The following is a 72089-nucleotide window of genomic DNA, read 5'->3' on the forward strand; positions in this document are numbered from 1 at the left end:
ACAATGTGGTGCTGCTGCAGTCGGTATTGATAGACCTTCCATGTTTAGCTCTTGCACCTTCTCTTCTGCTGTATTTTTTCCCAGTGTTCTGTCAAATACCGCACAAAAATAGTCTTCGCGACTTAAATAACGCAAACAGCATTGCGTCTAAATTAACGCAAGTATCCTTTTAGTGAATCGTGCGTTAAGACGTTAAAATTAGACGCAATGACATTTTTACCGCATGCTATAAATAGCACTCAAAATATCGGCCTTTAGTGAATCAACCCTTATGTTTTATTAGGTATAAGGAACCTATATTAAAGGAGAAGGAAAGGCAAAGTCACTTGGGGGTGCCAAAATGTTAGGCACCCCCAAGTGACTTTAACCGCTTACCTTGTACCCTGGGCTGGTGCCCCTGTTACGAGAAAATAGCACCAGCCCGGGGCACCTGGAGCGGATCGCTTCCTCCTTCCGGCTTCCACTTCCTAAACTGCCGGTGGCCGGGCATGCACAGTAGAGCGAAAAAGCCGACTTAAAAGTTTAAGTTCGGCTTTTCACTCTACTGCGCATGCGCGCGCAGCGAAGCCGGAAGGAGGAAGCGCCGGCAGCTACCCCGGGCTGGTGCTGTTTTCTCCTGACAGCGGCACCAGCCCGGGGTAAAAGGTAGGCGGTTAAAGTCACTTGGGGGTGCCTAACATTTTGGTGAATAAGGGTGCCAGTAAGTGTAAGTGGGTTGAACAGCCATGTACTTGGAAAGCTACAGATAGACACCATCAACCAACTGCCAATTGCTGCAAATTGCTCCTGAAAGCCTATTTAAAAAAAATAGCTTGAATTTTAAAAATACAACTCGCGTTGACTTCAATATCAACTTGACAGCTTTTAGCTGGGAATTTCTTTAATTGGCGTTTTGATGTTTTTGCGCTTAGTAAATCTCACATTTTTGAGTCTCCAGAAACTCATATTCAAATCTATGATTCTTGCTATTAAAAATCACAGTGAAACTCAAATTGAGATATTGATATATCTGCCCTTAAGTTTGTCCACGTGCAGTAACCCATAGCAAACGATGTTTACATTTAAACACATGACTACTAAATGCTACCAACTAATTGCCTGCTGGTGCATAAATTCTAAGCTTTACAAGAAGCACACAGATGGCATTACAGTGGCTACACAGGAGTCACATATCTTCAAACAATCATAGACAAATGATTTACTTTGGTTATAGAAGAGTCAGTATCATGTGCATAGTTACTGAGCTGTAACCTTACTCCTTCAGATACCTGCTCATCTAAATCACACATTTGGCAAGTGTTTAGAAACTTTAGAAAGTATTAGCTTCAGCACATATAAAGCATGTTACTAGGATGCTAGGATGACTCAACTACTATCTATAACTTCTTTAGCATGAGGAAAGAAAACAGATGTGTGGATGTTCCACAGTGTATAGTATATCTATATGCACTAATATGCTGTGCACTTGTATGTCTTCCCATCTACCAGCTTTTGTTAATAAAATGTTATATAAAATGTATCATTCAGAATGATTAAAACAAATCTTTCTGGTGACAAACAAGAACACTAGCCCTCATAGACATTTCATAGACACAGTACATTAGAACTGTTTTTCCAGACAATTGTCTGTAGGTTTACTTTTGGGGCATTCCTATTTAAGCACTTACAGGTAGCTTTGAATTCTCTTTTCTGTCAGCTGGAGTAAAGACATTAAGGTACAAACAATCCTCTGAACTTGCAGGCAACACAAACTCAATTTTGAACAGTTTTATGGTTGTTCCATTCCATGTTGTAAACACCTGTTGAAGCAAAACATAGCAATGTTGTAAAAGTCAGAAGAATATATAGGAGTTTAAAGGAGAAGGAAAGTCAAAATCTATGAAGCACACTATTAAATAGTACTACTATTGCTGTGTAAAAACGCTATAATTCTGGCTTGCCTAATGAAAGATTTCAGATTTTCAAGAACCCTGCTTGCCTCTCCCCCTACCTGCCGCTGTGTCTCATGTTCATTCAGCCGCTGTGTCTCATAATCATGCTGCCGCTGTGTAAGTGCTGGGGTTGCCATGCCGACCAAACGCTAGGGGGAGCCTCCTGTTTGTGCGCATGCGCCGCCTATAGTCCCGAGTCTCCAAGTCTGGGGGAAGAGCGATGCATTATGGGAATCTTCTCTACCCAGCTCAGCGTTTTTTCTAACTGTTTGGCTTCTGATCCTCTGAACGGGAGAAATATGGGGAGACTTAAGGGCACTATTGAGAGAACTGAAGGTAAGCCTGCATTTTAAGATTAACTCTTTAATAGCCTTTCCTTCTCCTTTAAGTAACCCACATGACAATTTATTTAGTCTGTATTATTATTAACAACCTAATTGCTAATTAATATTTTGTGAGGGTAATGAAAAATACTAATTTTACTTCTTAGGTTCAAGTCACCATTTGTGGTCCAAGGTTTATTCAGATGGGGGGTCTGGATAAACCTTAGACCACAAATGGTGACTTGAACCTAAGAAGTGAAATTTGTATTTAGCACATAGCAAGTTCTCAGATACATAAAAATATTACTACCGTGCTTTAGGTTCTGATAATGTCTAGAACTGTAGTGTGATTGCCATGTTCAAGAATATCAATGAATGTATGATACTATCTTCTTTAATGTAAGTTTTTACCATACAACAGCCTGTGTGCACTATGCAGACTGAATTACATGTCTCTTGCATCAGAATAAGGACGTCCTTGCAACCCCCTTTCTAATAGTTAAAACATACCTAATGCTATTGATACTAGCTGATGCAAGGTAATGCATGGAGAAATGCTGATCTGTGTACTTAGTTGAGCAAGTATGATGGTAGTGAGTCAGAATACTTATTATAATACAGGTATGGTAAATAGTTATCTATAAATTTCAGTTCTAAGACAAAAAAATATTCTGTTATTACACTGTAAATAAAATGGGGCCGATTCACTAAAGTGTGATAATGTTTATCGCATGTTTTTTGCGTTAACAGAGATCAGATGTGAAATATATGAAATAGCTTTTGGCTGGCTGTAGGTATCACAGATCAGTTATTTAAAGGAGAAGAAAAGGTACAATCACTGGGGGGTGCCAAAATGTTAGGCACTCCCCTGTGATTGTAATCGCTTGCTTTATACTCTGGGCTGGTGTTCCAGTTAGGAGAAAACCACACTAGTTCTGGGTAGCTGCCAGCAATCCTCTTACGTCTGTATTCATTCTTCTGAAGACACCCTCCAGTGATTGTATCTTTCCTTCTCTTTTGGATCAGAGAAGTTCAGAGAAATCTCCATGCCACTTGCAGCTAAGTGACATGCCCCCATGCCCACCATTAGCACTGACCTTCAGCACCATTGTGCCAGTAAGAGTGCAGACAAGTGCCCTGGTGGCACAACATAACAGAATTTGTGCTGCTGTAATTCAGAATTCATTCATGCTGCCTACAGCAGCCTACTTCAGTAGGTAAAATTGCACTCAATTTGGGACAGGACGCAGGAAAAAGGCAGAAGTGCCAAGTGCAACTATACAAAAGTACAAGGAGCACATGTTACTGCAAGATTTTAATGAATAGGACCCCTCATTTCTATCCTCATTTATTAGTTCCTTGCAGTCCATTACCTAGCAACACCCCTTGAAAGAGATGGGATTTATACATCTCCCTAAAAGTCTCCGCACCCTTGCAGCATGCATGGTTAAGGGGAGCAATGTTATCTTTTAACAGGCAACTCGGTATAAAATATTTTATCTCAGTAACTTGCTGAGCCACATGGGAAAAAATGACTATGACAATGGTTTGACTGTTGCATTGGCACAATTAACATAACTTTTGCAAATGACTGCCAGAGTACGAACTTAATACATTTCATATTATTAGCAAGCATTTTATTCAGATATTATTTGTCCAGGCCAGGTGTTGATAGAGTTCAGGTAAATCAATAACGAAGGTAAAGCAGTTCATAGGATTAGCAAATTTTATGAGCAAAACAAAAATCACATGTAGATAATTACTTTAAAAAGTGAGCCAAGGGAGGACATTTTTGCACGATTGGCTGAAAACAAAACTAAAAAAAAATATATATATTTATTAATATAAGCAGGTTTATTAGTAGTGGAATCCATCCATATAAATATCTGACACCGTGAGCACAGCAGAGTAATTCAATTAACAGACAGATGAAATATGTAAACCAGTGGCTGCTTTTCTATTTGCTACACATTATATAGTTTAATGATATATCTCAATAAAATAAAGAAGGAATGGCAAAAGCCTTTCTGTAAATGATTAGCCAGACTGGGGGCAATGTCTAAAGCCTGACATAATCCCATATCTCTTCTCAGCACGTATTATTCTAGCATCCCCAAGACCCCCGCAGCATTAGCCAATAATGTTTGGCGGTTTAGCTTTTTCATTCCTCATTTTATCTCCTCTTAATTTTTAACATATCCTATCTTTTACTGGTTCTGTTTTAACTATCCTTTTTGTTTACATTTTCTGTTCCTGTCAGAACTTGTCTGTTTGGTTTCTGTGTCATTCCCTCTGCTGTGTTTCCCTCTCTCCCTCTTCATAAAAGGGATTTTCACCCCAAAACACTTTTTGCACATCTAAAGAAAATGTAGTGATAACCAACTTTTCAGTATACATTAGTTAAATATCTCCATAGTTTTAAAGTTACTTGTAATCACAAGTGAAACCAATATTATCAGTTACCCTTTCTGTTATGACTCTTGAAACAACATAGCAGAAGTCGGTGGTCTCTAGGGGGGCCATTTTCTAACAGTTGGATTTTTATTCTTCCGATTTGGATTTTTTTTAGCAAAAAGTTGTGACTTGTTTTAGATTTACTATGCAACAAAACGGCTAAAAATCTGAATCCAAAAATACCCCAGCTAAAACTTGTATAGATCATGTAGAAGTCAATGGTAGATGTCCCTTTCCTGAAAGATCTTTCTTTGCTTCAAAACTTTTGAGATTTTCAGATTTTTTTTACACTGGTTTTTGTGTGAGAATAAAGGTTTTATGGTGACAGTTCTAAAAAGTTACAATTGCGTGACTTTTTCCCGCACATACTCCTTCAGTTCAGACTCTTTAATAAATGTCAGGCATTCATGAAAATGAGTTTATTCGAAACAACAACAAAAAATGAAAAAAGTTAGAGTTTTAATAAATCTGCCCCTAGGTCTGTTTCTGAGCTGGCTTCTGACTTCAGGAGCCAAACCCTATATTGGAGAGAATACATCCGGACAGATACTTCTTTCAATAGCAATTACATTGACAATAAACTGCTAAAATGTTTGTAATAGTTTTTTTTTTTAGTACATCTGGAATAATTACTTTTTTAGTTGCTATTTTTAATGTTGTGCTATTTTTCTGCTGTAAAAATACATTTGCCTATTTTTTTTCTGGTGTATCCTAGTAGCATACCTCCCAACATTTGAAAAACGAAAAGAGGGACAAAAAGATTTGGTGCGCGCAACGCGGCAAATTTTTTGACCACGCCCACTTTTGTGGCCACGCCCCAATTACCACACCCCATCCTTTTTTTTCAAAAAATTCTCCTTTTATATAGTAGAAATGGCAGGATCAGACGCAAATGTGCTATACCCTCATACTGTACTACCTAAGGAAAACAATATAGCAACTCCTGCATATAAAATACAAATATAGAGAAGGCAGTGAGTTATTAGTGAGCTATAACTATCTACCAGTTTGCCCCCCCATACACAGTGCCCCCAATAGCCTAAAAGACAGTACTACCCATACACAGTGCCCCATACACAATGCCCCCCATAGAAAGTGCCCCCCATACACAGTGCCCCCAATTGAGGCAGTCCCCCCCATACACAGTGCCCCCAATTGAGACAGTGCACCCCATACACAGTGCCCCCAATTGAGACAGTCCCACCCCATACACAGTGCCCCCAATTGAGACAGTCCCACCCCATACACAGTACCTCCAATTGAGACAGTGCCCCCCATACACAGTGCCCCCAATTGAGACAGTCCCACCCCATACACAGTGCCCCCAATTGAGACAGTCCCACCCCATACACAGTGCCCCCAATTGAGACAGTGCCCCCCATACACAGTGCCCCCAACTGAGACAGTCCCCCCATACACAGTGCCCCCAATTGAGACAGTCCCCCCATACACAGTGCCCCCAACTGAGACAGTCCCCCCAAAAACAGTGCCCCCAATTGAGACAGTCCCCCCATACACTGCCCTCAATAGAGACAGCCCCCCCATACACAGTGCCCCCAATAGAGACAGCCCCCCCCATACACAGTGCCCCCAATAGAGACAGCCCCCCCATACACAGTGCCCCCAATAGAGACAGCCCCCCCCATACACAGCGCCCCCAATAGAGACAGCCCCCCCCATACACAGTGTCCCCAATAGAGACAGCCCCCCCCCCCATACAAACACAGCGCTCCCTTCGTCTTCTTCGTCCCCAGCGGCTCCTCGGTGTATGCGGCTCCTTCTGTGGCGGTCCCAGGCCCTTTTATAAGGTTGCGCCCGTGCGTAATGACGTCACCCGTGCATAAGGGCAACCTTATAAAAGGGCCTGGGACCGCCGGAGAAGGAGCTGCATACACTGAGGAGCCGCTGGGGAAGAAGGAGCGCCAACGCATCCCGCTGTCCCGGGTAAGTCAATGAATGTTCCGCATTTCCGTAATTTATTACGGAAATGCGGGACATTCATGGAACTATCCGGGACAGCGGGATGCGCTCTAAAAACCAGGACTGTCCCGCGGAAAGCGGGACAGTTGGGAGGTATGTAGTAGCTCTGTAAGTTTGGGCAGGTTTGGGTCACAATGTGGTGCTGCTGCAGTCGGTATTGATAGACCTTCCATGTTTAGCTCTTGCACCTTCTTTTCTGCTGTATTTTTTCCAAGCGAGCCCCAACACATCGGTAACTTTAGCAGCAGGGCCCACCCTCTGTGACTGTAGTAGCATAGTGGCATAACATCAATCTTTGCAGTTGCTAAAGACTGGAGTCACACACATTTTTTTGCAAAGGAGATATTGTGACCCATGCAACTCTTTAGCATCACAATACCAACACAAATCTACCCACAGCAAAAATTGTTTCTCTTGATTAGTTAGATCTGCAATAAAATACATAATTTTAAAGTTATGTTATGATAAACATGCCTTTTTTTTAGCCTGAAAAGGATTCTGCATGGTGAACACTAAGCTAGAAGTATACTGTATATAGATGCTGTATTTGTATGAGGCTCTTTCTTGTGACCCATTAAATAAAATCTTATTCTGCACTACTACCCCACTGATTTCTTGTTCAGGTTTATTTTCTATAATTTATTGGCAGCAGTGCCAGGCCAATAGGTAGGGGTGCCCAAAGCATGACCCTGCCCCCACCCACTAATGGGGGGCACACTGTGTATGGGGGCTACTGTGTATGGGGGGCACACTGTATGGGGGCTACTGTGTATGGGGGCACACTGTATGGGGGCTACTGTGTATGGGGGGCTACTGTGTATGGGGGCTACTGTGTATGGGGGGCACTGTGTATGGGGGCTACTGTGTATGGGGGAACTGTGTATGGGGCGCTACTGTGTATGGGGGGCACACTGTGTATGGGGGCACTGTGTATGGGGGGCACATTGTGTATGGGGGCTACTGTGTATGGGGGGCACACTGTATGGTGGCTACTGTGTATGGGGGCTACTGTGTATGGGGGACACACTGTATGGGGGCACTGTCTATTGGGGGGCAAAACTGGTACATAGTTATAACTCACTTATAACTGACTGCCTTCTCTCTATATTTGTATTTTATATGTAGGAGTTGCTATAGTGTTTTCTTTAGGTAGTATAGTATGAGGGTATAGCACATTTGCGTCTGATCCCGCCATTTCAACTATATAAAAGGAATATTTTTTTTTTAAATGGGGTGGTAATTGGGGCATGGCCACAAAAGTGGGCGTGGTCAAAAAATTTTGCTGCACTGCGTGCGCCAAATCTATTTGTCCCTCTTTTCATTTTTCAATTGTTGGGAGGTATGACCTAACCAACCACCACAGCATCCACTTCCTACCCCCACCTCCACCCCTGCAACTCACACACCAAATTCCCCTGACAGACAGCAGAGCTTAAACAAGCAGGCAAGGGGATGCAGTGTGCCCGAGTTATAGAAGGGCCTAAGCTAGGGGTAGGCACAGCAGAAGGGGTCTGTGCGTAGTACCCCCACAATAGCCCTCAGCTATGCGCTTCTTATGGCTGCCCCCGACCCAGATAAGCAGCATGAAGTCAAGCAGATAAGACTTATATTTTAGACATTTTATAGTAAGTATCAATGGATTGTGCAAAGAACTTATTACACTAGGAATGTAAGTGATATTGCACAAAGACTGAATAACTACATGATATGTTAATTTCTAGTTCTTAGTAAGCTGCTGCATGTTTCACCTGCTCCATAGATTTCCAAAGTGACACAGCACAAAAGGCAGCCTCAGTGTAAACGAATTCTTGCACCGAAATGTAAGGTGGAGAAAATTACAAAATAGAAATCGGAAGTTTCAAATCCTGCATCTGTTACTTTTAAGTAACAGTGAACAGAAAGGTGAGAAAATGTTCTTCACTTTGGTAAAGTTTGACCCACCTGCTCTAGCAAACTGTTCACGGATAAGAGGTGTTAAGAAAAAGTACAGATTCAATAATTACTTTGCAGTTACTAAGCCTGATAAGCTTGTGCAATTCTGAATGAATTCAAAATAAGTGGCCAAGCCCAAACTCCTTCCTATTTACTTAGTGAGTGGAGGTAAAATGCAGGAGCAGCTCAAGGAACTGCTTATTGAGCACTTGCCATTTACCACACAATTTCATTCAATAACCTTATGGCCTAGGCAGTTTGTCAGGGCCCCCCTATTTCAGTAAGTTTTTTTTTAATAGTGACTTTTTCCTATGCATTGTTCACTGTTCATATCTGTTCAATTGGTCAAATTCTATGTTCGATTTTCAGACAGATATCTATTGATGATGCCATTAGGGAGGGCCCACACACTGGCAGATAAGCTGCTGTCTCACTCTCAGGGGCCAAATCAGCACCTTGTATCTGCCCCTGTATGGCCAGCTTAATTTGATAAACTCTGGCTTCTTTTAATGCTCTGAGGGGGCTAATGCCTAAACACCACCAACTGCATTCTCAGTAGGGTTGCCCACTGCAGTGTGTAGCATTGTATAAACTTGTGCAGCTCTGCATTTGATTGTATTAAGCATTAGTAATTAAAATATCTCAAGCGCACCTAATCCTTCAAAAGTGAAACTCTTACTTACACTATTGATAAGTACTCCATAAAACAAGTACCCAAGTAGTAGAATTGCAAAAGTCCCAATTATATATACATTTGGGGGCACATTCATCAAAGTACAACTGGCTCGAATACAAAAAAATTATATTTTTTTTAAAAGTTACAACTTTTGTGTATTTGAGCAACTTTTTCGTATTTGCAACAAAAAGCGTGACAAAATCGTATTGTTGTTAAGATAATCAAACCAAATGAGGATCCAGCAAAATGTCCCAGAATTCACTTAAATTAGGCTTATTTGCTTAATTAGGTACAGACTTGCTCCAGTGCAGTAAGCAGTGGGGAAAAAAGCAGATTGATAAAAAGCAAATGTATCAATCATTCCTAGCCAAAAGACAGCATCAGGGGCAACCTACCCACAGGCAGATTAGTTTATCAAGTTTATTGCAGTTCAAACATATCTCTATTATGAGGGATGTGTTCCTTGCAATTATGCAGTTTCTTGTTACTCCTAGCAACTACAGCTTCTTCATAGATCCTGTATATAGGATCTGTTATCCAGAATGCTTGGGACCAGTGGTTTTCTGGATAAGGGATCTTTCCATAATTAGGATCTTCATACCTTAAGTCTGCTAAAAATAATTTCAAAATGATTTCAAATAATTTGTATTCAACTGACAATGTTAAAGTGATGGTTTATTTAAAACTGGTTTACACTAAATGAAAATGAATGGTCAGGGATGTGCTTGCAGCTTGCCATCTTCTCTGGCCTCTCATGATCCATTTAAGCTACATCTGTCATGGCCAGTGACACAGCAGACCGTTTGGACTGGATGGGACTGTTTCCTGCTCCACTTCTGTGCATAAATCACATTTTAATAATGGTTGTATAAAAATCTCTTTTGGTTATCTATGGACTTTGATTTCAAAGACAATGGCACCCACCTCAACTCATTTCTATTGTAGGCACCTGCTGCATGGAATTTTTTTCTGTGTGAATTAGTTGTTAATTATCACTATTATGTATTATCATTGTGACAGCTTTGTTTCAAAGCTCAGTTCGCTAATTGCCCCTCATCTTTCCTTCCTTTGCATAGGTGACCCCTCCTATCTGACATTTGTGGCATAGCTAGTGCTAATACTGTGCTGTTTCTTGCCAGGTCTTGAGCCAAAAATGCAATGTTCCTTCCTGTGCCAGCATGTGTCAGAACTCAGCCGTTTCTCATGCGCTGCTCAGGTACCTCTGCAACGCGCCAGCGCTCCCTGTACTTTGAGTGACGTAGCGCAGGTGTATGGAGGGGCGCCTATGTGCGTGCGTACGCATACGTCACAGCAGGCATAGCGCTGGCTAAGGCAAGGGTGGGGAGTGCTCCCGGGTCCCAGGCCAGCTACCGATTACAGTAAGCAGTACACAACGTACACACATGCTAGAGGCGGGTTGGAGTGGGCTGCGGGCGGTTTATTAAAGGCCAAGGCTGCCAAGCAAACTAGTTTTAAAAATAAATAAAACTCCCCCTTAAAGTGCGCCCCTTAGTGATTGCGCCCTAGGCAGACGCCTACTCTGCCTACCCCTAGTTCCGGCCCTGCCTCCAGTAATGGGCTAAGACCATTTGGGATGTTGTGCATATTGTGAGGGCTAAACGCATCGGAGATGCGCTATAGACATGATTTGAGGGGAATATATTAAGCAGTGTTATTTTAGGGCATGGTTTCAGAGGAAGAGTGCTTGTTCTGGCAATCATGTGGCATTCCCACCACATGTGCATTTACATGCCCAGCTCGCTGCATCCCCTAAAGCAGTGATCCCCAACCAGTGGTTTGAGAGCAAAATGTTGCTAACCAAACCCTTTGCTGTTCCTCCCAGTGGCCTCAAAGCAGGTGCCCATTTTTAAATTTCTAAATTGGATGCAAGTTTTGGAGGCATAAAGACCATGTGTACTGCCAAAGAGAGCATTCTGTAGTCTGCCAGTCCACATTGGTCTACCAAATAACCAATCATAGCCCTTATTGGTCACCCCTAGGAACTTTTTTTAATGATTGTTTTGCTCCCCAACTGTTTTGATATTTAAACATTGCTCATGTCTTAAAACAGTTGGGGACTCCTGCCCTAAAGCATGTTGGAGGAATTGCACCATTAGTTTTATTGTTTCTGCAGTGTCATATACCACTTTACTATGGTTTTATTGTTCTAGTTTGACCCACATTGGATATCCAGCTATAAGGTGCCAAGCCTGTGTTTGTGCGAATTTAGCTGCCTTGAAGTAAATATAAATATCTGGGACCCCCAAGCCCAGGGTCAGACTGACTTGCCAATGTACCAGGAGAAAACCCAGTGGATCCAGGTCCTGTTGGGCCCTGTGGTGGTGTGCTAGGGGCTGGGTTGCATTCACCATAAATACCTGCACTGACCACTGTTATATTTAGATTTCTGTAGTGTTTTCTTATTTATTTCTATTTTTATCCCTTCCAATATAAACTGGGCCATCACCCCCTGTAGGGGATTTACCATTTTGTCTAGGAGACTTTAGGTGGAGAGTCCTAAATAGATAAAGAATTCTAGGGAGGATGTTCATTTTCAGGCTATAAATACTGTATCCTTTTTCAGCTTGACAATTTGGATTAACGTGGTTTAATCACATTACACCACAATGCCTTGTCACCAAACCAGTGACTATCCATAAATCACAATGTGCAAGGATAGCAAATGCAGAGCTAAAATAAACTTAATTTATACTTTATTTCATAAAGTTATCTGGCAATGCAAAACTTAAAAACGGATTTCCTGTTAGAATCCCTCAGTGTCGAAGTTCAACTGACTCTCCCTTAACAGAAGTATTTACTATACTTTAAGGGCAACAAAGGTGGATACCAATGGAATGCATTCTAATTAATAAGTGCTCTTCCATTAGTATTACATAACATTCTCATTAGGTAGGTAGTTTATAACAGTTCTGTCAGTGCTGTTAGGTAGGATTTTACTATGGGAATAATGCATCTATGGGGGAATGGGGCATACCAGAGCAGTACCACAGTACTTGCAGAGCACAAAATCCTAATTAATGGAACTTATAACTCTACATGTTCTCCTTTTTCTTCCATCAACTCTTTAATTTTGTCAGGAAGGGTGATGGTCCAAAATTTCAATGTTCCTCCCTTTAACCTTTGAGATGATTTCTGTGTCAAGTTAATTTCCAGATAGTCTTCATCTTCATCATATTTTGGCCACTCAGCCAAACCAAGACCATTGGGATCCCTGAAAACAATAAGACAGGGAGCAAAGTAAATGATATTTCATAGCTTAAGATGAAAGAAATTCCAGAGGACACAATGAAAACACAAAAAGCAGTGAGAAATCAGAATTATTACAGTTTAAATTTAAATCAAGCTTAAATTAATGCAGCTCAACCAAGTTTTTTATAGTGTTCTCCAATCCTCAAATGATTCAAAAATCCTATTTATAGGAGAATGCAGACTGGGCTGTTGACTGGATCACTTTGCACTCTTTTACTTTAGTGGTGTAATATTTTACCCAGAGAGGCAACCTTCCACCTCTATGATTTATCTATCGATCTGCATATAGAATAAGATAGCACTGAAAGCATTAGTAGGAGTGCCAGGAACACAAAGGAAACATGAAGCTCAACTGACACAAATGACTTGCAAAACATTCTGTAATCTTGCAACTGTAACATGTTGTAACAACGTATTGTAATTTGCTTTCCATTTACCACAGATGTAAATTATCATCCACAAAGGTAAATTGTGTGCAAGCTGTAGTGAACTCGATGAATGCGTATATATAGTATGACTCATATGGCCAACAACAATATGAGCCAGCATGTTTGCTGCCTGCATATTAGTGTATATCAGGGATCCTCAAACTACAGCCTGCAGGCCAGATCCAGCCCCCCAAGGTAGTTTACCCAGTCCCCGCAGCGTCCTCACCCCTGGCAGCGGGAAGCTGGGAGAGGGCAGATGGATCAGGGAGCGGGAGGACGGAGCAGGGTGCTATGGAGTGGGGAGAGGGAGGACGCAGGAGTGAGCCATAGTTTGAGGGACCATGAACTGGCCCCCTGTTTAAAAAGTTTGAGGACACTTGGTGTAGATGAAATTCCATATACTGTGTGGGCAAATTACTTCTGTTAATAAATTCTGTTTCTTTAAACCAATCAACTTTGACCTGCATGGTACAATCGTATCTAAGGGGCCCATTTATCAAAGTACGATTGCTTTTGAATACAAAAAAATCGTATGTTTTCTATGTTTTTGTACTGTACGTATTTTCACAGATTTTTCCGCTAATTTGTGCAACTTTTTTGTACTGTGCTTCAAAATTTACACGACAAAATCGTATTTGTCGCAACGAGTACAAACGTTTTGTATTCATTCAAGCTTCGGTATCGTGACTTTCCTTGGGCCAGGTTGGAGCTGCATAGTGCCATTGAGTCCTATGGGAGGCTTCCAAAATCATGCACAGAAGGATCAAAGTCGGAAAGGTTTTCCTGCATTTTAAGATTGTTCGGATACGAAAATTTTGTGACTTTTGGATCGCCAATACGATATTATCGTGACTAATATGATTTTTTCATAAGCATTTTCGTGACATTTCCAATCATCAGAAATTATCGTATCTAATCCGAATTTTACCCATTTCGGATTCGAATTTGTACTTTGATGAATCAGCCCCTGAGTGTTAATTATTCACATATCATCATATGATTCACTAATTATATCATACTAACTCTTCCTTCAAGGCCTACTTTTACAGTTAGCAATGGCTGTCACAATATCTAAAGATACTCTTTGTCATCCCTTTTATTCTTAAAACATATTAGCCCCTTTTCATCTTGGACTTTATTAGAGTGCTGATGGTGGCCAATAATCATCTGCTCATTTGAGAGGGGGAAGTTGTCAAAAAAGTGTATTTTTGCACAATTTGGCCACCTAGGCTGAGGGCCAATTTGAACTGATCCTACTGTTCAACCCCTTGGGCCAGCAACTGGATCACATGGAGCTCTGTGCAGAACATGTCAGAATACCTGTACCAGTAAACGGCCACCATGATCAGGTGTGGTCAAGAAGGCAGCTGATTTTAGGCCCTTGCTTGGCAACTTTAACTGCATAAATCTAGTTGTTTAGTGGGCGGTTCACACCTTTGTTTAGAATTCTTTGATGACTACATGAGGCAACACAATTACATGCACATGAGTTAAAGAGAGGGAAAAAAAGGTAATAAGGAAAAGTTCAAGCTAGAATTAAGTAGGTTTTAAAATAATGTAAAATACTTGTGATACATTCATAAATAAGACGCCTTACCCATTTCTAGCGAAGTTAGCCCAATATTTCATTATTGTTTTACTGAGGATTTTTTCTTCCTCTGTTCCATTACCTTGTGAAGACAAAAGCCTTGTTAACTGAGGAGATGAAAACATATAGCTCTAAAACTGACATAAAGGGAAAAACCTTACTTTTGAAAAGAATGCCACTTTTCAGGAACGGGCCTCCAACAACAAAGTAAAGTTCATCACCGTGATCAGCTTTAACAAAATCATCTTTTGAGTCTGCAAACATTGAAGGGCGGTGCTGAAATTCATAGAAGTAAACAGGAAGCCCCGAATCTAGCCAGTAACAACAAATAGGAGTGTTAGCTCATGACACAAGTTACAATAAAGTACACTAAACAATTTATATAGAGTTGGGATCTCTACAAAGTGGCATTACAGTCATTAACTCACAGAGTGCTTACTGGACTTACAGGAATGTGCTCAGTACTACAGTTGTCTGTGTCCACACCACATACTCTATAAGCAAGGGCATCCCCAGGAAATGTTACACAGGGGGGCAAAGTAATCAACCAAAAGGAACTTGCTTCTCTAGACCAGGGTTTTCCCAACCGTTTTTAGTCCTGAACCACACTCAGATGTAATAAGTGTTGGGGAGCTAGACAAGCATGAAAAAGGACCGTGATTGGCTATCTGGTAGCCCCATGCAGACAGCTAGCCTGCGGGAGGCTCTGCTTGGAGTTAAACTGGGTCTTTGTACTTGCCTCCAAGCATACCACAATAAGAGTGTATATGTGTCATTGCAGGGGAAAATTATAATTGATTAATGCACATCTCATGAATGGTGGGTTCACATACCTCGGTGATATTTAGCTGTTCTTAGGGCAGGTATAACAAATATAATGTCCCCAACTAGATCCAAGAAATTGTTTCTTAACTCTTTTGGATCATTTGTGTCACCAAAGTACTCTTCCATGATGAAAGGAATAACATTGGAAACTGTTTTCTGTTAGAAAGGAGAGTAAACAAGATTTAGGACATGCAACTTTATTAAGAGGGAGCCCTGAATTTGTTTGCCCATTGATTGGGGAATACAGGCACCATGGGGGGGGGGGGATGAAGATCCTGCAGCTTGGAAAATGGACATTAAAAGGTTAATGTAGCTCCTCCTCCTTCTCAGGGCTTCATCCCCCGCCTACTCCCTCTACTTCCAGTTTTCAACCGAAGAAGAAAAGGACTGAGACTTAAGAACCTAACTTTAGAGGAGAAGGAGCTCCCCCCCTGGCAAAACCCCCAGACCAGGTATGAAGTAACTGAACTTTAACTTTGCCTGTAACTGTTGCAAACTGTAACATAAGAACTTAAAACCAATAGGGAGGGAAGGCCTGTGTTCCCCAATCGTAGGGCAAGAGAAAAAGATATAACGGTGAGTACAAAAATCTCTCTTTCTCTTGCCTACATTGGGGAACACAGGCACCATGGGGACGTCCCAAAGATTCCCATGAGGGCGGGACATCCACAGCTCTCTAGGTGTTCAGGGAATAACTGCCTGCAACACCTTCTTCCTGAAGCCACCTTCGGCCGAGGAGTATGTGTGAATCCTGTAGAACCTTGAGAAGGTATGTAACGAAGACCACACCGCACAGATTGGCTGTCAAAGTGGGCAGAGGTATGGACTCCAGAGGCTCGAATGTAGTACTAAGAGAACTAAGTTCAGGTCCCATGGTGGAGTAGGATGTCTGTAGGAAGGGACGATCTGTAGAAAAGTCTTTATGTTGGGGCACAGGGACAGCTGTTGCTGGCAGAGGATGGATAGGGCTGACACCTGAACCTTTAGAGTCCTTTGTGGAGTCCCTCCTGGAGGAAGATGAGAAGATTTCCCTCATCCAGGACTTGTGGGTTCCTGTGGTTGGTCTCACACCATGCTATGAATGTTCTCCATATCCTGTGATAAATCCAGGCTGAAATGGCCTTTCTTGCCCGCAACATAGTTGGGATGGCTGCTTGTGGAACTCCTGCCCTGGATAGTACTAGGGCCTCAAGAGCCACGCCGTTAAAGCCGGCGACTGTGAATTCGGGTGGACACAGGGGCCCTGTGTCAGCAGGTCCTCCCTGACTGGGAGATGAAGTGGTTCGTCTGCTGACAGCTCTAACAAATCTGTGAACCAGGGGTGACGTGGACAGTAGGGAGCCACCAGTATGGTGCTGATGCCTTCTCTTCTTATTTCGGGGTAGAAGGGCGAAGGGTGGAAAAACGTATGCCAGCTCGAACGGCCACGGTACTACCAGCGCGTCTATGGCCAGTGCCGTCGGATCTCTGCTTCTTGCTATGAACTGTGGCACCTTTTGGTTGTACCTTGATGCAATTAGGTCTACCTCTGGTAGACCCTATCTTGCCATGATTGTGTGAAAGACCTCTGGATGTAGGCTCCATTCTCCTTAATCCAGAGTTTGACGACTCAGGAAATCTACTATCCAGTTATCCACTCCCGGGATGTGAACCGGGGAGATTGCGGGAACGTTCTGTTCGGCCCATAGTAGGATTATTTGTACCTCTGCCAAAGACCGCTGACTGCATGTGCCTCCTTGATGGGTGATGCAGGTCACCACTGTCTGATTGAACCCTGATTGGGTAGCCCCTTAGGAGGTTTGTCCAGTGAACAAGGGAGTGATGAATTCCCCTGAGCTCTAGAATATTGATGGGGAGAGACCGTTCTTCCCCGTTCCAACAGCCCTGGACTGTTCTGTCTGCCAGCACTCCTCCCCAGCCCTTTAGGTTGGCATCTGTTGTCACCACTATCCACTAGTGGCTGGGAAAGGATCTCGCAGATTGTAACCTGGGGGAGTGTAGCCACCAAGAGAAGGATGTCTTGACCTGTGGTGGGACTGGTATCTTCCTGTCCAGATTCCATCGATCTTTCCTCTGGTGATGGAGGATTAGTCTCTGGAGCGGTCTGGTGTGGAGTTGTGCATAGGGTAGCGCTGGGAAGGCTGAGACCATCATTCCTAGAGTCTGCATGCAAATGTGTAAAGTCGCGTTGTCTGCCAGCTGTATCGTGGTTACCCTTCTGCATAGGGTGGCTATCCTGTCCTGTGGGAGGAAGGCTCTCTTTGCAGAATACTGGGCGATAGGAACCGTCCCTTTTTGGGTACTATAAACAGATTTGAATAGAAACCTCTTCGTCTCTCTAAGGCGGGGACTGGATGAACTACTCCTGAAGAGGTGAGATTGTGTAGGACATCTTTATAGGCCAAGCGCTTGGGTTTCTGTGATAGAAGGCGCAACAGGAAGAACCGTTGTGGAGGGGGGTGGGAGAATTCAATCAGGTAGCCATTGGATACAATTTGGAGGACCCAATGGTCCTGTACCTGGTGTAGCCACACCTCCCAAAAGTGTGTTAGGTGGCCGCCTAAGAGGATCCCTTCGGTGGTGGGCACCCCTTCAGGAGGAAGTGAACTTATCCTGGGAGGACTTAGCAGTGTTTTTGGTTGTAGACCATGACATTCCCTGCTACGCTGGATATCTGGGGTGAAAACTCCCCCCTGTTGAGGTCTGTTGCTCCTTGGATGTTGGCTTTGGTCTTTGGCCCTGACGAAAGGGGTGAAAGAAGGGCCTGCATCTGAATGTAGGTCGCTTGTGCTTGTTTTGGGGAAGTAATGTGCTTTTCCCCCTATTGCTTGTGCGATGATCTCTTCCAGTTAGGCACCAAAGAGCTGTTTTCCTGAGAAAGGAAAAATGAAGGCTGACCAGAGATCTCTTTGATTTGAGGTCCGCCGACCAGGTTTTGAGCCACAGGAATCTCCTGGCTGCAACATACTGTGCTGAGGCCTTAGCCATGAGCTTGGCCGCGTCCAATGCTGCATCACAGATGTATGCATTAGCATCAGCTATTTGTGATAGTAGGAGCTCAGTGTTTGGGTCAACAGAGCCTAACAGTTGGGACACCTGCTCCACCCACACCTCCATGGCCTTGGATACCCACTCTGTGGCGAAGATGGGCCGGAGGGCTGCCACTGAGATGGTAAATATGGCCTTGCAAAAACCCTTGAGATGCTTGTCTATGGGGTCTTTGAAGGATGCTGCGTCTGCCACAGGAATGGTTGTGGTCTTGGATAGGCGAGAGACCGGAGGGTCTACGGTCAGTGGAGGGGCCCATGTATCAATACAATCCTGAGGGAAAGGGTAAGTTTGTGTGAAATGCTTGGAAAGCTGTACTCTGTGATCAGGAGTTTTCCACTGCGTCTTAATGATTTCATCTAACTGTTCTCAGGCTGGGAAAACGCAGGCTTTCTTCTGGTTCTTAAAGATGCTTTTGCTGGGCTCCAATGTGGCTGGGGTATCTGCAATGCATAATGCTTGGAGAACAGCCTGGATAAGGCCCTTCACCTCCCTCTCGGACCTTGGAGCGTCTACCTTCTGATGCGAGTCTTCCCCGGAGTTAAACTGTCCCTCCTCCTCTGATCTCTCATCCAGGTCCTCTGTTGACTCTGGTGAGGGGGGTGGACGCTTGGCGCTGGTTCCCTTGGTAGGAGGGGGAATCTGGTGGGGTGCAGATAGATGTTCTAGGACCCTGTCAAGGGTCTCTGATATCTTGGCTAGATTCTGTAACCCTGCCAAGGAAAGAGTTAGGGCACGCATTAACTCAGAGTCTGCGCTCATTGGAGGAGCCGAGGCTGCCATTGAGCATGAGGGAAGGGGCACGCTGTGGTGTATAGGCACGGGGGCCTTTACTGGTCTGCAGGAGCCACACATAGGTTCAGCAGAAGTGCTGGAAAATTTTAGCTTACAGGAGGCATAGGCAAAGTAGGACACTGGTGGGGTAGTGCACGCCAGTTCATGGGATCTGAGGATGGCTCAATCCTCTGATGGGTCAGTCATGGTTGAGTAGGCAGGGGTTGGTGTCTGGCTATAGGGCAGGCTTTCCCGTCAGGAAAAGCAGCTGGTGGTCACGGGAGCTGTGGGGAGGGAGAGAGTCCGCCTTAGACTAAGTGCGAGTGGAGGGGGCAGGGGACAGAGGAGGATTGTCCTACCTTCACCCAAGGAGGTCTAGCTCTCAGTGCTCCCACTCTGCACAGCTCTGTGCAGTAGGTGCTGCAGTAAGATCCCAAGATGACCGCCGGGAGGAAGTGATCGTCCGTGAGGGCGGAAGTAATTTTGGTGCGAGTAAACGCTCGTGACACGTGCATGGTGGCAGTTGTGCCGGGGGGGGGGGTGCGGATAGAGGCCGGTACCGGTTCCATTCACACAGGGCCTGACTGAGGAGCTCGGCCTTCAGACCTCCATGGAGCGGAAAGGCAATGGGCATAGAGAATGTCTCTGCAAGGCTGGGGGGGCTCTAGAAAGTAAACTTTACACCCCAATGTGACATGGCACTAGACTAAATCTGTACCACCAGGGCCGCCATCAGAAATCACGGGGCCCCTCACAACAAAATTTTCTGGTGCCTGTGATCCTCAATGTAGGCAAGAGAAATTTTATTTTAAGTCTATGACATTAGTAACACATTTCATTATAAGATGCCAGCAGAAAAACGCAGTTCATTGGCATATGATTACATACCAACAATACTCTTCATATTTTTACTTTCATGAAATAGGCATATTTATGCATCATGAAATCGGATCTTACCAACAAAGGGAGAGCACCAAGTATTGCCTGAATGTCTTTCTTTTCCATTCCTTCCCTGTATCCAGTGATATTAAGAGCCTGTACACAAAACCACAGTATGGATTACTGAACTATTACATATATCAATTCCCCTGACTGACTAAAATGCAGTGAGGATAACAATTACAGAAATTTCTAAAACACAGATATGCGTTATTATGTAAAAATGGAGGTAGCTTGATGTTGGAGGCCTGGGTTCAGCACAGTCCCTTTCTTTCTACTGTAACAGCTAGGCTGCTCATGCACGTGCTCATCCTATCCCGACTTGACTACTGTAACCTGCTGCTAACCGGCCTCCCTAACTCCCATCTTTCCCCCCTCCCTACAGTCTATATTAAACACCGCTGCCAGAATTCTCCTCCTCTCATCCAGGAGAGTTCAGGCCCTTCCCCTGCTAAAGTCCTTATCGTGGCTTCCTATTAAACAAAGAATAGTTTACAAACTCCTTCTCTTACCCTTCAAAGCTCTCCATTCCTCTGCTCCTCACTACATCTCTTCTCTTGTGTCTCCGTACGTTCCTGGCCGACTCCTTCGTTCCTTGCAGAGCAACCGTTTGGTTGCGCCCCCCACTACTACTGTTGTTTCACGCCTTAAACCTTTCTGTCTTGCTGCCCCTTACATTTGGAATGCCCTCCCCGATTTCCTCCGGAGAGAATCCTCCCCCAGTCTTTTTAAAACTAAACTTAAAGACTACCTTTTGGAGCACTCGCCCAGCACCTGATCTGGGAACTGGCACTTATACTGTAATGTCACCCACTGTGACCTACAGCACTTATATTTGCCCATTTGTGTCTGTTAGTTACCCCTCCCATATAGATTGTAAGCTCTACGGGGCAGGGACCTCCTTCATCTTGTGTTTCTGACTCTTATTGCAACTGTACCTTGTATTTATTTGTATTTATTATTGTACTTTGTATTTATCCATTATCTTTAACCCCCTGTTTGTATTAATGTATTCTACTGTACAGCGCTGCGTACATAAGTAGCGATTTATAAATAAAGATATATATACATACATACAGTTAGGCCCTGTATAATATTGTTGGGATAACAGTTTAAAAAATGCTGGACAACGATAGGAAACAATTTCTATGAGTTACAATGTAGATTTGATGGCTAATCAAACCATTCACATTACATTTATATGTGTATTGATAATTGCAGGCCATTAAGCTTTAAAAGATGTTGCTGAGCATTAAGATGGGGTATATAAAGTAGGTCACTGGTTGGTTGAGTTTTACTTACTGTTCATATAAACAATGTATTTTACTAGCTTCTGGATATAGTGATTTTAAAATATTTGTTAAAATGTCAGCTGATTTACTTATAAAATTCAATAAAGAGAATTTAAAGAAAAAATGCTTAAACTATTGAGATCCTTTACAAAGGCTTACTATATCTCCGCAAGAAGAAAAATGGACTGATTTCATAAGAAACAAAGGTACCTACCAATGGTAGTATCCAGCCAAATTCATGGTTATTAATACCAATCAGAAAAGGAACTGGATTGCTCTCCTTGGCAGCTAAGATCTCCTCCGCAGGTTTGGGAAGGAACACACCGTCGACAACAGCAGGGAACATTACAAATCTCTGTTAAAACAAGATATACAACTTGTTATGTGAACTTCAGCTTATTAGGGATAATCTGCTCAGTACGTTTTTATCGCAGGGGACGCAATTTCCAAAAACTGGGTACAATTAGAAAAAGTACCACTGAACAAACAGTACCAAGAACAAACTGTTGCTTTTGGTGCCTAACTGTGCCTAACAGGCCAGAAGTGGAATATCACCTCAACACTAGCAGAATTGCGGGGGGGGGTTATACAAAGTTATAGTGAATTAAATGCTTGAATGTGTATATTTTCTGTTGCTTATAATTATGTTAAATTCTTTTCTGAAAAAAAAAAGAAGCAGCCTCGTCTTGGCTTACAGTAGGGATATGCCCCCAAAATCAAATTAACGGGAATGTTATAGAATGGCCTATTCTTAACTTTTCAGTAGGTCTTCAGTTTTTATTTATTGTTGTTGTTGTTTTGCATAATATATTTCTATTTTTTGTCTCTTTCCAGTTTTCAAATGGGGGCCATTGACCCAGGCAGACAAAAAATGATCAGTCTGTGAGGCTGCAGGTTATTGTTTTATGTTTCTATTCAGTCCCTCTTCTGTTCATCTTCCAGTCTCTCATTCACCCCACTGTCTGGTTGCTATGGTACATCTTTCTCTAGCAACCAAATAGCAGTTAAAATCCCATACTCTAGAGCTGCTCAACAAAGCACAAAAAATAAAAAAATGAAGACCAATTGCATATTGTCTCAGCGTACCCTTGTCTACATTATTCTAAAACTTAACATAAAGGTGAACTACCCCTTTAATTAAGGGTATGTGACAGGCTCTGTAAAATTTTCTGCATGCTTGGTGTGGGAGTACAGGATGTACCATAGTTTAGCAGAAAATAAATGTTTTACCTTAAAAATAAATAATTATTATGTTATTATGCTATTAAAAAGGGGGGTAACTGTGTGATGACAGGTTCCTTTTTTAACATAAAGAAAAATCTTCGGCACACCACTTACATACATGTTCTCAAAGGGTGCTTGACTTCCACGGCCACTCCCAAGCCTTTTTTCGTGTATCTTTGCAAAGGGGAAGAAGCACACCAGTGTGTCGGCAATGCCTTTAAATCATTTATTTGCAGAAATGAACAAACAGCACAAGCTTTCGGGGGTGACACATGATAGGGGGTGTCACATGGTCTGTTAAGGTATTTAGTGAGTAAATTGTTCACTTGTGTGTATTGAACCTGAAGAAGGGGTCACCCCCGAAAGCTTGTGCTGTTTGTTCATTTCTGCAAATAAATGATTTAAAGGCATTGCCGACACACTGGTGTGCTTCTTCCCCTTTGCAAAGGTTCCTTTTTTAAAACACAGTTTACCTCTTTAGGGAAACAAACTGCCCCTAATTTGCTGGTTATTCTTTAGGTCCAAAAACAACTATAAACCCCAGCAATCAAAATGCAGATTGATCAAAATGCAAGATTAGAGCTCACCACAGAAAGATTTACCCACTTTCTATTGAAAACTATGGGATTTTCAGTATTTATCAAATGGTGTACTCTGAATTTTACCCAATGATAAACATGCTTCTAAAAATCCCATAGGAATGAATAGAAAGCTGATGATTTTTTCCGTGATAAATCTGCCCCTAAATTTGCAGAGAAGTGTAGTTATATAATTATTATTAGCATTTCATACGGACATGGTAAAACATATATAACTTCCCGTACCATTGCTGCAGTAATCGCAACAATCTCATCTTCTGTTTTCTTTTTGAGACAGCCTACCAGGTCCGATACACTACAGGAGGATATGTTAGCAACTACCTGCAAAGAAAAAGATGATTAAATATATAAAGCTAACATTCACTCCTTTCCAAAAACTGAAATACCAAAACAATTCTGCACACACTAATTCTGGTGCTTAAATACATTATGTCTTTAAATCTACAAAGGTAATGTAGAGTTTTGCTTTTGATGTCTTACCAGTTTCCTGAAGGTTACTAACTTACCTATTCCTTTGATAGGTATTCTGCATTTTTTGGGGAATATGGTTTGGAATTTTTAAATTTCCTATTATATAGAGTTGGCTGCTATGGGTCCTGCTCCATGGATAAGTGGTATTGCAAGTGCAACGCAATAAAGGCAACAATGTGCAGTGAGCCTTGTTACTAATGCAAGCGCCAGGATTTGCCATTGAAAGTAAAATAGTAACTTTCACATGGACAAAGACTATAAACTACGTAACCGTTTGAGTAACTAAGAGGAAACAGTTTCAAACAAAGTTAACAGTGCACCTAAGTGTCTGATGGAGGGCCAACTGCAGTCTTAAAATGCTATTTTTTTTTTAGTTTACTGCAATTCCTTACTGAGCTGGTGTTTTTTTCCGTCATTTCAATTGCTATTAACTGAAACACCCTATAACCATTGTCAGAAGCATTCTGATGTTATATTCCATTCATCTTGAAATCTTTGTGCCAAATCAAAATTAGTAAGATCTGTCGCTTTTTGCTTAAACCTTTATGGAAATTCCCCTCTATGTGTACTGCTAAGGTTCTGGCACCAGTGCATATTCTGTCTAGATTTAAATACTATAAACCTGGTCTCTAAGAAGTCATAGGAGAGTTTCATTACTCCCAAGATAACAAGGTTATAAGGTGAATGAATTTCCATTTGACTCATCCTTAATAAATTATCTAAATAACTGGCACCTATATGCCAAACTGTTTGGAAATATTTTTAATCTGAATAGACATATTGTTGATAAGCACCATGTCAAAGCTTCATAAAGAAAATGTATCCAAGAATTAGACTTACAGATAGAAGAGGAAGGATCTCTTCATTTTTACTGGTCATCAAACCAGGAAGTATTGCAACTCCACTCTCAGCAATGGCTTTGTGGAACAGCCCCTTAGAAAGTGGGGACAATACCTGAAAGCAAATTTCAAATTACTTATTGGATTTTTGGGAAGTGAAGAAAACATGAAGCAGGCACTCACAGTGCAAATGTATTACATGGCTATACACCCAATACATGCAAACTCAGACATGAGGTTACATGTTTTTCCTTTATTGCTGATATTGTGGTGCCTGTATGGTTACCCTGGAGAGTTGTGCAGAGAAGTGCCACATATTCTTACCTGTGCAGATACACTCACGCCACCTGCAGATTCCCCAAATATTGTAACTGACTGTGGGTTTCCTCCAAAATCCTTAATATTATCACGAACCCATTGTAAAGCTGCAACCTGATCCAGAAATCCAAAGTTCCCACGTACTTCTTTATCACCAGAACTGAGGGACAAAGGGAAAGGGTTATAAACCTCTGAGGAGACTATTTCTGGCATCTGTTATCTTGTTACATAGTTAGTTACATAGTTACATAGGGTTGAAAAAAGACCAGTGTCCATCAAGTTCAACCCATCCAAGTAAACCCAGCACACCTAACCCACACCTACCAATCTATACACTCACATACATAAACTATAAATACAACCACTAGTACTAACTGTAGATATTAGTATCACAATAGCCTTGGATATTCTGATTGATCAAGAACTCATCCAGGCCCCTCTTAAAGGCATTAACAGAATCTGCCATTACCACATCACTAGGAAGGGCATTCCCCAACCTCACTGCCCTCACTGTAAAAAACCACCTACGCTGCTTCAAATGGAAGCTCTGTTCCTCTAATCTATAGGGGTGACCTCTGGTGCATTGATTGTTTTTATGGGAAAAAAGTACATCCCTCAACTGCCTATAATCCCCTCTAATGTACTTGTACAGAGTAATCATGTCCCCTCGCAAGCGCCTCTTTTCCAGAGAAAACAACCCCAACCTCGACAGTCTCACCTCATAGTTTAAATCTTCCATCCCCTTTACCAGTTTAGTTGCACGTCTCTGCACTTTCTCCAGCTCATTAATATCCTTCTTAAGGACTGGAGCCCAAAACTGCACCGCATACTCAAGGTGAGGCCTTACCAGGGACCTATAAAGGGGCAAAATTATGTTCTCATCCCTTGAGTCAATGCCCTTTTTTATACAAGACAGCACTTTATTTGCTTTAGTAGCCACAGTATGACACTGCCTGGAATTAGACAACTTGTTATCAACAAAAACCCCTAGATCCTTCTCCATTAAGTAAACCCCCAACACACTACCATTCAGTAGATAGTTTGCGTTTATATTATTTCTACCAAAGTGCATAACTTTGCACTTATCAACATTGAACCTCATTTTCCAGTTTGCTGCCCAGTTATCTAATTTTGTCAAATCGCTCTGCAAAGTGGCAGCATCCTGCATGGAACTTATAGTTTTGCACAATTTTGTGTCATCAGCAAAAATAGAAACAGTACACCTCCACCTCCAGGTCATTAATAAACAAGTTAAAAAGCAAAGGCCCAAGGACTGACCCCTGCGGTACTCCACTAACCACACTGGTCCAATTAGAAAATGTTCCATTTACCTCCACTCTTTGTAATCTATCCTTCAGCCAGTTCTCTGTCCAATTACAAATATTATGTTCTAGGCCAATATTCCTTAATTTGATCATTAACCTTCTGTGAGGTACTGTATCAAACGCTTTAGCAAAGTCCAAGTAGATGACATCAAATGCCATTCCAGCATCGAGGTTCCTGCTCACCTCCTCATAAAAGGCGACTAAATTAGTCTGGCAAGATCTGTTACGCATAAAACCATGCTGGCACAAACTAATAGTATTGTGAACTGCAATGTATTCAAGTACCCTATCCCTTATTACCCCTTCCAAAAGTTTTCCTATTACTGATGTCAGACTAACAGGCCTATAGTTTTCAGGCTGAGAACGGGATCCCTTTTTAAATAACAGCACCACATTAGCAATCCGCCAGTCTCTCGGCACCATGCCAGACCTCAATGAATCCTGAAAAATTAAGTGAAGAGGTTTGGCAATCACAGCGCTCAGCTCATTTAATACCCTGGGATGAATCCCATCCGGCCCTGGACCTTTGTTTACCTTTACATGTTCAAGTCTCTTTTGAATTTCCTCCTGAGTGACCCATGCGTCAGTAGCTAAATTACTAGAACTGGGCATATTACAAGGGAAGCCTTCATTAGCTGGCTCCTCAGATGTATAGACAGATGAAAAATAAGAGTTCAAAATTTCAGCTTTTTCCCCATTCTCATCAACCAACTTACCCCCCCATGATAATAAAGTTCCCACCCCTTCTTGTCACTGAAGTTAAATGAAGCCTCTTATCTCTTATATGTATATATAGATATCATAAAATACCATCCATTAATGTATTTAGTAGTGTATAATAGTGGACCTTGAAAAAGGACTCAAGAGGAAAGCAAACAATTAAATATAAAAATATTGCTCTAGCCAGCCAGGCAACAATGATGACAAGTAACATGCTTCCTGGTCATTAAAGGTAATTAGAATACTCCCTGACTGATTTACATACCAACATTGTATAAAAATATCAGTGTATTTACATTTATCCAGAGAAGCAGCCATTACTGCTACTGTAGACCATAGTACTTGCATAACATTTATTGCTTTATCATAAATTACCTCTGCCTATACTGATGGTAAAATACATGACATTTCCCTCACAGACATTCAGTATATATATGCACAATAATATATACCACTTAGTATTGTTTTTGAGAAGACAAGCATAATTGCACAAACCTATCTTAAAGGAAAAGTAACACTAAAAAGTATTATGTTACACATCCATTCTATGCCCCTTTAACAATACACAAAAAGGGGGGTTGTGGGAGCACTCCAAGACTAAATAAAATATACAAGTACACTGGAATTCCGACTGATCTGGCCAAATTAGCTACAAGCATAAAAAAGAAATGGGGGGGGGGAATTGATCAATGCACATTCCCTGGTGCATGTAGTATCAGAAAACAGGGGTTTTTAGTTACTAAATTATGATCATAAAATTGGTAAGCCACCTTTAACAATATCTCTACCCAGCACAATGTTTATTATTTAAATTGTTTTATGCAAAAATACCTAATAATAATCTTAAAGGTCCCCCTCCTGTCGTCACAAAACAAGGCAATAGGGCAATATGACCTGTGCCAGATAGAGCGTGCTCACTCCACATCAGCTACTCAACCCAGAATCCCTTCCTGCAGCTCTACTAAAGATTTTACAGCCCTGTTTAAGCTCTTCACTTCCTTTTTTATGTACTTGCCATTTAGAGTGTGTATTTGTAGTGTTACTTTCTCAGCTGTCATTCATTGCTGTAATGCTACAAGCAGGGTAGGAATTTATGGCTAGTAGGAGTAGTATTAGGCACAGGTCAGGTTGCCGTATCGCCATTTATTGACAACAGGAACAGGATCCTTCATCATTTGTGCATAAAACACTTAGAGGTAGAGGTATTGTTAAAGGGACACAGAATGTTATATATTTTTAGTATTACTTTTCCTTTAAAGGTGTAGTTCACCTTTAAATGAACGTTTAGCAGAATGTAGAAAATGCTAATCTGAGACAATTTGCAATTGGTCTTCATTTAGTATTTGTGTTTTTTTTTAATAATTTGGCTTTTTGTTTAGCAGCTCTCCAGTTTGGTATTTCAGCAGCAATCTGGTTGCTTGGGTTGGAAATTATCATAGCAACCAGGCAGTGGGATGAATGAGAGACTGGAATATGAATAGGAGAGGACTGAATAGAAAGATAAGTAATAAAAAGTAACAATAACAATAAAACTGTAGCCTCACAGAGCAATAGCTTTTGGCATCTGGGGTCAGTGACCCCCATTTGAAAGTTGGAAAGAAGAGGAAGACAATTCAAAAACATATGAAACATAAAAAATGAAGACCAACTGAAAAGTTGCTAAAAATAGCCCATTCTATAATATACTAAAAGTTAAGCCCCTTCAATAAATCTAGTTAAAAAATGTTCAGTTGTTCTTCTCTTAACTGGCACAGGTATGATTATCTTGTATTTATATGTTGAAACATCAAAATTCTAGTTGAAATTCAACCTTCAATATTTCAAGTGGCCAGAAAAAGACTCGTGTTATACCTATATACCTTTTTATCTTTTACCTAAAACAGAGTTCCGAAAGCTATTTTTACATGCCCATGTTTAAATCTCTATTGATCAAATGCCTCTAATGTTCCATATTACATTATAGGCCCAATAGGGTCTTATACAACTACAGAAGGTAAAAATAGTATTAACCTTTTTACTGCCAACGACGTATGGGATACATCGTGGCAGTAAAAGGGCTTAAATGGCAACGACGTGTCCCATACGTTGTCGGCATTTAAAGGCTTCTCTCTGCAGCGGCAGCATGTGCCGCTGCTGCAGAGAGTTTCTAGCGATGACAGCCCCTCCTGGGCAACGAGCCAGGGGGGCTGTCATGTGGATCCTGTGACTCGATCATCGCAGGACCCTCCTGGAAGCAGCAGACGCGATCGCATCGCGTCTGCTGCTTTCTGTTTCCTACTTCCCCCCAATGCTGCCGCCCACTGGAGCCTGGAGGACAGAGACGATCAGGTGCTTCCAGACAGGTAAGGTGTTTGTTTTGTTTTATTTGCATTTACACACTTACACACACTTCCATACATTTATACACACTTACATACATTTACACACACTTACAGCACACAATTCAGCAGTTTTGTTTGTTTTGTTTTTGTTTTTTTTCATTTTTCACACTTTTATACACTTATTTACACTCATATACACACTTACACACTGTCACACAACTTTTACACATGTACACACATGTATACACAAACACTTTGTTTTTTGTTTTGTTTTTTTTTTCATTTTACCACTTTGTTTTTAGTTTCTTTTACCTAAAAACTGTTTATTTTGACAGCGTGACTATTGCATCAGATATTCTGACCACTAATTACACTGTCATGTGACTTATTTTGTTGTTTCACTGATTTGCACAATTTTTGTGGTTTTATCGCATTTTATCCCTGTATCAGTGTTCCTAATCTGTTTTTAGCGTAGCTTTGCCAGGTGTAACTTTGGTGTACAAAAATAACTTTACCTATTTTGAATTCATCAGAATGTGTACTTTCCAAAAATATATGGTTTTCTGGGGGTCTCTGTATAGTTGGGGAGTGTTACGGCACATAATACGCTGTCAGGGTCTCTGTGTGCAAAAGCTGAGTTGGCAGGCGAGAAATCCTTATGCGCTATTTTCATTTTGGGTTCAGTACATACCGCAGACTTTGGTATATCTATGCATATTGGGCATCAAACTGTTCAGTAGACCTCTGGTGTTCCTATTTGGGGTGACTTGCCTTTGTACGCAATAAATTGTGTGAGATAAATGCGGCAAATTGCAACATTTTTAGGCGATTTTCTGAAATGTCATAAAAACCAATAACTTTAGGAAAGCTTTGCAGATTGGTACTTTGGTGTAGAAAGGACTCTTTACCCATGTTGGATTTGTCAGAATGTGTACTTTGGTATATCTATGCATATTGGGCATCAAACTGTTTAGTAGACCTTAGGTGTTCCTATTTGGGGTGAATTGCCTTTATCTGATCTTTATCAAGAAACTGTGAGAGATAAATGCGGCAAATTGCTAAATTTTTATGCGATTTTCTAAATGTCATATAAATCTGCAAACTTAGGAAAGCTTTACAGCTTGGTACTTTGGAGCAAAAAGAAATGTTTACCCATTATAGATTCGGGGGGATGTGTACTTTCCAAAAATATATGGCTTTCTGGGGTGAGCGTACTTTTTTTGTAGCATTATCCCACATAAAGGATGTAAATGTGTTGATTTTGCAGGAGCTGAAATAACAGAAATGATAGATCATATGGGGGTATGTTCACATTGGGGCCCCTACATGCCACATACTTAGGTAAACCTATACATATTGGGCATCAAACTATTCAGTGGACCCCTGGTGTTCAAATTCAGGGTGTTTTATCTTGGTACCTAACACTATGTGGAAGATAAGATGCTGCAAACTGGAAGCTTTGAGGGGATTTTTGGAAATGTCATCAAAATTGCTAATTTTAGAAAAGCTGTGCGGCTTGGTACTTTGGAGTAGAAAGACACGGGTACCCATGTTAGATTCGGGGGAATGTGTACTTTCCAAAAATATATGACTTTCTGGGGTGAGCGTACTTTTTACTAGCTAAATCCCACATATAATGATGTAAATGTGTTGATTTTGCAGGAGCTGAAATGACAGAAATAATAGATCATATGGGGGTATATTCACATTGGGGCTCCTACATGCCACATACTTGGGCATTAAACTGTTCAGTGGACCCCTGGCATTCATATTTAGGGTGTTTTATTTGGTTACTTTATGACCTGTAGGAGATAAAATACTATAGACTGGAAGCTTTGAAGCGATTTTTAAAAAAAATCACAAATTTTGCTAAAAACCAATAACTTTAGGAAAGCATTGCGACTTGATAATTTGGAGTAGACAGACAGTTGTGCCTATTCTGTATTCCCCAGAATCAGTTTTTTCCAAAAATGTACAATTTTCTGGGATAAACCTTCTGTTAGTGGAATTTTTGGCCTTGAAATCTAAAGTATGCAGCTTTCTGGAGCAGTGCTTTGGGAATTTGGTAGTGTACTGCTGGGAGTTTTTGACCTATACAAGTGACAAATCTCCTTAAAACTACATATATTTGGTATTGGCACGTTCAGGAGACATGGGACTTTCCAAATCAGTTGTATATTCCTGCATAAAATAATTTTTGTTTTTAGTATGTGTGTTTATATTATGGAAAATGTTTTTTTTTTTTGCATTTTTAGACATTTAGAAGCCTATATCTTGTTACAGAATTGGAATTACACAAAAATTCTACCATATTTTGAAAGCTTAGGTTGTTCTTAAAAAAACGATATATTGTTTTCCTGGGTAAACTAAAAGTCCCCCCAAGGAAAGGCCCCTAAAGTGAAACAGTGCAAAATGTTCAAAAACTGGCAATACAAGTTCCGCTTTGACCAAAATGGCTGGCAGTAAAAGGGTTAAACTATTATACAAAGCAGAGCAGCAGTGTATTTTACCTAAAGAATCCCATAATGCCAAGTCTATACTGGATTGACACCACAACAACATTTTCATAGGCACATAAAGCAGTGCCTTCAAACATGGATGCTCCTCCCATAGTAAGTCCTCCTCCATGTATGAACACCATGACCTGTACAAAACAGAAAGTTTAAGGAACTTTAGATTTGGTGATCTGAAACAAAAAGCAATGATTAACAGACTACAATTACACTTATTACTATAGTCAGCTTTTATCAGCTACATAAAACTCACTGGAGCTCAACCCTGAGTCATACTATGTACTTGGTTGGAATAGATCACTATAATGATTGTAAGTTTGGTAACAGTGCTTCATTTACCTGACGTTTTTATATAGTCTGGCTTTATCTCTCTGGCCTGGAACATAATATTTGTAATTGGATAGAGAAGTGGCTGAAGAATAGATTACAAAGAGTGGAGGTAAATGGAACATTTTCTAATTGGACCAGTGTTGTTAGTGGAGTACCGCAGGGGTCAGTCCTTGGTCCTTTGCTTTTTAACTTGTTTATTAATGACCTGGAGGTGGGCATAGAGAGTACTGTTTCTATTTTTGCTGACGACACTAAATTGTGCAAAACTATAAGTTCCATGCAGGATGCTGCCACTTTGCAGAGCAAATTGACAAAATTTGAAAACAGGGCAGCAAATTGGAAAATGAGGTTCAATGTTGAAAAGTGCAAAGGTATGTACTTTGGTAGAAATAATATAAATACAAGTTATACACTAAATGGTAGTGTTTTGGGGGATCCTTAATTGCATGTATGTATGTATAACTTTATTTATAAAGCGCCACAAGGGTACGCAGCGCTGTACAATCTTACAGAATACAAAATTACACACAGGGAGGACAAGTGATATAATAAATAAATACAATAAATATATATATATATATATATATATAGTGCCATGTGGTAGGAGACACAGTAGGAAGGGGGTCCCTGCCACGTAGAGCTTACAATCTAAGTGGTTGGGTAACATACAGGCACAAATTGGAAGGTAAGAGTGCACCAGGTATGGGCATTTGCCCTTAAGCGCAGGACTAGGCAAAATAATGTCTTAGTGCTCCAGAAGGTAGTGAAGATTAGGAAAAGGATCTGAGGATTCTTGTAGAATCTTGTAGAAACAAGTTGTCTAATTCCAGGCAGTGTCATTCAGTGGCTACTAAAGCAAATAAAGGGCATTGACTCAAGGGATGAAAACATAATTTTGCCTCTTTATAGGTCTCTGGTAAGGCCTTATCTTGAGTATTCAGTTTGGGCTCCAGTCCTTAAAGGAACAGTAACACAAAAAATGAAAATAGAAGCAATAAACTATAATGTACCGCTGCCCTGCACTGGTAAAAGTTGTGTGTTTGTTTATAAAAATATAAATACCCTGCTCTGTAGCCATGGGCAGCCATTTAAAAGGAGAAAATGCACAGGTTACATAGCAGCTAACAGATAAACTGTAGCTTGAATGGCTGCCCCCGTGACTACACAGAAGCTTATTTATATAAACTATAGTAGTAGTTGTAGTTACTGTTCCTTTAAGAAGGATATTAATGAGCTGCAGAGACATGCAACTAAACTGGTAAAGGGGATGGAAGATTTAAACTATCAGGTTAGCAGCGTAAGTGGTTTTTCATAGAGAAGGCAGTGAGGTTGGGGAATGCCCTTCCTAGTGATGTGGTAATGGCAGATTCTATTAATGCCTATAAGAGGGGCCTGGATGAGTTCTTGAACAAGCATAGTATCCAAGGCTATTGTGATACTAAAATCTACAGATAGTATTGATGTTGGTATATATAGTTTATGTGAGTGTATAGATAGGAAAGTATAGGTTAATGTGTGTGTGCTGGGTTCACTTGGAAGGGTTAAACTTGATGAACTTTGGTCTTTTTTCAACCCAACTTATATAACTATATGTGACTTTTGACTGTGCAGGGAGGGCAGTAGCATTGTCTGTATCATTTGGGGTTAATAAGATCTGGCAAAGGACTATGAAATAGAAGGTGTAGCATGGCCGTATACAAGTGTTATACATACAGATTTCCAGAACCTCATTTAGTGACTAACTCTTTTGCTCAGTGTTGTGGTGGGATCAGCACCCGCCATCCAAGTGCACAGAAAAACAGGACCAGAACACAGAAGGACTGAATAGAAAGGATGACCCCTGTGCTTCAGAGTCTAAAAACCCATTAAACCCACAGGGTCATGCCCTTCCGTGTTCTGGTTCTGTTTTTCAATAAACATTCAAGTGTTTGCTTTCACAACTCCTGGAATGCAGCTAGAGCTTGAGGCAATACAGCAAATATGGTTTAGCAACAACTAAAGGGCTTTAAAGGGGTTGTTCACCTTTAAATTAACTTTTAACATGATGTAGACATTGATATTCTGAAGCAATTTGCAGTTAGTTTTCATTTTTTGTGGTTTTTCAGTTATTTAACTTTTTGTTGAGGAGCTCTCCAGTTTGGTCCAGCAGGTTATTTTAATAATGCTATGCACAAATACAATTTACTTTGTGATAACTCTCTAATTAAAAAATATATCATACAGTATTTTATAGCATTTTTGATCTGTTTGTGAATTTTATTACCATTACCCAAAATTATCTGTTAAACTTACAGGGAGCTCTGGGTTCTCTCCTCTGTCTGCTGGAGTGAAGACATTTAGGTACAAACAATCCTCGGAAACTGGAGGAAAATCAAACTTTGCCTTGAAAAATTCAGCAAGGTCTTCCATTCCTCTTTTATCTTGTAAACACCTGGATAAATTATAAGTAATAATTGATTTGAAACAATAACTGTTATATAACATTGGTACACCATAGTTGTTCTCATCATTTTTCACCCAAGCCTCACACCAAACATCCAGATCTCGCTTCTAAAACTACTAACGTAACTGGAAATGTTGTTTGAAAACATTATACATTTTTATATCACCTCCACAAAAAATCTATAAAGTATTTATTTAAAATATAAATACAAAAAAAGTTCTTGGACTTCACATTCTAATACAGGTATGGGATCCGTTATCCGGAAACCCATTATCAAGAAAGCTCCGAATTACGGAAAGCCTGTCTCCCGTAGACTCCATTTTAATCAAATAAGTCAGATTTTTTAAATTTCCTTTAGATTTCCTTTTTCTCTGTAATAATAAAATAGTACCTTGTATTTGATCCCAACTAAGATATAATTAATCCTTATTGGATGCAAAACAATCCTATTGGGTTTATTAATGTTTTACAGATTTTTCTAGTAGACTTAAAGTATGGAGATCCAAAATACAGAAAGACCCCTTATCCAGAATACCCTTGGTCTCGAGCATTCTGGATAATGGGTGCTATACCTGTACCACTTTTTAATCTAGGGGCCAGTTCAGTGCAATAGAAGGGTTGCTTCCTGTCCGGTTTTGTAACTAGAAGCCCATTGGCCCTGGTCAGAAGTTTGTTTTTGACTTTCCCTCCATGCCACCGCCAACTTCCATGTATTAACGTCAGATTTATAATCCCAGAGCCTTATCCACTTATATCCCTTTTCTGCTGTGTGTTTAATTGTGGATTGGCTCTCTGTGAAGGTCTTGGCCAACAGTAAAGTGGCCATAGAGTATATACAGGCCAATAAAAGCTGCAGACTCAATATCTGGTTCACCAATACATCAACAGGTGTATGGCCTGCTTAAGTTGCAGAGCCTGCAATGCAGGCTTCCCATCTCTTAAAAAGTGCAGAAAGCAAGGCATCAGAGCAGATTTTAGCAGCTTAAGGTAACCACATAAATATGAATGTCCTCACAGTTTGAGAAACACTGGTTTAGACTGGTTTAGACTCACAGATTCACATACATATATTTATATCTACCTATTTAATCTGTCCAATATTGCAAGGTCAATAAATCTTTATCAATAGGAACATGCTCACTGTACAGCAGGAAAGACAGAAATGTATAATTCTTTTCTTTATTTAACACTAGTGGAACTTACATGGGTGGAGCGGCTGTGGCTTCCCTGACAGAGCTCCATGGCTCCAGTGGCTGCGGAGCCTCAAATCTTAATGGTCCGATAGGTGGCTTAGCAAAGGGGACTCCCATAAAAACATGAACTAATCTATCTGTTTCCTTTGCGCCAACTGTGTTTCCAAGAAGCTGCCCATACTTTGTTGTCAATAGTGGTCTTGCATCCTCTTGGCCATGAAAGAAAATAATATTAGATATTAGAAAGAGAGAACAAGCAAGTTTTTAAGGAAATTCTGTTTTGTGTGTTTACTACTAAATAGTTAGTCATACTTACCTACCTGATACTAGAATGAGTGTGAGCTGGTTCAGGGGGGAATCAGGAAGGATAATCGATTAAATATGTTTAGTTCTACTTTTCCCAAAATAAGAACTAAACAAAGTCTTTTAAAGGATCAGCTTCAGAAGCACTAAATGTATATTGGTAAGATGCTGTGTGACCACGGGGATTATCATTCAAGTAGAGATTGGGGAATAGGGCACATGGCTACAAACCAGTTAACAGAAAAACTGCACCTCAAGCATTTAATACCGACAAACATATTAAATCCACTTCCTGCATGGCTAATTGGCAAGTAATTCAGATACATACTGCAGACTGTACTGATTTATGTGCAGCCATGCAGCATAATTAATAGATAATTAGCCATGCAGGATTTGGATTCAATATGTGGCCAGTATTAAAGCAGTGAGGTGGCAACCCTAGTTGCCAAAAAGCCCAGAAGTTATCTCAAGTGATCGTCAAAGGGGTTGATGTAAACTACCCTCCTAAACTACCCTTCATTTGGGTGGAAGGGGCAATTGTGGAGGTCCCTACTTGAGGAGAAAATGCCTAGTATAACATTAACCTTAAGCCTAGTGTAAAACTGGCACATCCTCATTCCCTTTACAAAGATTAGACTAAAGGTTAAAGTAAAGGGGTTAGAGTAAAGATTACTGGTCTTTACTCTAGTTGGTCTTCATTGTTTTTTGTTATTATTATTGTTGTTACTTTTGTATTATCTTTCAGCCCCTCTCTCCTATTCATCGCCCAGGCTGTTGTCTGGCTACCAGGGTACAGTGCCTTGGGTGGTAGCAAAAAGCTATATAATTCAAAATTACCAAAAATAAAAACCAGATGCAAATTGTCTCCTAATATCACTGCCTGCATTATACCAAAAGTTTGTTTAAACTACCCCTTTGTGTAGGGGGTAGTCAGTGAGTGTGAGAGGGGCTGTAATATTTTACTGATCTACATGTTACATTTACCACAATGATACAAGTAAACAGTAAATATGGTAATTAAATATATGGGTGGAGATGTAATTGTACTGTGTAGTTCACTTAAAGGGGGTGTGGGAATTTTCTTTTCTTTCTGTTTTCATCTTATCTCCACGGACATCTGTCTCAAACTGTGGCACTGAGATTCTTCTGCTTTCAGCCCTAAAGCCAAGGAGAGGTCTCTCATCCCATTGTTTTACCCAACCAATGAATAGAGATGTAGCGAACTGTTCGCCGGCGAACTAATTCGCGCGAACATCGGGTGTTCGCAAGTCCGCAAATTCGCGAACTTTCCGTGATGTTCGCAATTTGGGTTCGCCGGCACCGAAAAAATCGCAAAACTTACGATAACGGTACGAATGCTCCGAAAAAGTCGCAAAACTTACGATAACGGTACGAATGCTCCGAAAAAGTCGCAAAACTTACGATAACGGTACGAATGCTCCGAAAAAGTCGCAAAACTTACGATAACGTTACGAAAGCTCCGAAAAGTCGCAAAACTTACGATAACAGTACGAATGCTCCGAAAAAGTCTCAAAACTTACGATAACGGTACGAATGCTCCGAAAAAGTCGCAAAACTTACGATAACGTTACGAAAGATCCGAAAAAGTCGCAAAACTTACGATAACGGTACGAAAGCTCCGAAAAAGTCGCAAAACTTACGATAACTTTACGAAAGCGCCGGAAAATACGAAAAAGTCGCAAAATTACCGATCATTTCGAAAAACGGCGTGTGTCAATTTTTCAGAGGTTTTTGCCCTTGATCCCCCTCCTGCATGCCACTGTCCAGGTCGTGGCACCCTTTAAACAACTTTAAAATCACTTTTCTGGGCAGAAATGGGTTTTCTAGGTTTTAAAGTTGCCTTCCCATTGAAGTCTATGGGGTTCGCAAAGTTCGCGAATATTCGCAATTTTCGGTGGAAGTTCGTGAACAGGTTCGCAAACTTTTTTTTTGAGGTTCGCTACATCCCTACCAATGAACTGGTCAGTGGATCCAGTACAGGGTCAAATAAACAATAGCAAGCTGCACAACCGAGTTTATAGAGTCAGGGTAGCATATTAGTGCTGGCAGATCAGTCGCCTGGCACTTCAGATTAAAGACAGTGCTCATAGTAGAAAATTCACTACACAAAGAAAATAGCTTGACTGCTGGGCCAACCCACCCCTGGGCCCTGTCACATAGCTTTCAACCTTCACCTTGAAAGAGTACACGTTTTATTATATAGATAGCAATTAACCCCATGTCATCAGGCTGATAATACATTGCTCAGGGTAGTTTAAAGATCTTATTTCATGTTAACATTTAATATGAAGAAGAATTTAGTTTTGTAGAAAATAACATTATAACACTGGGTTAGTTGTTAATAAAAGAAAATAACTCAGCAGTCAATGTTACCTATACTGCATTATTCTTACTCTTCAAATTAGAATGTTGCAATTAAAATACTTGATTTGCAAAGTATGTTATAACACCCACAGTAGCACCCGTGACTCCTATGACCCTGGTAGTTCTTCCTCTGGCTACAGGAGTTTTTAGAGGAAAAAAAGATTTTAAAGCCTGCTCTTTTTTTAAATATTATGATGATGCAAAGTGCACAGAAGATCTTAAGGCATAATTAGATAATTAGTTATATTTTTACAATGTTTTTTTTGCCCTCTCTGCATCTTAACACAGTTCCTGCCTGTAAAACAGGCATGTTATAAATGGTACGGGCGAAGACACACAGAGCTACTTAGTAGAAGCTACTTGTCACAGCTACTAAGCCCCAGAAAATACCCAGCCATAGACAATACTGAGAACTGACTCTCCTAAAACACACATAGCGATACTTATCAGTAAGTGATCAGCATTGTCTATTTTAGTAGCCACAATAATTTGTTGTCTACTAGTAGCTCAGTGTGTCTTCACCCTAATACACACGGGTAAGTGCAAAGATCACATAGCAAGGACCTTCTTTCCTATTCAAGTTCTTATTAATGTGCTGCAATTCTTACCTGTTCCGTAGATTTCCAGAGTCGCACAGCACAAGAGAAGCAATTTGATCAGGGATCCCATTTGCAAACATTCAGCACGGAACATAAAAAACTCTGCTGAATTGCAAAACACACTGAAGCTTCTGTAAAACAAGTTTCTGTAATACAAAAAACTTGTATTGTAACAGCCCAACAGGAGCAGGCGTACAGAGCATGGAACTGTGTACTAGTGATCTCTAACAACAGAGAGGATTTAATACAGCAGTTCTCATTGGCTGCTGGAAAGTTTCCTCCGCCCACTGGTTTTACAGAGAAACAGTACAAAGATTTCAAAAGTGTGTTGGTCATTCCAGAAACTGTAGCTGCAGGTAATCTTTTCTGTACTATGCAGGGAAAGGAAAGTGCCCAGGCATATAGAGATGCATCAATTATAATGGCTGCAGGCAGGACAGGAGGTGCAATGGAGGGGTGGTAGTAGTGCAGCTCCTTACCAAGACCCCCCCACTCCCAGTTACAATGTCTGCTGTCACTAACCAACATTTTAAAATTTAAAAATATATATCAAACTAATTAATGTACTTGCACAAAACCTTCTTGTACCTTTTTGTACTTGCACAAAACCCCACAATACATGCTTTTGTAGACATTCTACATGCATTTCAGTATACGTACATTCAAATTCTCATGTGTGTGTGCTGCCCTGAGGTGGCTAGTACACTAAGGGGCCGATTCACTAAAGGTCGTTAAATAGCGCATTACCGCCATGTGTTATTTTTAATGCATTGTGGTAATTATCGAATTAAAAGAATACTAATGCATGATTCACAAAAGCACATGAAGCATTAAACGCGCTAAATATCGCGAGAAGCTGTGCGAATATTAACACCTACTTGGGGGATGCGTTACTTAAAGAACATTGCGGTACGTGAGCGTTTGGTAACACAACATGGACTTTGCAGTCGGATTTTTCTTGCCTTGTGAAGAAGAGGATCAAGTATGTGATCGTCCTAGAGTGATGCATCCTACAGTTTTCAGGGATTATCAGAGGAGGAAATAGTGAGGTGCTATAGGTTAAATAGAGCAGCAATCTATGGCCTGTATGAGGTACTGGAGCCTTGTACTGGAGCCTTATCTGCAGCCACTAGCACACAGAAGCCATGCTGTTCCTGGCACTGTCAAACTTCTGTGCTGGGGTTGTAAAAACCCCTTCTGATGCCTGGACAAGTCAGGTGGAAGCCTGATGTACAGCCCCAGTAAAGTGGCACAAATTGTAGTAGCCTTTGCTGTACTGCACAATATTGCCAATCGTCATGGATTGCCTGGGTTTGTGGCTGATGACCTAGAATCTAGGTCATCAGCCACAAACCCAGGCAATCTATGGTGGTTGGCAATATTGTGCAGTACAGCAAAGGCTACTACAATTAGTGGGTGTCAAACTCAATCACATAAGGGGGCCGAAATCTAAAACACAATCTAAGTCGCGGGCCAAATTTTTTATTAATATACTTAGTAAGATACTAAGGGGTATATTTATCACAATGTGTAAAAAGTGGAGTAAGACATTACCGGTGATGTTGCTCATAGCAGCCAATAAATGCTTTGCTACTGTTGAAATCTGATTACTGATTGGTTGCCTTGGGCAACATTACTGGTAATGCTTCACTCCACTTTTTACACAGCATGATAAATATACTCCTTAGTCTTAGTTACTATGTGAGGAAAATGGAAATTGATCAGGCTGGATGGTCAGACACACTCACCAAGGGCCACATAAAACAGCCAGGTGGGCCGGATTTGGCCCCCGGGCCTTGTGTTTGACATATATGACCTAGATGACCCAATTAATCCCATATATCGTGTACAAAGTGCTGATGACAGAGGCAATGGAGTACGGGGAGAAATCCTAAACAATTACTTTACGTGTAAGTACCTACAATCTTTACTACAATAAAAAAACAAACACAAAACAACATCTCAAACAATACTCTTTTAAAAAAATGCTCATTTATTTAAGTGAGCTCAGCGAGTGAGTGGCAATATGCATTCACAGTAACTAGGATTCACTAAGCACTTAAGGCTCATGTCCCTTGGAGCGAGTGAGTCCCCCCCCCCCCCACAACAAATAGTAAAAACAAAAATGTTTCATTACATAGCACTAGAATCACATAGGACTAATGTTTGCATGGGTCTTGCATTATCATCAACAATAAACCTCTTTTCCATTTCAGGAGATTGTTGTGGTTCTCTGTGGAGCTGACTTTACAACCCACTGACCATTTCGATGTTGCTAAAAAATTATATATTTTTGCCAATCTACTCAATGATGATCATCATGACATACAACATACAACTTCATGGACAATAATGGAATTCTGGTATTTTTTAACATTAAAAATTACATGTGAAGAAAACCTTTTTACAAGGACCACCTCCAGTTCCAGACTTATATAAAAAAATATATGAATGCTTTTATTGTGTTGGCTACAATATGCAATCCCATCACAACATAGTGACTTTTTGCTACTCATTGTTGCCCAAATTAACCCTTTCTTCCCAGTGTTATCAATAGAATAATAATGCATGCTCTGACACTAACCCTACTAAACTACTGCAACTTGCTACTAACTGGCCTCACTAACTCCCATCCCTCTCCCTTATATTCTGTATAACTGTACTGTGAAGTTCCTCACTTTCCAGCTTCACTTGTTTCCTCTGGATGATAATCTTTATATGTACCTTCAATGTCACACAGTTGTGGGCTGCTAATGTAGCCAGGCCTGTCGTCCTCACTGTTGGCCAAATGTGAAGATGCACATATGTTTTTTTTGTTTTTGTGTTGAGTTTGTGTTGTGTCATATTTACTAACATCTGAACTGTCACTGCTATCATTAACATGAATAGGTATTTCAATTTTCAATTAACATTTACTAACTGTTTGGTGGTTTGGGCTAAATCTCTGATCTAGAAGTTGCTTTATTCCTTTCTGTTTTCGATTGTGTGTTCATTTATTCACTTGTTTATTACCACCACTGCTATGTACAATATTGCTGTTTATTTGGTCGCTCCACAGGCGTTAATTGCGCATCTGCACCTTCTGAGTTCTCCATCTCAAGCATCACAGCGGAACTGCACAAAATGGCAGATGCGTAATGCAATGCGTAACGCTTACTTGCGGTATATTGCGCAGTAATATCGCATGCGAAATATATTGCATGCGGCGGAAAATACTGCTTGAAAATGTGTTATTGCCAGATAAATAACGTCAATAAAATCGCTTCTTAATTATGACGTGTGTCCTTTTAGTGAATCGAGCGTTAAGTCACAAAAAATAAGAAGCAATAAAATTTTTACCGCATGCTATAAATAGTGCTTGTTTTAGTGCCCTTTAGTCAATCCGCCCCTAAGGGTCAGATTTAGCAATTTGTGAGTTTAGAGCTTAATACATAAAAAACTCACCCACGTTCTATTTATCCCTAGGGGATTTTTAGAAGAGTATTGAGCAATTGGTGAACTCTAACTTTCACTCATTGATAAATAAGCTTCTAAAACTCCTATAGGAATAAATGGAACATGGGTGAGTTTTAATGTATTAAGCTCATATTTATTAATCTCACACTAAGTAATCCTATAAGGACTATCAGTTCTGCTATAAAGTAAGAAATAAGATTCAGACAGGATCTCCAATCACTGCTAGTTCTTGTATAGTACTGCTAGTACTGTATTCTTGCCTCTACCCTGCCTGAGGTGGCTTTTGAGCAGCCCTTTTACCCCTGCTCTTTCCTTTCCAGTGCCAGAGGGAGCCAGGGAGGGCCACATTGCTAGTGCAATTTAATAACCATAAATTTGTCATTTAAAGTTACCAGGAATAGCTTTTTGCCTCCCCTGGTAATTTGTGGGGTGCTGCCATCTTTAGCAAGGTTCTCACTTTGCCTCATGGCAGGATCGCCCCTTAAAGCTAGCACATTGCTTTGTTATACTGACTGCTAGAATCTCATTTATAAAGAATGAACGGAAATGAGAAAAACATATTTCTTAACATTTCCTTAAAGAAGCACATTACCGACTATAACATTTGCATTTCATTTCATTTTTTATTATTCAATTAACATTTCCTTTACTAAACATTTGGGCACACATACAAATGTTATTTTTTATCCTGTTTGCATCAGCTTGCATCATAGATCATAGAATTGCACTGACACTGAAGCACCTGACTGCTAGGGCTGTAGATTTTGTTTCTGGATCTATGCTTTTCCATTGGAACAGCAGCACTTTATCCAACTTGAGCATTCAACTTTAATGGAATGTTTTTAATATAAAACTGTATTCACAGTTTGCAGTTATTTTAGTATTTTTATGCAGCCAAATAATATCAAGGCAAAGAGATAAAGCATAACTTCCAGCCTTCCCCACTGGAAAATAGGGATAATTTAGTCCATAACCTAATCCTGTCATGGCCACACAAAATCCCCAATCAGAAATCGTATCCTATTCCAGTCAAGGACAACCATTTTCATATCAGTGAATCAAAACTGCCCTGCCTGTTAAACAGCAATACTGAGAAAAATGAAAGAGAAGAAAGCACTGAAGAGAACTGTGCTAGACTCTGTGCTGGCTTCAGTCACACTTTACTGCTGCACTGCAAGTTGGAGTGATATCACCCCCTCCCATTACCCCCAGCCGGTCAGCAGAACAAGTAGCAAGATAGCAGCTCCCTGAAACCTGTATTGCTATAAGTGTTCCCATGCCCCACCTCATGGTAGAAATGATAACAGCACTCAATAGTAAAAATCCCAGTCTGACTCACCCAATTCATGTCTCCTTCAGTTAAATTGAGTAGGAGAACCAATAGCTTATCCAAAAGCAATTCTATTGTGTAGTGCCTCAGGTGCCGTACAAACTCATTCCCATCTCTGTAACCTTTAGTGTGAAGAAACATGGAGCTACTAGTAGCAGCTTCTTGTCGTGGCTACTAAAATAGACATTGCTGATCATTTAGGGATGGAGAGTACTGCCTGTGTGTGCCATACTCTGCGTGCCCTATGCTGCCTGTGTGTGCCATACTCTCCCTGCCCTACCTTGCCTGTATGTGCCATACTCTGCCTGCCCTATCCTGCCTGTTTGTGCCATACTCTGCATGCCCTATACTGCCTGTATGTGCCTCACTCTCCCTGCCAAATGCTGCCTGTGTGTGCCATACTCTGCCTACCCTATGCTGCCTCTGTGTGCTATACTCTGCCTGACCTATGCGGCCTGTGTGTATGGCACACAGTGACTATGATACTATCTGGCTTGCTGTAGACGATGCCCTCTAATGTCAGCAGTGTTGCATAGCATTGAACATTAACAAAACTTAACAAACATTTCATAACAGGGCTCCTATCAGTGCCAGGCCAAGTCGGCCGGGTGCCCTAGGCAACCTGGTTGGCTTGGCCCACCCCCTTATGTGCGTGCATGCACAAGCGAGTGCACGATGCGCGCACACAGGGCAGCGCCTGCTTTGGGGGCACTGCAGTGGGGGGAAAGGGCCCGGAACTAGGGGTAGGTTAGGTGAAAGAAGAGGTACCTGCCTGGCACCCCCCACCATTGTGCCCAAGCAGGTGCCTCTTTAACCTACCCCTATTTCTGGCCCTGGCTGATAATAAACACTACATAACATAAAAAGTAATAAAAGAACCCTCATAGCAAGTGACCTGAAACTCGTAAAGACATTCTATGTGGATTAGAGGGGAGGACAAAGTACCAGTACAGGTATCGGACCCCTTATCCGGAAACCCGTTATCCAGAAAGCTCCGAATTACGGAAAGCCCGTCTCCCATAGACTCCATTATAAGCAAATAATTCAGAATTTTAAAACTGATTTCCTTTTTCTATATAGAAATAAAACTGTACCTTGTAATGGATCCCAATTAAGATATAAATAATCCTTATTGGATGCAAAACAATCCTATTGGGTTTAATTAATGTTTTATTGATTTTTCAGTAGACTTAAGGTATTGAGATCCAAATTACGGAAAGACCCCTTATCCGGAATACCCTTGGTCCCGAGCATTCTGGATAATGGGTCCTATACCTGTACACAGTAATTTTGCCACCTGTCCGGTTTTGACCCAGGCAGCCTGGTTTTCTGTAGGGCTGTCTGGGTCAAAACTGTGTACCCAGTTTTTTATTTATGTTTGTTCTTATATTTTGACTGTGTAATTGCCATCCTCTATAGACATTTTGGTTGTTTATTGTCTTTTGAAGGAATTCATGAACAAGTGTTTAAAAACACTAGCAAAGAGAAAAGGAGGTAAAGGGTTGCACTCCTTTTCCAAGGTTAAAAACAATCCTTTATTGTTTATGTTAATACATGAGTGACTGCTGTGTGGCACAATCTAAGACCTTATTGGTGCTAGTTTTGCAGCATTGGAGAGCTGCCTTGGATTGGTGTCCACCTTGTTCTCCTTCTTCCCCAGCTATAGCAAGACACAACGGAGGGGGGGGGTTGTCAAATTGGCAAATAATATAAAATTTTATAGTCTCACATTTCAATAACACTCCAAGAGATATTTGGAGAATAACAGCAATTAATGTATAATCACTACAAACATCGTAAAGTAAAATGCAATTGTTTCATGCATAAGGGTGCAGTGAATCTTGTCTGTAAAGAGACAAAATCCCAAAAACTCCAGGATCACCAGGCAAAATGTGCTGAAGTCTTCGGATCTGCCGTCATCCAAGAACTAAGGCAGACCCCTTTCTCCCTGACCTCCCTGGCCAAAGGCCTACAGGAGGCAAGGGTCTTTAGACCTCCTTCGCCGCAATGCTAGGGGGGTCCATTTATCCAAACTCCTACAGCCTTCCAGGGGAAAAGGAAAAACAAATGACCCCCGAAAGGGTCTCAAGTCTTTGCACCCACATTGGGTCCAGGTTCAGGGGGAGAAGGAGCCTAATGCAAACCCTGGAGGATTGCATGAAATCCTTGTGAAAAAAATACAATAAAAGTGCAGGGTGATACACAGGAGATAAAATACATAAATAGATAAAAATCAATAAAAGGTGGCAAGTGATTGCCCTAGCCTTGGGGCTCATCAGTAGTATGCAATAACTTGGTACATACATAGATCAGTGAATCACACAAAGGGAATTCTGAATGAATTCATCAAACAGTTAACAGTAAACAATTAAACAATGTCAGTACACATACATTGTTGCATAGGGTTTGGAAAAAAACCAGAGTCCATCAAGTTCAACCCTTCCAAATGAACCCAGCACACACACAAACCTATACTGACCTATTTATATACTCACATACATAAACTGTATATACCAACATCCAAAATAAAGAATTTAGTATCACAATAGCCTTGGATATTATGTTTGTTCAAGAACTCATCCAGACCCCTCTTATAGGCATTAACAGAATCTGCCATTACCACATCACTAGGAAGGGAATTCCCCAACCTCACTGCCCTCACTGTGAAAAACAACTTCTTTGTTCCTCTAATCTAAAGGGGTGGCCTCTGGTGCGCTGATCATTTTTATGGGAAAAAAGACCCCCCCCCTATCTGCCTATAATCCCCTCTAATGTACTTGTACCGCGATATCATGTCCCCTCTCAAGCGCCTTTTTTTCAAAAAGTTCCATCCCCTTTACCAGTTTACTGACACATCTCTGCACTCTCTCCAGCTCATTAATATCCTTCTTAAGGACTGGAGCCCAAAACTGCACTGCATACTCAAGGTGAGGCCTTACCAGGGACCTATAAATAGGAGAAATTATGTTTTCATCCCTTGAGTCAATGCCCTTTTTTTATACAAGACAGCACTTTATTTGCTTTAGTAGCCACAGAATGACACTGCCTGGAATTAAACAACTTGTTATCTACAAGAATTCCCAGATCCTTCTCAATTAAGGATCCCTCCAAAACACAAACATTTACTGCATAACTTGTATTTATATTATTTCTACCAAATTGCATAACTTTGCACTTTTCAACATTGAACCTCGTTTTCCATTTTGCTGAGCAGTTTTCCAATTTTGTCAAATCACTCTGCAAAGTAGCAGCATCCTGCATGGAACTTATAGTTTTGCACAATTTAATATCGTCAGTAAAAATAGAAACAGTACATTCTATCAGGGCCGGAACTAGGGGTAGCCAGGCAGGTACCTGGTGGTACTGTACCAAATGCTTTAGCAAAGTCCAAGTAGATGGTATCCACTGCCATTCCAGTGTTGAGGTTCCTTCTTACCTCCTGATAAAAGGCAATTAAATTAGTTTGGCAAGATCTGTTAAATATAAAACCATTCTGGCACAAACTTATAGTACATGTGCAGAAGGCTCTCTTCTTCGATTAGTAGCAAATACCCCAAAACTGTTATATGCATATTGCAATTAAATGTATTTCTAATAAACTGTCCAATATAAGTTAAATATTTCTATGGTTTTGAATGTAATTTATATTGAAGGAGTGTTTGCTTTTCCTTTCTACTGTTAAAATACCGAAAATTGCCCAGATATCTATTGGACAGGTTTAAAAATCCTTTGGGATGAGGAACACATTGGCACATTGATGCGGTCCTCTGCCGACTGCCTGCATTGCTGCCTACTAAGATCCCATCAGTTGGTCCTCAGGCAGACAATCAGATCAGCCTGATATTGGCCAGCACAAGGTGGACATATTCTATTCATTTGGTGACCTTTGCTAAATGAGCGGGTCTTAAGGCATATGGCTACCTTTACATGTATTGAGTTTTTTAATGGACAGAGTCACTGTTTTTTGGTGTTTGTGCTAGCAGTCAAAACACATCACGTGATATAAGCCTACTTAATCCCCATAACCATTCCCCTCCCTCCCTACATGCTACCCAGTCTCTTCTTGGCTCCTTCTCCCCAGTGACTGAAGAGGAAGTCTCAAAACTGTTGTCTTCCTCTCACCTTACTACCTGCCCGCTTGATCCCATTCCTACCAAACTTCTACGTAATGCCAACCCCTGTCTTATCATAGCCTTAACTCATCTATTCAATCTCTCGCTCTCTACTGGAATCTTTCCCTCCCAACTGAAACATTCACTTGTAACCCCTATTCTGAAAAAACCCTCCCTTGATCCCTCCAATCCTACTAACCTCTGCTCCCATTCATCTCTAAACTACTTGAGCGCCTAGTTTACAACCGACTAACGCTATTCCTCTCTGACAATAACCTCCTGGATCCCCTACAATCTGGTTTTAGACAACGACACTCCACCGAAACTGCTCTAAACCGACTAACAAATGACCTCCTTTCGGCTAAAGCCAAAAAACACTACTCGCTACTAATACTTCTCAATCTCTCTGCTACTTTTGACACTGTGGATCACCCTCTTCTCCTTCAGACTCTCCGCTCTCTTGGCCTTCGTGACACTGCCTTATCCTGGTTTTCATCTTATCTCTCAGATTGATCCTTCAGTGTCTCTTACAATGGGGAATCATCTTCTCCCCTGCCTCTTTCTGTCAGGGTTCCCCAAGACTCTGTGCTGGGCCCCTTACTATTTTCTCTTTATACCTCCTCACTTGGAAAATTATTCAATTCTTTTGGCTTTCAGTACCACCTCTTTGCTGACGATACTCAGATCTATCTTTCCTCTCCTGATCTCAACCCAGAGCTTCTAACTCACGGATCTTCCTGCCTGTCCACTATCTCCACTTGGATGTCCCAACGTTACCTTAAATTAAACCTCTCTAAGACTGAATTGGATCTCTTTCCCCCATCCAACGCCCACATTGTTCCCGAGGTATCTATAACGGTTAACAATTCTACCATCACCCCATCTTCCCAGGCCCGATGCCTTGGGGTTATCCTTGATTCTGCCCTGTCCTTCACTCCTCATATCCAATCACTCATCAAATCATGTCACTTTCACCTAAGAAATATCTCCAAAATACGATCATTTATCACCCAAGATGCTGCCAAAATTCTTATTCACTCTCTTATAATATCTCACCTGGACTACTGTAACTCCCTATTAATTGGCCTTCCCCTCCAAAGACTGTCCCCTCTCCAGTCCATAATGAATACTGCTGCCAGGCTCATACACCTCTCCAACCGCTCCTGCTCTGCCGTGCCACTCTGCCAATCTCTGCACTGGCTTCCCCTACCATCCAGGATAAAATTCAAACTAATGACTCTCACATTTAAAGCAGTTCATAACTCTGCCCCACCCTACATCTCTGAACTCATCTCTAGGTACCATCCAACCCGCTTGTTATGCTCCTCTACTGACCTGCTCCTCAACTCCTCTCTCATTCCCTCCTCACACGCTCGCATTCAAGACTTTGCAAGGGCTGTCCCCCTTCTCTGGAATTCGCTCCCACAATCTGTCAGACTTTCTCCCAATCTCTCTGCCTTTAAGAGATCTCTAAAAACGCATTTATTTAGAGAAGCTTACCCTAATCTAGTTTAGCAATAACCTGTGCCACACCACTCACAACTCTGGTCATGCCCATTCCCACACCTTGTGTCTCAACCCTTTCTCCTTGTAGATTGTAAGCTCTTTTGGGCAGGGCTCTCTTCACCTCTTGTATCGGTTATTGATTGCTTTATATGTTACTCTGTATGTACAATGTATGAAACCCACTTATTGTACAGCGCTGCGGAATATGTTGGCGCTTTATAAATAAATGTTAAAATAATAATAATATGAGTTTGATACTCCCTGGATCTCTGCAAAACATATTTTTGGAGCTCCTTATCCATGTGCATGCTTGCTTGCTTGCCAGTAAATGTGTAGACATTGTATGTTGTTATTCTCATCTGTTCAGACTGTTGACTAACAGACTTTTCCTATATATGCTTCTGTCTGGGGTGTCTCTGATATATCATGATTTCACCACTTCTCTTACTGATTTTTTGTCTAAATTGTATTGTGATCCCCCCAGTTATTGACCCTGAGAGTAAGTGAAAAAAGCCATGTACAACTTGAGGTTTATTGAGTCTAATTAAAAGTGTTTTGCACAGGGTTTTTTCCCAGTCTGACCCTGCCCAGGGCCAAACAGGACAGGGGGACCTACCTTCAGACATTTTATCTGCTATAACTTTCATATGAGGCATCACCCAGAAATGGCAGATCAGTCTTTTTATTCATCTACAAGAGCTCATTATTAACATAAGTACTGTATTTTATTTTTACATAGAGAAATGTTGCCACTTTTTGTCAATAGGTTATATTGAATTTCATCTGTCAGTGCTGTTAGGTAGGGTTTTACTATGGGAATAATGCATCTATGGGGGAACTGGGCATACCAGAGCAGTACCACAGTACTTGCAGGGCACAAAATCCTAATTAATGGAACTTATAACTCTACATGTTCTCCTTTTTCTTCCATCAACTCTTTAATTTTGTCAGGAAGGGTGATGGTCCAAAATTTCAATCTTCCTCCCTTTAACCTTTGAGATGATTTCTGTGTCAAGTTAATTTCCAGATAGTCTTCATCTTCATCATATTTTGGCCACTCAGCCAAACCAAGACCATTGGGATCCCTGCAAACAATAAGACAGGGAGCAAAGTAAATGATATTTCATAGCTTAAGATGAAAGAAATTCCAAAAGGGCCCAATGAAAACACAAAAAGCAGTGAGAAATCAGAATTATTACAGTTTAAAATTAAATCAAGCTTAAAATAGTGCAGCTCAACCAAGTTTTTTTATAGTGTTCTCCAATCCTCATATGATTCAAAAATCCTATTTATAGGAGAATGCAGACTGGGCTGTTGACTGGATCACTTTGCACTCTTACTTTAGTGGTGTAATATTTTACCCAGAGAGGCAGCCTTCCACCTCTATGATTTATCTATCTATCTATCTATCTATCTATCTATCTGCATATAGAATAAGATAGCACTGAAAGCATTAGTAGGAGTGCCAGGAACACAAGAGAGGAAACATGAAGCTCAACTGACACAAATGACTTGCAAAACACTCTGTAATCTTGCAACTGTAACATGTTGTAACAACGCATTGTAATTTGCTTTCCATTTACCAACACAGATGTAAATTATCATCCACAAAGGTAAATTGTGTGCAAGCTGTATAGAACTCGATGAATGCCTATATATTACTCATATGGCCAACAACTAAATGAGCCAGCATGTTTGATCAGGGATCCTCAAACTACAGCCTGCAGGCCAGATCCGGCCCCCCAAGGTAGTTTACCTCGCTGTGTCCTCACCCCTGGCAGCGGGGAGCTGGGAGAGGGCAGATGGATCAGGGAGCAGGAGGATGGTGCAGAGAGTGGTGGAGCGGGGAGAGGGAGGACGCAGGAGCGAGCCATAGTTTGAGGGACCATGAACTGGCCCCCTGTTTAAAAAGTTTGAGGACACTTGGTGTAGATGAAATTCCATATACTGTGTGGGCAAATTACTTATTCTATTTCTTTAAACCAATCAACCTTGACCTGAATGGTACAATCATATCTAAGGGGCCCATTTATCAAAGTACAATTGCTTTCGAAAACAAAAAAAATTGTATTTTCTACTGTTTGTTTTTTCGCAGATTTTTTCGCTAATTCGCACAACTTTTTGTTATTGTGTGTCAAACTTTACACGACAAAACCGTATTTGTACAGTACAAAAGTTTTGTATTTATTCAAGCTTCGGTATCGTGACTTTCCTTGGGCCAGGTTGTAGCTGCAGAGTGCCATTGAGTCCTATGGGAGGCTTCCAAAATCATGCACAGAAGGATCAAAGTCAGAAAGGTTTTCCTGCCATTTATGATCGTTCGGATACGAAAATTTAGTGACTTTTGGATCGCCAATACGATATTATTGTATTATACAATTTTTTCGTAAGCATTTTCGTGACATTTCTGATCATCAGAAATTATCGTATCTAATCCGAATTTTACCCATTTCGGATTCGAACTTGTACTTTGATGAATTAGCCCCTGAGTGTTAATTATTCACATATCATCATATGATTCACTAATTATATCATACTAACTCCTCCTTCAAGGCCTACTTTTACAGTTAGCAATGGCCAGTCACAATTTCTGAAGATACTCTTTGTCATCCCTTTTATTCTTAAAACATATTAGCCCCTTTTCATCTTGGACTTTATTAGAGTGCTGATGGTGGCCAATAATCATCTGGTCATTTGAGAGGGGGAAGTTGTCAAAAAAGTGTATTTTTGCACAATTTGGCCACCTAGGCTGAGGGCCAATTTCAACTGATCCTACTGTTCAACCCCTTGGGCCAGCAACTGGATCACATGGAGCTCTGTGCAGAACATGTCAGAATACCTGTACCAGTAAACGGCCACCATGATCAGGTGTGGTCAAGAAGGCAGCTGATTTTGGGCCCTTGCTTGGCAACTTTAACTGCATAAATCTAGTTGTTTAGTGGGCGGTTCACACCTTTGTTTAGAATTTTGACGACTACATGAGGCAACACAATTACATGCACATGAGTTAAAGAGAGGAAAAAAAAGGTAATAAGGAAAAGGTCAAGCTAGAATTAAGTAGGTTCTAAAATAATGTAAAATACTTGTGATACATTCATAAATAAGACGCCTTACCCATTTCTAGCGAAGTTAGCCCAATATTTCATTATTGTTTTACTGAGGATTTTCTCTTCCTCTGTTCCATTACCTTGTGAAGACAAAAGCTGTGTTAACTGAGGAGATGAAAACATATAGCTCTAAAACTTACATAAAGGGAAAAACCTTACTTTTGAAAAGAATGCCACTTTTCAGGAATGGGCCTCCAACAACAAAGTAAAGTTCATCACCATGATCAGCTTTAACAAAATCATCTTTTGAGTCTGCATACATTGAAGGGCGGTGCTGAAATTCATAGAAGTAAACAGGAAACCCCGAATCTAGCCGGTAACAACAAATAGGAGTGTTAGCTCATGACACAGGTTACAATAAAAGTACACCAAACAATTTATATCTCTACAAAGTGGCTTTACAATCATTAACTCACAGAGTGCCCCAAAGCTATGAAACACAGGCCCTAAAAGATTGATCAGCTACAACTTTCAGAAACCACAGCAGCTGTTAACAGTATTTTTGAATTTTATTTAGACTTACTGGAATGTGCTCAGTACTACAGATGGCTGTGTCCACACCACAGACTCTATAAGCAAGGATATCCCCAGGAAATGTTACACAGGGGGACAAAGTAATCAACCAAAAGAAACTTGTTTCTCTAGACCAGGGTTTTCAAAACCATTTTTAGTCCTGAGCGACACTCAGATGTAATAAGTGTTGGGGAGCTACACAAGCATGAAAAAAGTCCTTTGGGGATGCCAAATAAGGACTGTGATGGACTATTTAGTAGCCCCGTGTGGACAGCTAGCCTACAGGAGGCTCTGCTTGGAGTTAAACTGGGTCTTTGTGATTACAAAACTTGCCTCCAAGCATACCACAATAAGATTATTTATGTGTTGTCATTGCAGGGGAAATTTATAATTGATTAATGCACATCTCATGAATGGTGGGTTCACGTACCTCTGTGATATTTAGCTGTTCTTAGGGCAGGAATAACAAATATAATGTCCCCAACTAGATCCAAGAAATTGTTTCTTAACTCTTTTGGATCATCTGTGTCACCAAAGTACTCTTCCATGATGAAAGGAATAGCACTGGAAACTGTATTCTGTTAGAAAGGAGAGCAAACAAGATTTAGGACATGCAACTTTATTAAGAGGGAGCCCTGAATTTTGTTTAACACAAACCCATCAGTGGGAGTAACTGCATTCAACATTATCAAACTTCCAGTAAATTAGGACCCCTGTACCACCCCATACTAAATGGTAAAACTGGGGGGGCTGTTACTGATCTCAAACTATTGAGCAGGGGAATTCAAAGAAACCACTCCACAAAAATATGTCTCCACCCCGTCCTTATATAGTAGAAAAAAGGTTCATGTGTGGGCCATAAGTGCCTAATAATTTTATTTTAAGTCTATGACACTAGTAACAAATTTCATTATATTTATACATCATAAAATCCATCTTACCAACAAAGGGAGAGCACCAAGTGTTGCCTGAATGTTTTTCTTTTCCATTCCTTCCCTGTATCCAGTGATATTAAGAGACTGTGCACAAAACCACAGTATGGATTACTGAACTATTACATATATTATTTCCCCTGACTGATTAAAATGCAGTCAGGATAACAATTACAGAAATTTCTAAAACACAGATATGCGTTATTATGTAAAAAATGGAGGTAGCTTGATGTTGCAGGCCTGGGTTCAGCACAGTTAGGCCCTGTATAATATTATTAGGCTATCAGTTTAAAAAATGCCTCAAACACTGGACAATGATAGGAAACAATTTATATGAGTTACAATCTAGATTTGATGGCTAATCCTCCTTGTATTTACCATTTATTTCAAACCACAATTACACATTACATTTATATGTGTATTAATAATTGCAGGCCATTAGGCTTTTAAAGATTTTGTGAGCATTAAGATGGGGTATATAAAGTAGGTCACTGTTTGGTTGAGTTTTACTTACTGTTCATATAAATGATGTATTTTACTAGCTTCTGGAAATAGTGATTTTAAAATATTTGTTAAAATGTCAGCTGATTTACTTCAAAATTCAATAAACAGAATTTAAAGAAAAAATGCCTCAACTATTGAGATCCTTTACAAAGGCTTACTATATTACCGTATTTTTCGGACCATAAGACGCACTTTTTTTCCCCCAGAAGTGGGGGGAAAAAGTCCCTGCGTCTTATGGTCCGAATATACTTTAAAAAAATGTTTTTACTTGCCCGTGTGGTCTCCGTGCAGGGCCCTCCTCTATTCACCGGTGCTTAGCTGTGGCGCTGTGCGCATGCACAATGACGCGCATGCGTATGGGCATGCGCATCATTGTGCATGCGCACAGCGCCACAGCTAAGCGCCGGTGAATAGAGGAGGGCCCTGCACGGAGACCACACGGGCAAGTAAAAACATTTTCTTAAAGTATATCTGTAGGCTATATGCTGGTACAGATGGGGGCAATATGTTGGGTGCTGCTGGTACAGGTGGGGGGCAATATGTTGGGTGCTGCTGGTACTGGTGGGGGGCAATATGTTGGGTGCTGCTGGTACAGGTGGGGGGCAATATGTTGGGTGCTGCTGGTACAGGTGGGGGGCAATATGTTGGGTGCTGCTGGTACAGGTTCGCTTTTAATGCACATAAAATATTTTAGGACAGTATTTTTTTCAGAATCTTTTTTTCTTCATTTCCCTTCTCTAAAAACTGGTGCGTCTTATGGTCCGGTGCGTCTTATGGTCCGGTGCGTCTTATGGTCCGAAAAATACGGTAATATGGACTTCATAAGAAACAAAAAAGGTACCTACCAATGGTAGTATCCAGCCAAATTCATGGTTATTAATACCAATCAGAAAAGGAACTGGATTGCTCTCCTTGGCAGCTAAGATCTCCTCCGCAGGTTTGGGAAGGAACACGCCATCGACAACAGCAGGGAACACTAAAAATCTCTGTTAAAATACTTGTTATGTGAACTTCAGCTTATTATGGATCTGCTCAGTACCTTTTTATTGCACATATCAAATGCCCAAAATAGGATATATAGTCAAAACATCTAAAGAAAGAAAATGATCAAATGCGCAGACTCAACCCTCTAGTGACCAAAAGAGGGAAACATTACAAAATACAATTAAGTTGTAAAAAGTTAAAAATTAATAACTTTATTACAATCCATTAAAACAAACCCCATGTTCAAAGCCTGACGTGTTTCACGCTTTTCAGCATTTAATCATAGGCTCAGAAGAAACAGTTATTTACATGGTATAGAACACGCCCAGTTTAATTAAACCAATCAGTGTGAGACACCTCACTACTCTTTCAGTAAGAAATCAGTTTTACTAAAGTTAAAAAATACATACCACAGGGTCACAAAGTAAAAATAAACAAAAAATAAAGTAAATAGCATATTTTCAAAAGTCACATCAAAAGTAAAGTTCAATCCTAAAGGTATACGTGTGTGGAGATAGAAAATCCAGAACACTTCATGTTTATGGAGAAGAGTAAGGATATATCCTCCTCTCCTTAAAATTTTTATTTGTTCTATTGCCTGTACCGAAAATAATTTTTCAGCACTATAGTTGCATTCTGCAAAATGTCTAGTGACATTACTTTTATATGAATATTTAGTGTTCCAACTTTGGCTAATGTGTTCTCTATCCCTATCCTTTAGGGCCCGCATTGTGCAGCCCACATATTTTTTTTTTTTAATTTCTGACATGTCACTAGATAAATTACTGCTGTGCTGTTACAGTTAATAAAGTTCTGTATTTTAAAACTTTTATTTGTAATCAATGACCGAAATTCCTTTGAGACCTCAAGATGTTCACAAATAACACAGCATCTACTGCCACATTTAAAGCAACCTTTCACATCCAAAAAATGTTTTTGAACTCCACTTTTATTCTTAAAGAAACTATAATAAGCTATAAGGGATAAGCTATCCCTTAAAGTATAGGCTCTCCTCGCTATGTTACTAATTTCTTGTCCCAAAGTCTCAAAGAAATCGCGGTCAGCATATAATATTGGCAAAAATGTTTTTACTACCTGAACTATTTTATTATACTGTCTGCTGTATCTTGTAATAAAGGATATTTTATTCTCCCAACTCTTATCTTGTCTTTTTGGTTTTGGATTTAATAATGAATCCCTCTGGGTTTTACTCACTCTCATAAATGCATGCTCTACACCAGTTTCTTTATAGCCCCTTTCTCTGAAACGATCCTTCATATCCTTTGCAAATGTATAATATTCCATATCGGTGGAGCAGTTCCTCCTCAATCTCAGGAACTGAGCCACTGGTATGCCTCTGATCAAATTTCTCGGATGACATGAGCTTTTTATTGCACTCAAGCATAGCAGGGCCATTGACCCTGGCAGACAAACAATGACTGTGAAGCTACAGGTTATTGTTTTACGTTTCTATTCAGTCCCTATTCTGTGTATCTTCCAGTCTCTCTCATTCACCCCACTGTCTGGTTGCTAGGGTACATCTTTCCCGAGCAAACAAATAGCTGCCAAAATCCCATGCTTTAGAGCTGCTCAACAAATAAATAATTTAAAAGCACAAAAAATAAGAAAATGAAGACCAATTGCATACTGTCTCAGGATAACCTTGTCTACATTATACTAAAACTTAACATGAAGGTGAACTACCCCTAATAAAGGTTTATTTGACAGGCTCTGTAACATTTTCTGCGTTGCTTGGTGGAAATGATAACGAGTATGGGAGTAGAGGATGTACCATAATTTAGCAGAAAATAAATGTTTTACCTTAAAAATACATAATTATTATTTTATTAAAAAGGGGGGAAACTGTGTGGGTTCCATTTTTAAAACACAGTTTACCTCTTTAGGGAAACATACTTTCCCTAAATCAACTGACCTCTTCTCTGTACCCTTCCCACACCTTTTTTTCTCTCATGGCCCTTGTGTAAGATTCAGTTAAATGTGGTGCATTATATCACACATATTTGTTAGGATTCAGAAAACTAGAATACTGTTGAAACTATGGGGCATATATCATTTCCCGTACCATTGCTGCAGTAATCGCAATAATCTCATCTTCTGTTTTCTTTTTGAGACAGCCTACCAGGTCCGATACACTACAGGAGGATATGTTAGCAACTACCTGCAAAGAAAAAGATGATTAAATATATAAAGCTAACATTCACTCCATTCCAAGAACTGAAATACCAAAACATTTCTGCACACATAAATGGCTATTTCTTAAATACATTATGTCTTTAAATCTACAAAGGGAATGTAGAGTTTTGCTTTTGATGTCTTACCAGTTTCCTCAAGGTTACTAACTTACCTATTCTTTTGATAGGTATTCTGCATTTTTTGGAGAATATGGTTTGGAATTTTTAAATTTCCTATTATATAGAGTTGGCTGCTATGGGTCCTGCTCCATGGATAAGTGGTATTGCTAGTGCAACGCAATAAAGGCAACAATGTGCAGTGAGCCTTGTTACTAATGCAAGAGCCAGGATTTGCCATTGAAAGTAAAATGGTAACTTTCACATGGACAAAGACTATAAACTACGTAACCGTTTGAGTAACTAAGAGGAAACAGTTGTAAACAAAGTTAACAGTGCACCTAAGTGTCTGATGGAGGGCCAACTGCAGTCTTAAAATGCTATTTTTTTAGTTTACTGCAATTCCACTGAACTGGTGTTTTTTTCCGTCATTTTAATTGCTATTAACTGGAACACCCTATAACCAGCGTCAGAAGCATTCTGATGTTATATTCCATTCATCTTGAAATCTTTGTGCCAAATCAAAGTTAGTATGATCTGTCGCTTTTTGCTTAAAAATGTACGGATATTCCCCTCCATGTTTACTGCTAATGTTCTGCCACCGGTACATATTCTCTCTATATTTAAATACTATAAATCTGGTATCTAAGAAGTCATAGGAGAGTCTCATTACCCCCAAGATAACAAGGTTATTATGTGAATGAATTTCCATTTGACTCATCCTTAAAGGAGAAGGAAAGGCAAAGTCACTTGGGGGTGCCAAAATGTTAGGCATGTTATCTAAAAAACTGGCACCATGACTGACCACTACATGCTCTTTCATCCATTCTGAATCTGTGCATTTAGCAAGTTTCTGTTATCGTCCTTCAAGCAGCATTGTAGCAAGCTGCTCCTATATGCCAAACTGTTAGGAAATATTTTTAATGTGAATAGATACAACAGTATAAAGGTTTTTTTTTATTATTGTTGATAAGCACCATGTCAAAGCTTCATAAATAAAATGTATCCAAGAATTAGACTTACAGATAGAAGAGGAAGGATCTCTTCAGTTTTACTGGTCATCAAACCAGGAAGTATTGCAACTCCACTCTCAGCAATGGCTTTGTGGAACAGCCCCTTAGAAAGTGGGGACAACACCTGAAAACAAATTTCAAATGACTTATTGGATTTCTGTGAGGTTAAAAACAAAGAAAACATGAAGCAGGCACTCACAGTGCCATGTTTTGCATGGCTATACACCCAATAAAGAGATGCAGACACAGACAGTAGGTTACATGTTTTTCCTTTATTGCTGATATTGTGGTGCCTGTATGGTTACCTTGTAGAGTTGTGCACATATTCTTACCTGTGCAGATACACTCACGCCACCTGCAGATTCCCCAAATATTGTAACTGACTGTGGGTTTCCTCCAAAATCCTTAATATTATCACGAACCCATTGTAAAGCTGCAACCTGATCCAGAAATCCAAAGTTCCCACGTACTTCTTTATCACCAGAACTGAGAATGAAAAGGGAAAGGGTTATAAACCTCTGAGGTGTCCATTTCTGGCATCTGTTATCTTGTCACTGAAGTTAAAGGAACAGTAACACTAAAAAATGAAAGTGTATAAAAGTAATAACAATATAATGTACTGTTGCCCTGCATTGCTGGTGTGTTTGCCTCAGAAAGACTACTATAGTTTATATAAGTTAGCTGCTGTGTAGCCATGGGGGCAGCCATTCAAAGGAGAAAAGGCACAGGTTACTTAGCAGATAACAGATAAACCCCATTATATGGGGCTTATCTACTAGTTATCTGCTATGTAACCTGTGCCTTTTCTCCTTTTTTCCAGCTTGAATGGCTGCCCCCATGGCTACAGCTTATTTATATAGTAGCTTTTCTGTAGCAAAAACACCAGTTTTTTGCAGAGCAACAGCACATTATATTTTAATTACTTTAAAACACTTTATATTTTTTGATGTTACTGTTCCTTTAAATGAAGCCTCTTATCTCAGTATGTATATATAGACATCATTAAATACATTCCATTAAAGGACAAGGAAACCCTTTAGTCCAAGTCTCTTGCTGTAGCTGATTGCTAACATTGTTTTGATTAATACCTATATGATCTCCTGCAGTGCCCTCTTATACTGGAACTGCTGCTTGTGTGTCGCAGGCGCCATGTTTGCTATGCATATATCACTGTTATACGCATGTGCAGACAGACACACCCAGGCCCAGATTTGTTGCAAGGCCACAAAGGCCCGGGCCTAGGGCGGCACAAACATAGGGGCCATACAGAGCAATGGACACGCCAATCAATGCAGAAGAATTCTAAGAACTAAGCGCCTCCTGAACGTCTGTCTTCCAGCTTTTGGCTTGCATCTCCATGGTAACCATGTCACTGTACAACAAAGAAAATTCACCCAGCACACTCTTACCTCCTTCAACAATTCTTATTCTGTGTACAGCCCAGAGAGTCGGCATTCCCAGCACAGTCCAGCAAAAAATTGACCGGCACAACGAGTGTAATGCAAGTGGGGCTTAGCCCCTGCGTGTTTGTTCAAAAAATAGCAGCAATGTTGAAACGTTGCTGCTATTTTTTTAATAAACACGCAGGGGCTAAGCCCCACTTGAACCATGTCACTGTTACCATTGGCGCAATGCAAAGGGAGGCCTGGTTTTCCAAGTGCGAATCTGTGCCTGTGCTACTGTTGTAGAGACAAACGCTTTCTTCTGATGGTGGGTAATGCGCATGTGCCAATGTCTTACACAAGCTGCTGTGCACTTGCTACGTCTGAGAATTTTTTTTTTTTATTTAGTCGGCTTTTTTTTTTTTAAACTATGGGGTTTAAACAGCTAAATCATTGTACATACAAGAGATTGTACAGTGCTGCAGAACACACTACAGGTATGCCTGTGAGATGACTTAATATCTTTTATAGACTTTCCTTGTCCTTTAATGGCTTTAGTAGTGTATAATAGTGGACCCTAAACAAGAGGAAAGCAAACAGTTAAATATAAAAATATTGCTTTAGCAAGCCAGGCAACAAGGATGGCAAGTAAAATGTTTCCTAGCCATTACAAGGTAATTAGAATACTCCCTGACTGATTTACATACCGACATTGCATAAAAAATATCAGTGTATTTACATTTATCCAGAGAAGCAGTCATTACTGCTACTGTAGACCAAAGTACTTGCATAACATTTATTGCCTTATCATAATTACCTCTGCCTATACTGATGGCAAAATACATGACATTTCCCTCACATTTAATATATATATGTACAATAATATATACTACTTTCATTTCTGAAAAAACAAGCATAATTGCACAAGCCTTTCTTATGGGAAAAGTAACACAAAAAATTATTATGTTAAAAATCCATTCTATGCCCCTTTATCAATAGACAAAAAGGGTGGTTGTGGAAGCACTCCAAGGATAAATAAAATATACATGTACACCTGAAGTGTGACTGATGAGAGACTGGAATATGAATAGGAGAGGACTAAATAGAAAGATAAGTAATAAAAAGTAACAATAAAACTGTAGCCTCACAGAGCAATAGCTTCTGGCATCTGGGGTCAGTGACCCCCATTTGAAAGTTGGAAAGAAGAGGAAGACAATTCAAAAACATATGAAACATAAAAAATGAAGACCAAACTAAAAAGTTGCTAAGAATAGCCCATTCTATAATATACTAAAATTTAATACCCCTTCAATAAATCTAGTTGAAAAAAAATCTGAAAGCTATTTTTACATGGTCATGTTTAAATCTCTATTGCTTAAATGCCTTGAATGTTCCATGTTACAATATAGGCCCAATAGGGTCTTATACAGCTGCAAAAGGTTAAAAATATTATTATACTAATATAGAAAACAGAGCAGCAGTGTATTTTACCTAAAGAATCCCATAATGCCAAGTCTATACTGGATTGACACCACAACAACATTTTCATAGGCACATAAAGCAGAGCCTTCAAACATGGATGCTCCTCCCATAGTAAGTGCTCCTCCATGTATGAACACCATGACCTGTACAAAACAGAAAGTTAAATGTACTTCAGATTTGGTGATCTGAAACAAAAAGCAATGATTAACAGACTACAATTACACTTATTACTATAGTCACCTCTTATCAGCTACCCAAAACTCATCTGGAGCTCAACCCTGAGTCATACTATGTACAATAACTTGGTTGGAATGGATTACCGGTACTTTAAAATACTTTCAGTTATGTTGTGATAGTTAATGCCTTTAAGAGTGGCTTGAGGGTGGTTTCTGGAACAAGCATAGTATCCAAGGCTATTGTGATACTAAAACCTACAGTTACTATTGATGTTGGTATATATGATTTAAGTATGTGAGTGTATAGATAGGCCAATATAGGTTAATGTGTGTGTGCTGGGTTCACTTTGAAGGGTTAAACTTGATGGACTTTGGTCTTTTTCAACCCAACTTATCTATATAACTGTATGTGATTTTTGACTGTGCAGGGAAGGCAGTAGCATTGTCTGTATCATTGGGGATAATAAGATCTGGCAAAGGACTATGGAATAGAAGGTGTAGCATGGCTGTATACAAGTGTTATACATATAGATTTCAAAGGCACTCCAGAACCTCATTTAGCGACTAACTCTTGTGCTCAGTTTTGTGGTGGGATCAGCTCCCACCATCCAAGTGCAGAGAAAAACACAGAACAGAACACAGAAGGACTGAATAGAAAGGATGACCCCTGTGCTTTAGAGTGTTAAAACCCATTAAAGCACAGGGTCATGCCTATTGTGTAGCCCTTCCGTGTTCTGGTTCTGTTTTTTTTTAAACATTCAAGTGTTTGTTTTCACAATTCCTGAAATGCACCTACAGCTCGTGGCTATACAGCAGATATGGTTTAGCAACAACTAAAGGGCTTTAAAGAGGCTGTTCACCTTTAAATAACGTTTAATATGATGTAGACATTGATATTCTGAGCAATTAACAATTGGTTTTCATTTTTTTATTTTTTGTGGTTTTTCAGTTATTTAACTTTTTGTTGAGGAGCTCTCCAGTTTGGTCCAACAGGTTATTTTAATAATGCTATCATCCACAAATACAATTTACTTTGTGATAACTGTCTAATTAAAAATTATATTATATTTTATAGCATTTTTGGCCTGTTTGTGTGAATTTTATTACCATTACCCAAAATGATCTGTTAAACTTACAGGGAGCTCTGGGTTCTCTCCTCTGTCTGCTGGAGTGAAGACATTTAGGTACAAACAATCCTCGGAAACTGGAGGAAAATCAAACTTTGCCTTGAAAAATTCAGCAAGGTCTTCCATTCCTCTTTTATCTTGTAAACACCTGGATAAATTATAAGTAATAATTGCTTTGAAACAATAACTGTTATATAACATTGGTACACCATAGTTGTTCTCATCATTTTTCACATAAGCCTCACACCAAACATCCAGATCTCGCTTCTAAAACTAACTAAGGTAACTGGAAATGTTGTTTGAAAACATTATACATTTTTATATCACCTCCACAAAAAAATCTATTTATTTAACATATAAATACAAAAAAGGTTCTTGAACCCCACATACTAATACCACATTTTAATCTAGGAGCCAGTTCAGTGCAAAAGAAGAAGAAAATGGTACTTTAAATTTGCTTCCTAACCAGTTTTGTAACTAGAAGCCCATTGGCTCTGGTCAGAGGTTTGATTTTGGCTTTTCCTCCATGCCACCCCCAACCTCTATGCATTACTACCAGATTTATAATCCCAGAGCCCTGTCCACTTATATCCCTTTACCACTGTGTGTTTAATTGTGAATTGGCTCTCCGTGAAGGTCTTGACCATAGGTGGCCATAGGTGGCCATAGGGGGGAATTCACAAAAGTGGTGATATTGAGACAAAGTAAAAGTGGAGATAGATTTGTCGGATTTTCCACCTAATTCACACACCTCTATCTCCACTTTTGCGAATTCGTCTTTTAAATAGACCGTTTTCAGATTTTGTCATTTTTATGAATTTGCCTTTAGCTCTTAGTAAATCTGTCAGTGCCATCAAACCCAGTCCCACAGATACATGACCCTTGGAATAAGGATTTTACCAGCAGGATTTTGCATTTCATTTGCCATTTGTCATTTAATTTTGGAGGTATTTCCAGGAGAGTAATTTTAGTTTGCCCAGGGAAACTATACATCATTTTTTTCAGGACAAGCTGGGCTTTCAAATGTTTTCTATATTTCTGTGTAATTCCACTTCTGTAACAACATTTAAGGGTCTAACTACCTTCTTCTCTAGCCCCTACTCATTACTGGTCAGCAGCAATCCGGCCCACACAACAACATGCCTGGTAAAAAGAGGCCCACCAACATAGGCGGAGGGTGACTTTTTTGTTTGGGGAGGCTAAAGATGGGCCATACAGAGTCTGACCTATAGCTAATGTGAGACTTAGTGGATTCGCTGCTGGTGTAAAAAATTACCCTCCCAACTACCTCTTGCTGTTCCCACTGACTCCCAGGGATACTGTGCAAAAGTGTGGGTGGGGGTGCTTTTTTTAACCCTAAAATGCTTAGGATGTAAAAGCATTCATACATGCACTTCTGTTAGGGGTTCTCTATACATTTGTGTTTGTGATCAGTTAGCTTCAAGTGGTAGTTCACCTTTAAATTAACTTTTAATATAAGGTAGACATTGATATTCTGAGACAATTTGCAATTGGTCCTCTTTTATTTTTAATGGTTTTTCAGTTATTTAGCTTATTGTTCAGCAGTTCTCCATTTGGTATTTCAGCAGCTATCTGGTTGCTAGGGTCTTATTTACCAGGTAGTGGTTTAAACAAGAAATGGGAATATGAATAGTTAAGGGGCCTGCATGGAAAAATAAAACTGTAGCGTCACAGAGCAATACTTTTTTGGTCAGTGACCCTCATTTGAAAGCTGGAAAGAGGCAGAAGCGAAAGGCAAATTATTCAAAAACTATAAAAAATTAACTAGGAAGACCAATTGCAAAGTTGCTAGGAATAGGCCATTCTATAACATACTACAAGTTAACTTAAAAGTGAACCTCCCCTTTAGATGTGTTTAAGTTAGCTTTATAGAGAGAGAGGCAGCAGGTACTGACATCCCAGGCACGTTATATACAGTGAGACGCAGTGTTTACAGGGCTGTGGAGTCGGAGTCGGAGTCGAGGAGTCGGAGTCGGAGTCGGAGGCAATTTTGGGTACCTGGAGTCGGAGTCGGAGTCGGCAAAAAATTATCCGACTCCGACTCCTACTAAATTTAAATGGGAATAAAAAAAAAAAAAATAAAGCAAGTTTAAATGTCCCAATTAAAAAACAGTCATAATTAATTACTTCTCTGCTATAAGAATAAAGCCCAATGCACGCAGTGCATAAACGAACACGTTGAGTGACCATGAAGCTTTTCACTGACTGAATGCTTCACTAAATGGGACGTAACGCACATTTACGGTGCGGCAGCTCCACTGCGTCGTGTTCCTCTGTTACAGGGAACCCAATGCCCACTAGGAACCCAGCCTAACTCTCACTGATAACTAATTAAGTAAAAAAAATTTGCAGGACTAGAAATACTTGTATACGTGAAGGGAATGGATAGTCAATAGTTTAAAGGAACAGTAACACCAAAAAATGAAAGTGTATAAAAGTAACTAAAATATAATGTGCTGCTGCCCTGCACTGTGTGTTTACTTCAGAAAATCTACTATAATTTATATAAATAAGCTGCTGTGTAGTATGGGGGCAGCCATTCCTGCACTGGTACAGCTGGGGTGTTTGCTACAGAAACCCTACTATAGTTTATATAAATACCCCGCTGTGTAGCCCCGGGGGCAGCCATTCCTGCACTGGTACAGCTGGGGTGTTTGCTACAGAAACCCTACTATAGTTTATATAAATACCCCGCTGTGTAGCCCCGGGGGCAGCCATTCCTGCACTGGTACAGCTGGGGTGTTTGCTACAGAAACCCTACTATAGTTTATATAAATACCCCGCTGTGAACCCCCAGGGGCAGCCATTCCTGCACTGGTACAGCTGGGGTGTTTGCTACAGAAACCCTACTATAGTTTATATAAATACCCCGCTGTGTAGCCCCGGGGGCAGCCATTCCTGCACCGGTACAGCTGGGGTGTTTGCTACAGAAACCCTACTATAGTTTATATAAATACCCCGCTGTGTAGCCCCGGGGGCAGCCATTCCTGCACCGGTACAGCTGGGGTGTTTGCTACAGAAACCCTACTATAGTTTATATAAATACCCCCCTGTGTAGCCCCAGGGGCAGCCGTTCAAAGGAGAAAAGGCACAGGCACATAGCAGATAACAGATAAAACACTATTGTATTATACAAAACTTATCCGTTATCTGCTATGTAACCTGTGCTTTTTCTCCTTTTTTCCAGCTTAAATGGCTGCCCCCGTGGCTACACAGCAGCTTATTATATAAATGATAGTAGTTTTACTGTAGCAAACACACCAGTTTTACCAGTGCAGGGCAACAGTGCATTATATTTTTATTACTTTAAAGCTCTTTTATTTTTTGGTGTTACTGTTCCTTTAAGACTGAACATTTGAAAAACTGCTGTAATTCAGCTGTAATGTTAGCTTAAACTTTAAACATGACTATGGGATTCTAGGGAAATCATTAGTAGTAGGAGTATAGATAAAATTGTCTTTCAGTTTATTATCAGTTCAGTTGTGTTTTAAGTGCCCCTTCCCCTTCCTAGATGTATAAAATACATTAGCATATTTAAAACAGAGGAGTCGGAGAGTCGGAGTCGGAAGTATCAGAAACTGAGGAGTCGGAGTCGGAGTCGGGGAATTTATCTACCGACTCCACAGCCCTGAGTGTTTATATACAAAACCAGCATATTATATGTCATGAGGAGCAGTGGGTACTGATGGCAGATATTCAGGCCCTGGCACTATAACACTGGCACTGATACACAACATTGGCTCCACTGTAACTAACTAGAAATGAAAAAAAACAATGACAAAAGTAAAAGAAAAATAGAAAGTGCAAAACACCATAACAAATATATAAAACCACAATGAGCTTTGTCAGGGGGAAAAGTTAACTTACCCTCTATCTGTTAGGGTAGGGGATAGGGATATTATAGATGTCAGGTGACAAAAAACAATTTAATTTCAGCTAGTGGGTCAATCTTTAGAACATATACAGTATAGTACCTGTGTATAGTACCTGTGGGATGAAAACTGCTGCAAAAGTTCAAAGTTGGTTCTTGGGTAAAGTTTACAGCCTGCAGATTCTTCTTTTTTTAGTCTTCAATGCTGCACTGCCTCCAGTTTGCAAAATCTCCCGATTCCCGTCTGCATCTGCGGCTTGATTGGTCAATTTTACTGCCTGTCAAGAAAGCTGTGCTCTGATTGGAGAATCCACAAGAAGAAAGATCCAATCAGAGCACAGCTGATTTCTGCAGAACCCGGAGAAGATTTGCAGGGCAGGGCAGAAACGGAGCCAGGTTTTAAGGTGCCAAAGCAGGTTTGGGGAGGTTTAGCCCCCCCAAGCCTTATTGAAAATCCATCTATGCCCACCGGGTCTTTATCCAGTGCCCTGTTGGGGCCAGTCCAACCCTGTACCCCAGTATCCCAGTTTGGGTGCCAGTGTGCATGTGCTGCTTGCTGATCACCAAGATGGCAGCTGGGAACAGAAGGGGCACAGATAAAGGTGGGGGGGCAATGCTGTTAAGCAGCTCTGTAGTTCTGGGCATGCTATGGGGGCACAAATAAATTGGGGCAAATATCAGTGAAGTGATTAAAGAGGGGGCACTGCTGTTAAAACTAAAAAATTGCCTGGGAGGCTTTACTTTTCCTTTAAATAAAAATGTATACAATATATTCACTCAAAATGTTATTATTGCCTCATTCATTAAGCTAAAACTAGCATAACAATGCAAATGTGATGTAAAAACTTTTTATATATAAGTTATAAATTGAACTTTGTTTTAAAGGAGAAGGAAAGGCTAAGTCACTTGGGGGTGCCAAAATGTTAGGCACCCCCAAGTGACTTAGAACGCCTACCTTGTACCCCGGGCTGGTGCCCCTGTACGGAGGGAACAGCACCAGCCCGGGGCACCTGTAGACACCGCTTCCTCCTTCCTTTGCGCGCTGCCGGCGAAATCCGCCGGCCGGCGCATGCGAGGAGGAAGGAGGAAGCGCCGGCAGCTACCCCGGGCTGGTGCTGTTCCCTCCGTACAGGGGCACCAGCCCGGGGTACAAGGTAGGCGTTCTAAGTCACTTGGGGGTGCCTAACATTTTGGCACCCCCAAGTGACTTAGCCTTTCCTTCTCCTTTAATCAGTGTTTTTCTTGTTTATAAAATGTTAATGAGGCTATTTGCACATATTGTTCTAGGGTTAGACAGAAACTTGTCCCCTAACAATAGGCTGCTAATACCCATTAATATGTTGATGATCCCCTAATGGCACTCATACCAGAGGTGTGAAGTTGAGACTGGGTGAAACAAAACAGAAGAGCTTAGAATTGGTCTGACAGAGTTACACTGAGCTTTACTCCATTTTTAAAATGTTGGGGAAAACGTTGGGAAAAAATGTAGTTAAAACGACAAATTCACAAAAGTGTCTGTAAACTGTCTTTCTTTCACCAAAAATGGAAAAGTGGTGGTTGAGTCGGAATTTAGGTGGATTTCTGTTTGTGAATCTGGAGAAAGTGTTTTCCATTAGTTTTTCCACCACTTTTACTCCAAAAAAAGGCTATCTCCACTTTTGTGAATTCCCCCCAATATCTGGTTCACCAACACATCAACAGGTGTATGGCCAGATAAAGTTTCAGAGCCTGCAATGCAGGCTTCCCATCTCTTAAAAAGTGCAGAAAGCAAGGCATCAGAGCAGATTTTAGCAGCTCTAGGTAACCACATAAATATGAATTTCCTCACAGTTTGAGAAACAGTGGTTTAGACTGGTTTAGACAGTTTAGCATACATATATTTGTATCTACCTATTTAATCCGTCCAATATTGCAAGGTCAATAAATCTTTATAAAAAGGAACATGCTCACTGTACAGCAGAAATGTATCATTCTTTTCTTTATTTAACACTAGAGGAACTTACATGGGTGGAGCGGCTGTGGCTTCCCTGACAGAGCTCCATGGCTCCGGTGGCTGCGGAGCCTCAAATCTTAATGGTCCGATAGGTGGCTTTGCAAAGGGGACTCCCATAAAAACATGAACTAATCTATCTGTTTCCTTTGCGCCAACTGTGTTTCCAAGAAGCTGCCCATACTTTGTTGTTAATAGTGGCCTTGCATCCTCTTGGCCATGAAAGAAAATAATATTAGATATTAGAAATAGAGAACAAGCATGTTTTTAAGGAAATTCAGTTTTGTGTATTTACTACTAGTTAGTCATACTTACCCTTTCCCTGCCAACAACGTAGGTACTACGTTGCTTTAAAAAAAGCAGTTAAGTGCCAACAAATAATGTAGTACCTACATTATTGGTACCTAAGCGATTCTCTTTGCACTGGCGGCAAAAGCCACCATTGCAGAGAGACAGATGTGCCCCCAACCCCCTTGGCAATGAGCAAGGGGGGCACTGGGGGGGAAGCAGGAATCAGTACAAGCAGCAAACACGATATGATCGCGTCTGCTGCTTGTAGTTCGGTCCTGCAATGCAATTGTCGCAAAATATTGTACCGAGGGCCGCAAATGGCCCGCGGGCCGCAAGTTTGAGACCCCTGCAGTACAGGGTCAAATAAACAATAGCAAGCTGCACAGCCGAGTTTATAGAGTCAGGGTAGCATATTAGTGCTGGCAGATCAGTCCCTTGGCACTTCAGATTAAAGACAGTGCTCATAGTAGAAAATTCACTGCACAAAGAAAATAGCTTGACTGCTGGGCCAACCCACCCCTGGGCCCTGTCACATAGCTTTCAAACTTCCCCTTGAAAGAGTACACCTTTATTTATATATATAGATATAGCACTTAACCCTATGTCATCAGGCTGATAATAAATTGCTCAGAGTAGTTCAAAGATCTTATTTCATGTTAACATTTAGAATGAAGAAGAATTTAGTTTTGTAGAAAATAACATTATAACACTGGGTTAGTTTTTAATAAAAGAAAATAACTCAGCAGCCAATGTTACCTATACTGCATTATTACTTACTCTTCAAATTAGAATGTTGCAATTAAAATACTTGATTTGCAAAGTATGTTATAACACCCACAGTAGCACCTGTGACTCCTATGACCCTGGTAGTTCTTCCTCTGGCTACAGGAGTTTTTAGAGGGAAAAAAAGATTTTAAAGCCTGCTCTTTTTTTAAATGGGAGAAAAAAATAAGATGATGCAAAGTGCACAGAAGATCTTAAGGCATAATTAGGTACTTAGTAATATTTTTATAATGGTTTTTTATCCTCTCTGCATCTTAACACAGTTCCTGTAAAACAGGCATGTTACAAAGTCTAAGAGTGAAGATACACAGTAGAAGCTACTTGTCACTAAACCCCAGAAAATACCCTGCCATAGAGAATACTGAGAACTGACTCTCCTAAAACACACAGAGACACTTATCAGTAAGTGATCAGCATTGTCTATTTTAGTAGCCACAACAAGTAGCTGCTACTAGTAGCTCAGTGTGTCTTCACCCTAATACACACGGGTAAGTGCAAAGATCACATAGCAAAGACCTTCTTTCCTATTCAAGTTCTTATTAATGTGCTGCAATTCTCACCTGTTCCATAGATTTCCAGAGTCGCACAGCACAAGAGAAGCAATTTGATCAGGGATCCCATTTGCAAACATTCAGCACGGAACAGGACACACATTCAATGAATTGCAAAACACACTGAAGCTTCTGTAAAACAAGTTTCTGTAATACAAAAAACTTGTATTGCAGGTGTAGCAGCCCAACAGGAGCAGGTGTACTGAGCATGGAACTGTGTACTAGTGATCTCTAACAACAGAGAGGATATAGTACAGCAGTTCTCATTGGCTGCTGCAAAGTTTCCTCCGCCCACTGGTTTTACAGAGAAACAGCACAAAGATTTCAAAAGTGTGTTGGTCATTCCAGAAACTGTAGCTGCAGATAATCTTTTCTGTACTATGCAGGGAAAGGACAGTGCCCCGTCATATAGAGATGCATCAATTATAATGGCTGCAAGCAGGACAGGAGGTGCAATGGAGGGGTGGTAGTGGTGCAGCTCCTTACCAAGACACCCCCAGTTGCAAGTTCTGCTGTCACTAACCAACATTTTCAAATTTAAAAATGAATATCAAACTAATTAATGTTCTTGCACAAAACCATCTAAACACAATACATGCTTTTTAAGACATTCTACATGCATTTCAGTATATGTACATTCAAATTCTCATGTGTGTGCCCTGAGGTGGCTAGTACACTAAGGGGCTGATTTACTAACCCACGAATCCGACCCGAATTGGAAAAGTTCCGACTTGAAAACGAACATTTTGCGACTTTTTCGTATGTTTTGCGATTTTTTCGGATTCTTTACGAATTTTTCGTTACCAATACGATTTTTGCGTAAAAACGCGAGTTTTTCGTATCCATTACGAAAGTTGCGTAAAAAGTTGCGCTTTTTTCGTAGCGTTAAAACTTACGCGAAAAGTTGCGCATTTTTCGTAGCGTTAAAACTTAAAAGGTGCAAAGTTTCGCGTAAGTTTTAACGCTACGAAAAAAGCGCAACTTTTTGCGCAAGTTTTAACGCTACGAAAAATCGCCAGATTTTACGCAACTTTCGTAATGGCTACGAAAAACTCGCGTTTTTACGCAAAAATCGTATTGGTAACGAAAAATTCGTAAAGAATCCGAAAAAATCGCAAAACATACGAAAAAATCGCAAAATACCGATCATTACGAAAAAAACGCAATCGGACTCATTTCGACCCGTTCGTGGGTAAGTAAATCAGCCCCTAAGGCTCAGATTTATCAATATGTGAGTTTAGAGCTTAATACATAAAAAAACTCCCCCATGTTCTATTTATCCCTATGGATTTTTAGAAGAGTATTGAGCAATTGGTGAACTCTAACTTTCACACATTGATAAATAAGCTTCTAAAAATCCCATTGGAATAAATGGAACATGGGTGAGTTTTTATGTATTAAACTCATATTGATTAATCTGACCATAAATAATCCTATAAGGACTCTCTGTCCTACTATAAAGTAAGAAATAAGATTCAGACAGGATCTCCAATCACTGCTAGTTCTTGTATAGTACTGCTAGTACTGTATTCTTGCCCCTACCCTGCCTGAGGTGGCTTTTGAGCAGCCATTTCACCCCCGCTCTTTCCTTTCCAGTGGCAGAGGG

General features: G+C 40.4%; 2 protein-coding genes across 2 annotated transcripts; both read right to left on the reverse strand.

Moving 5' to 3' along the window:
- Window positions 1–11988: 11988 nt before the first annotated feature.
- Window positions 11989–39262, reverse strand: ces5a (carboxylesterase 5A). Its single transcript, NM_001278348.1, is given in 13 exon segments — window positions 11989–12528; window positions 14592–14664; window positions 14744–14893; window positions 15416–15563; window positions 20187–20264; window positions 21675–21815; window positions 23509–23604; window positions 24595–24708; window positions 24918–25071; window positions 31788–31921; window positions 34413–34551; window positions 35767–35965; window positions 39053–39262. Coding segments are annotated over 13 exon segments (1698 nt in total). The 5' UTR covers window positions 39138–39262; the 3' UTR covers window positions 11989–12341.
- A 10771-nt stretch (window positions 39263–50033) lies between these two features.
- LOC100493994 (liver carboxylesterase 2-like) lies at window positions 50034–70714 on the reverse strand. The gene is made up of 13 exons (XM_004913559.4): window positions 70493–70714; window positions 68872–69070; window positions 62986–63124; window positions 61683–61816; window positions 59142–59295; window positions 58820–58933; window positions 57571–57666; window positions 55349–55489; window positions 54009–54086; window positions 53498–53645; window positions 52714–52863; window positions 52562–52634; window positions 50034–50532 (listed from the first exon to the last, which is right to left on the reverse strand). The coding sequence occupies exons 1-13, from the start codon at window positions 70584–70586 to the stop codon at window positions 50346–50348; spliced, it is 1707 nt and encodes a 568-aa protein (XP_004913616.1). The 5' UTR covers window positions 70587–70714; the 3' UTR covers window positions 50034–50345.
- Between the last annotated feature and the right edge of the window lie 1375 nt (window positions 70715–72089).

Source organism: Xenopus tropicalis, chromosome 4 (genome assembly GCF_000004195.4).
Source record: "Xenopus tropicalis strain Nigerian chromosome 4, UCB_Xtro_10.0, whole genome shotgun sequence".
Lineage (NCBI taxonomy): Eukaryota > Metazoa > Chordata > Amphibia > Anura > Pipidae > Xenopus > Xenopus tropicalis.

What these genes read in the sequence shown, in the direction of transcription:
- LOC100493994 (XM_004913559.4), bottom strand. Translation starts at nt 70,586, where the DNA reads ATGTGTGTCCTGTTCCGTGCTGAATGTTTGCAAATGGGATCCCTGATC. An exon ending in GGCATTATGGGATTCTTTAG is followed by an intron (nt 59,296 to 61,682) that starts GTAAAATACACT and finishes TTTCATTCTCAG; the next exon opens with TTCTGGTGATAAAGAAGTAC. An exon ending in TTGGTGCTCTCCCTTTGTTG is followed by an intron (nt 53,646 to 54,008) that starts GTAAGATGGATT and finishes CCTTTCTAACAG; the next exon opens with AATACAGTTTCCAGTGCTAT.